Source organism: Lactuca saligna, chromosome 4, assembly GCF_052625555.1.
Source record: "Lactuca saligna cultivar CGN05327 chromosome 4, ASM5262555v1, whole genome shotgun sequence".
NCBI classification, from domain to species: Eukaryota; Viridiplantae; Streptophyta; class Magnoliopsida; order Asterales; family Asteraceae; genus Lactuca; species Lactuca saligna.
The window spans coordinates 251,574,525-251,646,613 of NC_136420.1; the positions used below are offsets into that span (position 1 = coordinate 251,574,525).

The following is a 72,089-nucleotide window of genomic DNA, read 5'->3' on the forward strand; positions in this document are numbered from 1 at the left end:
GTGGATTCAGAGAAATCGTCATGGACGAAGCCCATAAAACACGATACTCCATACATCCCGGCTCCGACAAGATGTATCTCGACCTCAAGAAGTTGTACTGGTGGCTAAACATGAAAGCCGAAATTGCTACCTACGTGAGTAAATGTCTGACATGCGCTAAGGTCAAAATAGAATACCAAAAGCCTTCAGGTTTATTACAACAACCAGAAATACCCGAATGGAAATGGGAGCGGATAACTATGGATTTCATAACCAAGTTACCCAAAACGACAAACGGACTCGACACCATTTGGGTAATTGTCGACAGGTTAACTAAATCAGCGCATTTCCTACCGATCAAAGAGACGGATAAATTGGAGAAGTTAACAAGGACATACCTCAGGGAAATTGTACGACTGCACGGTGTGCCCGTATCCATTATCTCGGACCGAGATAGTAGATTCACCTCAAGATTCTGGCAGTCGCTACAAAAAGCTTTGGGGACAAGACTAGACATGAGTACCGCCTATCACCCTCAAACTGACGGCCAGAGCGAGAGAACCATACAAACCCTAGAAGACATGCTGAGGGCCTGCGTAATTGATTTTGGCAAAGCATGGGACACACATCTACCCTTGGTCGAGTTCTCGTACAACAATAGCTACCACAACAGTATCAAAGCTGCCCCATTCGAAGCCCTCTATGGCCGCAAGTGCAGGTCACCTTTATGCTGGGCCGAAGTGGGGGACACACAACTAGCAAAAGAACAAGTAGCTGACAACACACTTACTGGGCCAGAAATCATACGAGAAACTACGGAGAAGATTGTTCAAATCCGAGAACGTTTAAAGCCATCAAGGGATAGACAAAAGAGTTATGAAGATAAGAGACGAAAACCCTTGGAATTCCAAGTTGGAGACCGTGTCCTACTAAAAGTCTCGCCTTGGAAAGGATTGATACGCTTCGGAAAACGTGGGAAACTGAACCCCAGATACACCGGACCATTCGAGATCCTTGCCAGGATCGGTCCAGTGGCTTACAAACTTAGACTACCTCAGGAACTCCACAACGTACACCCTACCTTTCACGTATCAAACCTAAAGAAATGCTTATCCGACGAGACCCTTGTCGTCCCTTTAGACGAAATTGCAATAAACGAAAACCTCCAATTTGTAGAGGAACCAGTAGAGATCATGGATCGGGAAGTCAAAAGGACTAAACTGATGGGTTTTGAGCATTCTAACACTTCCTAAGTGTACATGCAACCCTAATAACCTTGGATCTATGTTTGTCTAATTGTCATGCAAAGTTGAATTCCAAGGTTATACTCCTATCTAGCATACATGGGGAACAATTTTAACATAAAGTATAGATAGAATAACTTACCTTGTTGTTGTTTGTGTTCCTTGAAACCTTGTCAGCCTAGCACCCCAAGTGTGATGCCTCAAATGCTTCACACAACACCAAATGCTCTTGGAAGAACTTATGAGAGTATACTCACTTCTTCAAAATCGGCCAAGCCCTCTTGTTTCTTAGTGTAGCCGATTTTAGGTGGAGAACATGTTACTTATATAGTGTTGACACATCTAGGGTTAAACCCTAATGTGTCATGACTCTTCATTTCCATGACCCATGGGTTTGTAACTCCCATGGAGCATCCATGGAGCATCCTATGGGTGGAACCCAACTTGATAGTCCATGGAGCCTTTTAGCCCACTATACAAGATATGGATGATTTACATAATCAACCCATATATTTAATTAGTTATCTTTTGATCACTTAATTAATTCTAAATTAATTCTTGATCAAACTAATCAAATAATATTAATAATATATTAGAACTTATAATATATTAATAATCTCCAAGTGTTATTTCTCTCATTTAGTCTATCCAATTGCATGGTGCCATGCAACCCAAATGGACCATGCCGGGTCGGGTCAAGTACATACCAGAAATAGCTATGGACTTAGACACCTTATCCAACAGTCTCCCACTTGGATAAGTCTAATAACTATTACTGCAAGTATGACTTCAGGAACCGATCGGCAATCGTAGCTCTTTTCAAGGTTTCTCGAAACTGAGAAAATGATGGTACGCCATTTAAGATAAGTGATCATATAATCCTCTGTTCTAGATATCAGTCGGACAAATACATGGAACAATGTCTTACTTATTGTCCAACAATTTGTTTCCCGATTTCCGATTTGTTTGACAAAGAACTTCATTGAACACATCAATTTAGTTCTGACCGGGCCCGGTACATAGGTCACAACAAAATCATCGAGGGGCCCAGATATCAGCTTCTAATCCAAGAAGGAACAGATAAACTTCGACTCATATGTTTGTTCTACTACTCATTGAATTACACACAAGAGCACGATTTTATAACATCGAGTTACCAATGCGTTTTTCGTACAATCAATGCATAACCAACTTGTAAGTAACAAATCATATCTCTAGGTTTAAAGACTTATATGATATTACCGTCTCACGATCACTCGAGATAGAATTCCATGAAGTGATTCCAGTGAGCGTGGGTTGAGTTCCAATGCTCAGAACTTATGAGCACTCATGATTGTTGTAGCCTTGTCCCAGACCTCTACAACCAAACATGACAGTCTTGATTCATACCTACTTCCAACATATGACCGACTGTGGAGGTTTGAATAATATGTTATACCAAACAAAATTATTCTGGAAGTCAAAACATGCAAAAGAAATATAGTAAACGATTGACAAGAGATAGCAACACTTTACTCATAAATAAAACACTTTTATTCATCATCAAATGTCAATTACACTTTACAAATTTTGAGGTTATCTAACTACTACATCTAATATCATCCTTCAACCCTATGCTCCGAGCATGCTGGAGATGCTTAATCCGAGTCAGTCCCTTCGTGAGGGGATCTGCCGGATTCTCATCTGATGATACCCTCTTTGCCACGAGGAGTCCTTCTTCGATCCGATGTCTGATGAAATGGTATTTTCTGTCGATGTGTCTGGATCTCCCGTGATCCCTTGGTTCCTTGGCTAAGGCAACAGCACTTTCACTATCACAGAAAATTTCCATTGGCTCTTTAATAGCTGGTACAACTCCAAGGTCTCCAATGAAGTTCCTCAGCCATAACGCCTCCTTTGCCGCTTCGCTAGCTGCAATATACTCTGATTCACAAGTAGAATCTGCCACTGTCTCTTGCTTGGAACTCTTCCAAGAAATTGCTCCTCCATTTAGGGTAAAGACCCAGCCCGACTGAGAGCGGAAGTTATCCCTATCAGTCTGGAAGCTAGCATCACTATACCCTACAACTCTCAAGTCATCACTCCCACCGAGGGTAAGGACCCAGTCCTTAGTCCTTCGTAGGTACTTGAGAATATTCTTTACCGCAGTCCAGTGTGCCTTGCCAGGGTTCCCCTGAAACCTGCTAACCATGCTCAAGGCAAAGGCTACATCAGGTCGAGTACACGTCATAGCATACATGATCGATCCTACAGCCGAAGCATAAGGTACTCGACTCATTTCTGCTATCTCAGCCTCAGTGCTAGGGCTTTGTGTCTTACTCAGTTTGGCGTTACTCTGGATGGGCAACTCTCCTTTCTTGGAGTCTTGCATTCTGAATCTCTTCAGAACCTTCTCCAAGTAGGTACTTTGACTAAGTCCAATTAGTCTTTTACTCCGATCTCTCAAGATCCTTATCCCCAAAATATAGGCAGCTTCACCAAGGTCCTTCATAGCGAAACACTTTCCAAGCCAAGACTTTACTTCCTGCAGGGTTGGAATGTTGTTTCCTATGAGTAGTATGTCATCCACATACAATACCAAAAAGCTAACTATACTCCCACTAGCCTTGACATATACACAAGATTCATCTTCACTCCTAGAAAAGCCAAATTCCTTGACCTTTTCATCAAAGCAAAGATTCCATCTGCGAGGTGCTTGCTTTAATCCATAAATGGATTTCTCAAGCTTACACACTCTATTAGGGTACTTGTTGCTGACAAAACCCTCTGGCTGACTCATGTAAACATCTTCAGCCAACTTCCCATTAAGGAAAGCGGTTTTGACATCCATTTGCCAAATTTCATAGTCATGAAATGCGGCTATGGCTAACAGAACCCGAATAGACTTAATCTTGGCTACCGGAGAAAAGGTCTCATCATAATCCACTCCAGGAATTTGAGAGAAGCCCTTTGCAACCAGTCTAGCCTTATAAGTGTGTACTTTACCATCCATGTCGGTCTTCTTCTTGAAGACCCATTTGCACCCTACAGTCTTTCGACCTGGTACATTCTCAACCAAGTTCCAAACTTGATTGTCATACATGGATTGTATCTCGCTATCCATAGCCTCTTTCCATTTAGCAGACTCGGGGCCTGCCATGGCTTCCTCGTAGCTGTTAGGGTCATCTTGACTTACTAGTGTCTCATCACTAATAAGTGTCTCACCTTCTGCAGTAATATGGAATCCATAGTAATGCTCAGGTTCACTCCTAACTCTCGTGGAACGCCTCAGAGGTACAGATTCGTCAATTGGCTCAACAGGAGTTTCCTCCTCAAGTTGAGGGCTAGAGTTTGAAGTTCCTTCACCACTTGACTCTTGAATTTCTTCAAGATCAACTTGCCTCCCACTGTCTCCTTGGCTTATAAACTCTCTTTCTCGAAAGACTCCTCTTCTTGCTACAAAGACCACATTGTCACTAGGTCTGTAGAAGAGGTAACCAAAGGATTGATGTGGGTAGCCGATGAAAATACACCTCTCGCTTCGGGGTTCGAGCTTATCATGAGTCTCGCGTCTCACGAAAGCCTCGCAGCCCCAAATCTTGATGTGGTCTAGTTTAGGTACTTTACCATTCCACATCTCGTGAGGAGTTTTGGCAACTTTCTTTGTAGGGACTAGATTAAGGATATGGGCGGCAGTCTCTAAGGCATACCCACAGAATGAGATTGGTAGCGAAGCTCGACTCATCATGGAACGAACCATGTCCAACAAGGTTCGATTATGCCTCTCAGCCACACCATTCAACTGCGGTGTCCTGGGAGGTGTCAATTGTGAGACAATCCCACATTCCTTTAGATAGTCGAGGAACTCTGAACTAAGATACTCACCACCCCGATCGGATCGAAGCATCTTAATGTTCCTGCCCAATTGATTCTCGACTTCCTGTTTAAATTCCTTAAACTTCTCGAAAGTCTCTGACTTATGCTTGATTAAGTAGACATATCCATATCTACTGTAATCATCAGTAAAAGTCAAATAATAACGATTAGCATCTCTTGTGGCATGTTTGAATGGTCCACACACATCCGTGTGTATAAGGTCCAACAAACCTTCACCCCTTTCACACGAGCCTGTGAAGGGTGACTTTGTCATTTTTCCAAGTAAGCATGATTCGCAACTATCATTTGACTTTAGGTCAAACGACTCCAAGACTCTATCCTTTTGGAGTTGGCCTATGCGTTTCTTGCTTATATGTCCAAGACGACAATGCCATAATGATGCTTTATCCAAGTTATTATTATTAGTAGAATCAATACACAAAACATTATTTCCTAAGTTATCTACAGTAGATACAGCTTCATACACACCATCACAAGGTAATGCTTTAAAATAAAGTACATTATTAAAGAAAGCATTAATCGAACCAACTTCATTATCAAACGAAAAGGTGAAACCTTGTTTGTACAATGCATGAAAGGAAATAATATTTCTTGCCATTTCTGGCAAATAACAACATTTATTCAAATCTAAATTTAACCCACTACTTAGCGATAAAGTATAAACTCCAATCTTGGTGACAGGTGTAACTTTCCTATTTCCCATGATTAAGTTTATTCTTCTTTGCTCCACATTCTCACTTCTTCCTAGTCCCTGCAAGTCACAACAAATATGAATACCGCAACCGGTATCAAGGACCCAAGATTTCGAATGGGGTGAGTTATTAGAAATGATAGTGTAAATACCTGCATGGTTGGGTTTGACTTTCCCATCCTTCACATCCTGCTGGTACTTTGGGCAGTTCCGCTTCCAATGAGCTTTTTCATGGCAATAGAAGCATTCAGCCTCTTTTGGGTCAGAAGAAGGAGTAATGAAACCTTTCTTGGTTCCACTTGAAGAAGAGCCATCAAGGGTCCGAGCCTTGGTACCCTTCGATGATCTCTTTCTCTTCCTCCCTCGACTTTGCCCAATTGCCAAGACCGGAGTTGAGTCTGGAGTAGGAGTGATAGCAACGGACTTCCCTTTAAGACCTGTTTCTGCGGTCTTGAGAAGTCCCTGAAGTTTGCTGAGGGTGACCTCTTCCGTGTTCATGTGATATGTCATGCGGAATTGATCATAGCACAATGGTAAGGAGTGCAAAATGATATCTATTGCAAGCTCCTCAGGGAAGTTCACATTGAGCTTCAGCAAACGATCCACATACCTTTGCATTTTCTGCATGTGGCTCGTGACGGACTCTCCGTCCTTCATCATGGTTGTTATCATGGAGCAGATGACTTCGTACCTCTCTTGTCGTGCACTTTGATGGTATCTTTCCATCAAATCTTGGTGCATTTCATAAGGGTAGAAATCCTCATAAGACTTTTGGAGTTCAGCTGTCATGGTGGCCAACATGATGCAAGCCACCTTGGTTGCATCTCTTTCATGAGTTTGAAAGTCAGCGATCTCCTGGGGAGTTGCAGTGGACTCGTCAATTTCCTTAAGCTCCTTGTCAAAGACATATTCTTTGTCCTCATAGCGGGTAATCATCCTGATGTTTCTGATCCATTTATTGAAGTTGGATCCATCAAAGGTGACTTTCCCACACAGACTCATAAGAGTAAAGGAGCCATTAGGATTCGAGCCAGAAGCATTATTTGAAGACATCTGAAAGAGAAGAACAAGTTTAGTTTAGATTTAAGAGAGTCCTTAATAAAACACCCAAATGTAATATTAAGGCTAGGATCCAATCACAATATAATATAACTTAGAAGAGGTATGTCGTAATCTAAGCTATACCATATTTGAAAGGTAGGTGAATGACGATTCACCAATTTCCACCACGAAAACCGAAATATTAGATATTTAGTTTTTATTGGTTTTAGAAATTCCTAGATTCTTTGAGATCCAATGAACTTTTCAAAGGCATGTTTCAATCTCGAGAGTGCCCTCCAGGTTTTGTGACTGGGATGCCGAGGATCACAAAACGAGGTGTGAAGTAACCATGCAAATCACTAGGTACCCTTAAAGTTTATCACTCAATCGATGTGCCGGTAAACCACACACGCTCCACCGATACTATAATAAACCTTAAGTCACCCTTTACCTAGCTTGTTAAGTCCAAGTTAGTGTGCCGGTTAACCACACACGCTCCACCAACGACTTAGACAAAGTGTAAAGTGTAATTTCATGGATTAGCACCTTATTCACATTTTTCCTAAAGTAACTAAGATTGGGAATTTAATAAACATTTAGTTACTTTATTATATTCATCATACTTTGAATGAGAATTTATAAGTCCTTGTCTTACCCGTTCGGCTAACGACCCTCCACCAGTCAAGCAAGCGGTGGGTGAGAATGTACACCCATTAAGTCACCATTTTATAGGCAACAACCTTATACCCACCTTATAGACCGGCTTCGTGAATGAGGCGTACTAGCGGTAAGACGACTTTATTCTTATACATATATATATAATTATTAAATTATCATAATATAAGTATAAGGGTTGAATTTTAACTTTTAAAATTCTAGGGGTTGGAACTTAAAGTTTTAACTTAACTTTACTTGTTCCAAAACTTGAGGGCAAGTTTTGTAACTTTCAAAACTTTTCATTTCTTGTAACTTATGAGTTTAATAGAGTAATAAAATGAAGACTCTTCATTTTTCTAACTCTTGTGTTTTCTTAATGGTTTTAACTCAAGTGTGACTCTTGGTTTTCCATAACTTAAGGATAAGTTATGGACTCCATTAAAACACATTATGATCAAGAATTAATCTACCACATAGGTTACAAATAATTCCTATGATCATCTAAAACATCATAAGAACAAGAACATGAATATGAACACAATCAAAAATTACATAAAACTTTGTAATTTTGATAACTAGTTGTTGTAAATGAATTAGCAAAGACATTACACCACCAAAAACAAGTTTTCAATTACCAAAACAGTTTAGGGTAATGTTTCTAATTCATTTTCCAGCAACTGAATCGAAATTCTGCACTCAGTCGACCCTACTCGCCGAGTGCATAAACTGACTCGCCGAGTTGGTTGAAGATACTCATGGACTCGACGAGTCCCCCCTATAGACTCGACGAGTCCATTCGCAGACAGCAAAAATTTCTGATTCTGTTTTCAACTTTTAAGCACAAATAAGAGCAAACAAGCCTAGGCTCTGATACCACTGATGGGTTTTGAGCATTCTAACACTTCCTAAGTGTACATGCAACCCTAATAACCTTGGATCTATGCTTGTCTAATTGTCATGCAAAGTTGAATTCCAAGGTTATATTCCTATCTAGCATACATGGGGAACAATTTTAACATAAAGTATAGATAGAATAACTTACCTTGTTGTTGTTTGTGTTCCTTGAAACCTTGTGAGCCTAGCACCCCAAGTGTGATGCCTCAAATGCTTCACACAACACCAAATGCTCTTGGAAGAACTTATGAGAGTATACTCACTTCTTCAAAATCGGCCAAGCCCTCTTGTTTCTTAGTGTAGCCGATTTTAGGTGGAGAACATGTTACTTATATAGTGTTGACACATCTAGGGTTAAACCCTAATGTGTCATGACTCTTCATTTCCATGACCCATGGGTTTGTAACTCCCATGGAGCATCCATGGAGCATCCTATGGGTGGAACCCAACTTGATAGTCCATGGAGCCTTTTAGCCCACTATACAAGATATGGATGATTTACATAATCAACCCATATATTTAATTAGTTATCTTTTGATCACTTAATTAATTCTAAATTAATTCTTGATCAAACTAATCAAATAATATTATTAATATATTAGAACTTATAATATATTAATAATCTCCAAGTGTTATTTCTCTCATTTAGTCTATCCAATTGCATGGTGCCATGCAACCCAAATGGACCATGCCGGGTCGGGTCAAGTACATACCAGAAATAGTTATGGACTTAGACACCTTAACCAACATAAACAAAGCCGCATACCTATCGTAAAGGTCCGCTGGAACGCCAAGCGAGGACCTGAATACACCTGGGAACGAGAGGATCAAATGAAACAAAAGTACCCGCATCTTTTTCCTAAATTGTAATATCTATCTTAGATTAAATTTCGGGACGAAATTCCCTTAACAGGGGGATGATGTGACAACCCTATTTTTCCCAAAAGCATTGTAAACACTCGAAAGCTAAAAACAATGAAATTAACCTCAAAAATAAAGTGTTCAAGTATCTAAGTTGGGATGCATCAAATATTAGATATCATGCCCAGGTTTCCAAAAACATAAAGAACGCTCAAAACCGAGTTATATTGAAGAAATTATAACCACTCGTATAATTACGACACGACGTTAAAACATTATTTGACGTAAAAAGTGGAATCTCAATAAAATACATTTTAGCCTTAAAGTATCTAAACAAAAGCCGTAGATCTCGTTGAAAGAAGAGCGTGCATAAAAAGATCGCCCAAATTGGACCTCGTATGAAGAAGTTACGAATTTTCAAAGTTTCGTAACAGTAGTAGAGGGCTAAAAACTCGGATTGAAGATCGAGTGTTATTTAGCTATCGCCACCTAAACGGAAGTTGAAGATCTCCTCGGTGGTAATAAAACAATCAAAAGACAAACGAAAACCGACGTCGAATAAAGAACCTATGAAATTTTAACGAACTTTAGGAGGCCCGGCCTATTAAAATTATATCATTAAAAATAAAGTCAAAACTAGCCGACGGAGTCTAAATGAAAGTTGTAGAGCATAATCTCACCTACGCGTGGATATAAAGAACGCGAAAAACGGAGCTCGTACGTGAAAGTTACGGAATTTAGAAGTTGGAAGCAGGGATTACGCCCCGCGTACTCTGGGAGTACGCCCCGCGTACTAGACCCAGAGTCGAGTCCCATCGGCCCGCCCAAGCTACGCCTAGTTAGCCAGGAGTCGTAAGCCATGACGCATTATTATGCCCCGCGTACTGACTACGCCCCGCGTACTCCGGAAGTACGCGCCGCGTACGAGGGTTTTCAGCCCTATAAATAGAGGGCATAAAACTCGAGTTTTGGCACACCTTCACAATTTCTCAGCATTTCTCCCTGTTCCAGAGACCATTCCATTGCCTTGGTTTCTGCACTCGAGCCCCCGACGAAAGATTTACGTTGCAGAGATCCCCGAAGAGCCCGACGACGCAACTATCCGCGATCGAAACTCTGCTCAACTCTAGTCCCTCTCTTCAAACTTAACGAGTGAGTTCATACCCCTACTTTTCAATTCTTTTTACATGTTTTAGGGGGGAAATACAAGTACATTACACGTTAAAAGTATCGTTTTATAAACATAAATGCAATTTCTAACTTCGAATATCGATACAAACACCTTATGTATACAAGGGCGATTATATCACTAAGTTATTTCTACTAAATGGAACATACTATCTGAAAAACTATAATGGGTATAGTTAGCAAGTCAATCCTATATTTTTATACAATTTGAAAAACGAAACACTTTCAAAAGAAGTAAGGTCATTTCATTGTAAATCTACTTATACTAGGTAATGTGAGATATTTAAACTTCAACGTACATTTTTTTTGTATGCATTTCAAGTCCTGTATTATATACCATAATCTCTTGGAGGGAGAGCGTGATACTTGTGTATAGATCTATACGGGATTGACAATCCCGCACCTAAACTACTAGCTATAGTTAGACCGGCAGGTCTGGGGTGACAAAGTCATAACACTGCAACACTTGAAGAATGTTGTTACAGGTCGTCAGTGTCATTAGTATGGTTATAAAAATCACATAAAAAGTATAAAACAAGATTGATTTACGAGATTCATATGTGCATCGCAGTTTTCCTACATTATATTTTGATACAAAATTATTGTTATCATTTGATTATAAAGGTTACTAACACATTCCAACTTTGGAAACTTTTTCATTTTACAAGAAAATATTGGATTTTCTAAACACCTCGTTTACCAATTTACTACCAAAAGGGATATACTTTTCAACTCAAAACACTCATGAACTCACCAACTTAATTGTTGACACTTTTCAAAACCACATGTATTTCTCAGGGAATCAGTGATACAGGTAAACTACCAGCTTTTGGGAGAAGGAACACAAAGGATGTTTTTATCATTAAACATTTATCATCATATTGTAATATTCTTTTGATAACATGTATAACGCAACAATATACATTTTCATTTTATATATATGATGGTTGTGTTACTTTCTTTACAATATTCAATCGTTGTGATACTACGTGAAGTCATCCACCCCCGAATGTTTCCGCCATTCTGGTTTGGGGGTGTGATAACAGTCCATTCCATTGCTTCCAACTCGTAGATCTGGGCTCCTAAGTCTATCATTACACACAAAGTTGCTAACTTTACGTGCATGCAAGGTGCTATGAAGCTAAAACACTTAATCCAAGCTAAAATGAATGTCTACATCATGGAATGAAGCCATAGCTTAGTAAAGGTACCCACTCAGAGCCCCTAAAGCTCAGAATTGCCCAGATCTAAATTCCTTTTCGCCCTCAAAGGCTAAATGTTCGGATTGGCCTTGGAAATGACCCAATGTAACAAAATCTAAGCTAAGAAGGGGATCTATCTAATGAATGCTAAAGGTATTCACTTGTTACCTTCTACCAACTGCCAAACCGAGGTAGAGTGTAACATCATAAAATTCCAAACCAAAAATTTTTCATTTTTACAATCATCAAAACATGAGTAATAAGTTTAGGTTCCGATGTATCAATTTAGTTACAACCGATTACATAACAAAAGATCACAAAATGGTTTCCCCGAGTGTGTGTACGATCACGTCGGCGCCTTCCCACGGTCCTTGCTAGTACCTGAAACACATAACACAACAACTGTAAGCATAAATGCTTAGTGAGTTCCCCAAAATACAACCTACGCACGTACACCTTTCCAGGCCTTGACCTTCCGGTCCATGTGTCTCAGGGGACTTCCGTCCCGACTAGGTAAACCTTCCGGTCCTACCCACGTCAACCTTACAGTCCATATGACCACGCCTTCCGGCCCATAACATGTTGCCTTCCGGCCCAAATCAAGCATATCATACATGGCACATATAACGAATAACTTTACACACATAAGTCATATATCTCATATCATATTTGACCTTCTGGTCACACAGTCAAAACCCTTCCGGGTACAGTATAGTGAGAAGACTCACCTCGTATGCCTCGCTAAGTCGCTAATCGGGAATCCTGGAATCACTCATGCTCGAACCCTCGAGCTGTAATCCTCCTATGATATCATGAATCTATAATTATTACTTGTACCACTAAGGTTGACCATCCATATCAAGTCAACACAGGTTGACTTGGTCAACAGTCTTTGGTCAATTGGACCGGACTCGGCGAGTGCACTATAGTGACTCGGCGAGTCTACGCATTTTAACCAACTTGCAAGGATTTTCCCTTTGACTCGTCGAGTACTCCCCCGACTCGACGAGTTCCACATGGGCCTGAATCACAGGGCCACTGCGACTCAACTCGCCGAGTTGCAAGGACAACTCGGCGAGTCCCAACTTGACTCGGTCCACTTGTCAAAACCTTTCTAACTCTCTGCGACTCACTGAGTCACCCACAACTCGGTCAGGATCACACACTGGGTGGTCTTAAGGACAATCTTCAAGCGACTCGTCGAGTCTGTTCTTCAGACTCGGCGAGTCCATGCCATGCACCAGCTAAAACTGGCTTTTGCGGTCAAATCCGTTCCATACATACATAGATTTGGCCTTCTCAAGCTTATTTGTCACGTAAAGTCTCAGTCTTGGTCGCCATGCAACGCATACAAGGCTCATTTTGGAGAAATAACCTCTAATATGGCAACCCTAGCTTCTAACTCAAGAGAATGGACATAAAGCTTGTCATATGGGGCCTCCTGGACCTGTTAAGGTCCAGATCTAGGTTCCATATCTCCATGGGACCTTTCATACTTCCAATTTAAGCCAAGAAATGCAAGAAGAAACCCTAGATTTGACACATCAACCCAAAATACGAAGTTTGGCTCTGAAAGTTACCTCAAGAAGGCCCCCTTGATGAGATAGAAGCAGATCCAAGCTCCCCAACTCTTCAAGCTTGATCTTCTCCCTCCTTTCTTGCAATAATACACAAAATGATGAACAAATGGCCTCCTAACACACTCACAAGGGCTCACAGTCGTATGGGTGCTCTTAGGGTTCAAGGTGGCCGCAAATGAAGGCCATAAGGTCCTTTAAATAGGGCTTAGAACCGGGAAATTAGGGTTTCATTAAACAGCGCGGACTCGCCGAGTCCATCCCTTGGACTCGTCGAGTCCAGACGCGAACCTCCGCCCAAAACCGCGACCCGACTCGGCGAGTTCGACCTCCAACTCACCGAGTCCCCTCACAGAATTTCAAAAATATGAAAGTAAAGATACCTGGGGATCCGGGCTGTTACATAGAGGTTGGATCTACACTTCCTTCCTTGCTCCTTTCTCCAAAACCTTCAAGGTGCACTACAAATGGACCTTAATCTTCACAAAAGCTCAAGAAATGAAGTTGGGTGGCTACGGTTTCAGTTCTGGACTAGATATGCTATAAATGAAACCCTAAAAAGGAGAATAGGATGCTTAAATAGGGCACCAAGTCCCGAAATTAGGGTTTCCCAACCCATACCTGACTCGTTGAGTCAGTCCCCCGACTCGCCGAGCTAGCTACTTAATATGCGACATAGAACTCACTCCGACTTGTCGAGTTACTCCTTGGACTCGATGAGTTGACCCCTTTGACTCAGGGTTTTCCTTTCCTTTCTTGGTGTTGCTAGATTAGGGGTGTTACATATGTACTTTTGAGGCTAGCTCAAAATGGTGTTATATGACAATGCCAAGAATTCTCCAAAAGAATCTTGTATTTTGATCCCTTTCAAGATATTGCCAATATATGCATAAGGACATGAAAATTTTAACATTCATTTTATTCATCCCTTATAGATTTTACATTCCAAGAATGTATCTTCTCCTTCCTAAGTCTTTCATTTTAGAAACACTTTCCAAGTCAAGGTGAAAACGACCTTGCTTAGTGAGAATGTGATTTCAAATGATTAAATATGTCTCATTCATACGAGATTAGGAATTTCACTATGCTCCCACAAGTTCTTAGTAAACACACATGTTCTATTCATTTTGATGTAAAAACATACCTTGTGGTTTTACATTAAAGTGATGATTACAACATTGAGATTTTTGCTTTATATCCACTAATGGATCTTAAGCTCTACACATTTTGTTTAGGATAACATGGATTAAGAAAACCTCCAGGCTAAGCTATATAGATATCTTCTAGTAGATTTCTATTAAGAAAAACGGTCTTTCTTGTATCTCATATTAAGAATATGAAATTATAGTAAATAATATCCTTGTTGATCTAATCATAGCTACTTGTGAAAAAATTTTGATCACAATCAATGTCATGAGTATGATGAGGACCATAGTCAATGATATAAGTATGAGAGAATACTTTTACTACAATTCTTGGTTTAAATGTGTATGGTTATCCATGTGATTTATTCTTTCTATAAGAATTATTTACTCCTTCTAACCTTGTTATAGGGATAAATTTAATCAAGCCCATACTTGATTCTCATACATGGATTACATCTCATGTTCATGACTCTAAGTCATTTATCAGATTCAAGATCTGACATAACATCTTGGTATTTGATGGATTCTCCAGAAACCGTCAATAAAAGCTCATCAATGAGAGATTCCACATTTCTCAAGTCATAGATGATTTCTACCATTAATGCGAACAATTTATGTTTGTGAATAACTATTATTCAAGTTTAACAATCCTTGTTAAAACTAGTGTCAACTATTACTACATAAGGTTATGGTTCTTGAGCTGCTTCAAGTTCCATGTACCTCCCACTTACTTTGTCATTAGAAGCTTGATTTCTACTAACTTAGCTTTCACAAGAACAAGAGAACTTATTCAAGTTTAATAATCCTTGTTAAAACTAGTGTCAACTATTACTACATAAGGTTATGGTTCTTGAGCTGCTTCAAGTTCCATGTACCCCCCACTTACTTTGTCATTAGAAGCTTGATTTCTATTAACTTAGCTTTCACAAGAACAAGAGAACTTATTCTTGGTGGGTTTGCATATGGTAATCTAAGCCACATTTAGAGTATTATAAAAATATGTATTTAGTAAATTATGGGTTTAGAAGCTTTGGTCCAACATTGGCTTCAAATCCACAAAACATTAAGTAAGATGAGGATGGAGCCCTTCAATACTAAATCTTATAAAGTGTTTAATCTACTTATTAGTTGGTATTTGTATTCAAGATACAATTAATAATGATTGAAGTATTATCCCAAAGAGATTAAAGGAGGAAATTTCTATCAATTAAAAAGTAAATCATACCAAGTAAGATTTAATTCATCCTTTATTATCATTAAGGCCTTAGATGGTTCTTACCGGTTTGTATCTCAACTTTTGAAACCTTCAACAAGATTTCACAATTATGCTTTACCACGTAAAATATAATTAAACCTATTATAGTTGTTAATAAATTTGATTTGGTATCTTGTGCTTAATCTTAGACATTCATCAGAAAGAAAGTCATACACCAAAGTGTATAGTTAATTATTTTCTCTACACCTTAGTGAAAATATCACTAGGAATCCTTTACATATAAATAAAGTTCACATATGTCAAATACACTATATTATTTTCCTTCAAATATCCCTTTCTTGAAGTTGGAATATGTGAATGTCATTTATATAACAAAGATAACAATGTCAAAGATGAGTTTGATTGTAATATCCCAAAATCCAAGACCAAAAATTTCATTTTTAATTTAATAATTCATAAAACAGATTATCAAAAACATCATTGATTTATCCCATATCATAAAACCCATAAGTAATATGTCTCAAAACAAGTCATAATAATGTCATAGTACAAATCCGAAAAACATCATAGTGCGGAAAATAGTGGTGTGAGGCGTTGCAGTCATGACGGTTCCTTTCCCTTCGAAGAAGAAGTACCTAAAACCAAAACTAAAAATCGTAAGCACAAAGCTTAGTGAGTTCCCCCATCATACCACATACCATATAATCACATAACGCCTAGCATATGTGGGTGTTGGCCTCCCCTTCGGTCTCTTTCAACCGGTAACTGCCTAGCATATTTGGGTGCTGGCCTCCCCTTCGGTCTCATTCAACCGGTAATCGGGGACATTTTCACCCCTACCACTACCACATAATACCCTAGCATAAACATATAAATCATATACACCCTAGCATATTTGGATGCTCGCCTCCCCTTCGGTCTCTTTCAACTGGTAATCGAGGACTATTTCACCCCTACCACTATCACATAATAACATGACATACTAGCACATAAAGCATAATAGATAGTGGCATACTAGACATTTATCACAAAGACAATCATCTCGACTATAATTAATACTAGCGGGCTGGGATTGGTGCCTTCGACCCACTCCTACTTGAAGGTAACTCACCTCGATAACTGGGAATAGCTGCAAGGAATCCCGCTCTGAAATCAACCCCTCTCATACTCCTACACATAAACATTTCCTTTAATTATCCTTCCATGCTCATGACCCCTTAAGGGTCAACTTTGGTCAAAGTCAACATTATGGTCAAAGTCAACATCATTGTTGACTCAACTCGCTGAGTTGGTCCATCAACTTGTCGAGTTCCATGAATCATAAAACCTTGAAATCGCGATCCAACTCTTCGAGTTCTTTCTCAACTCGTCGAGTCATCCTTGAACTCATCGAGTTTTCACCCTTTACAGACTCGGAATTCTTCGACCCAACTCGTCGAGTTCCTCTATGGAGTCGACGAGTTCTTCAGTATGTTGATCCATCTTAATAGATTAAGCTCTTATCCCTCAGATCTAAGCCCCATACTTCGTCTACATATCAAAAACGTCCTTTTAATGGGTTTAGCTCAAAACCTAACTATTTAAGACCTAAATCTTGACCCAAAATCCATAATACTTCATACTAAAGCATAACAATTGATATCTAGGCCCTAAACACCATATGAATACATAAAGTCCCTGAATTTCCCTCCATGCATGGCCTTTTGGAGCTTAAAATGCCAAAATGACACCTTAAAGCTTGCATGGGGCTTCCATGGCCACAAATTGTGCACCTTTGTGCCATGAAACCCCTTCTAGAACCCAGATCTGAAAGAGTAATCACTTGGGACGTCCAAGTCTCAAAAGCTAGCAATCTTGGACCAAAACAGGGAGAAATTACTCCAAAACTAGATCTAAACATTGAATAGACAAGATAGGTGCTTTATACCTCCAGTGAACCAAAAATGGAGCTCAGCTTCTGGATCTACTCTTCTCCTTCACTTCCTTGCTCCTTCTTTAAGTCTCTTCTTCTTCAAAACCTCAAGAAAGAACCAAGAATGGCTTAAAACTCTTAAAAACGTATTAGGGTTTCGTGGCTAGGGTTTGGGACGATGGAGGCTGTAAACGAGGCCAACCTTTGGAGGTTAAGGTGTTTAAATAGGGTGTCAAACCCTGAAAATTAGAGTTTCATTCTGGCAGCCCTACTCATCGAGTAGACATTAAGTTCCGTGTCCAAAATCCATTCCTACTCGACGAATTTGGGGCCTCCAACTCGTCGAGTTCCTGTACAAAAATAAATAAATCTTATTTAAAATACATACTAGGAACCGGACATTACATTGATTTAAAACAAGTTTAAGTCAAAAGTGTTTGAATATAGAACTTAATTTTATTCACAAAATGTTGATATTTACTTCACAATTCTATTTAGAGATCTAGTCTCATAAATAGAAGTTAATCATTTCAGAATATGAATATTATCGTTATGAAAAACAATTGAGCAAATTATCAAACATCTGAATAAAATAACTGAGACATAAATTTAGACATGCTAAATTAAAACATACATTGTTCTAAACCAAATTTTTTTTACATTACAAGTAATTATGTTCCAAGAATAAATAATAAACTAAAGTTCGAGAGTGTAGTTCCAACTTGGTTGTGCTCAACTGGTTAATCTTCAATAAATATTTGCAAGCTATTTACAAATATTAGATTAACATTTAAGTACCAAGTACCTAAGTGTTATATGAAAAGTATGAGTTCTATCTAGTAGATACAAGTACTAGTCTCTTCCAAACTTTCTTTCCAAATAAGAGGAGTAAATCCTCTTCCAGTGTTCAGTTTTTTCTCAAAAGAAACAAGATCCATCTATGTGGGCCTTAGTAGATTTCTTGGGTTTAAAGGTGTTCAGTCCATAAAACATGGGCCTACTGGATCACATAATGTGATTCTTTTAACCTTGCATTATTCCAATGTTTAAAGTAGATTTAAATAAAATATCATTGTATTTATTGGAATATTGTTTGACCTGTTATATCATCATATATATGTTTAAATTATCCTAGACTTCCTAGAAGTCATGAATAACTATTCCTAGCTTGATGTTAGAAGCATCACAGTGATGCCTTTACTATGTATCATTTTCAGGTTTATTGCTCAAAGCAAATAGTTTTGGACTAGGACCTTTAAGTGTATACAATTTCATATCTCTTACAAGATTGTCTCTAAGACATAAACCCATTCATTGAAGTTATATCTAATGAATGTTATTGTTTCATTAAGTCGTTAAAGAAAATGACAGTTCATGATAATGATAATGGATTATTTAACTACAGAATTTTAACAAAATTCATTTAGTATTTTCAATATTTAATCTTTAATAATTAATACCCTTTTAGTTTCCAAAAACATTAATTACCCAAATCTAGGATCCAAGTTACAAAACAAATATATGGTTAGGTATCATTTATCCCATCCATTTGAATTCAACCCGATAGATATCGATTATCAATTATATATTGCTATATAATTCCTAGATTTATGGGATCTCTAATAACAAATTTAATTACTCATGTTTGGTCCCATTTATGTCTCGGATTTCTCTTGCTTTGGTATCCTTTATCACAAAAGATTTCTGATCAAATCATCCAATTTGAAAAACTTGTGTAATCGGCCTATAACTTGGTTAGAAATCACGAAGACACCGTGGCCATCAAAAGACAACACTAACCGGTGAAGTATCATTTATCACACTAGTGCATACAAGAGATGTGCGAGTGTTCTTCAAAATGATTGCATAGATTTAATGTTTGTAAAATAAGGGTCTTTATATGTTTTATAATTCGAGTTTAAAAAATATGATATCATGGTGATTAATTGCATATAATAAACCATGGTATCAATTTTCAAAAGAAAATTACATTTTTAAACGTTCTATATAAAAAGCTAGTTTTTATATAATTTGACGGAATGCAATTTTAATAACCGATATTAAGTTTGAGTTCATTTGAACATTTTATATCTTTAATAAAACTTCATTTTATTACTTATATATATGGAGTTTATATAAGTTACAAAAATCACCATTTTAAAACTTATAATGGAGTATTCAAAATTTGTCGTTATTAACAATTTTATAAAACCGGGTTTCATTTTAAAACTAATAACTTGTTAGATCTTATGTCCAATATTGAACACCCAAACTCCATGTGATGATTATTTTTTTCAAAATTATTTTAGCATGTGAAAAAATAATTTTATCAATCACACAAAATAATGCATAAAATAAACAACACAAACATGCATAAAAATATATGTGCATAAACATAGCCAACTAATGATATTTTTGTGAGCCAACTCAAAAATGTCAAGTCTTTTCCTAAAGGGACATTTAAGGGGACCAAAAATCTTCTTGTAATGTTGTTGAAGAAGCTCTCACTTGAGTAAACACATATTGCTTGCAAAAGATTGGAAAAACTTCTTGAATGCTAAAATTCAGCAACTGTCGCTAAAAGTCCAACAGCCCTTTGTTAACAGCATTAGTGACACTTTTCAGAAAATGTCACTGAAAATCCTGCACACCTTTAGACTCGAAAATTGCTCTTTTGTCTTCAAAAATGGTTTCAACTTCATTTCTTGTTACATTTTTGTACAAATAAATTATTTCTAAAAACTAATCTATTATTTTACAAAAATAAAGAAGAAAACTAATCTATTTAATTTATTACATATCATATGAATAAATAAATTATTACAACCATTTTTATAAAACAATCAACACAACATAACAAACATAATGGTCATTGGCTAGTTTATGCACATCATACACATCAACACACACAAAAAAAACTACCTTTGTTTTTCTATGACAACTTTAAATGACAAAAGATGCATGAAACTTTTGTCATATAAAATAAAAAATATAAAGTTGTCATAGAAAATATGTATGAACTTATTTTTATACAAAAAACAAGTTATCCATATTCTCCAAAAACTAAGATTTCCAAAAATAAAAAAAAAAATCTAACCAAACTTGCAAGGTGGCTCTAATACCAATTGTTAGATTTTAATTCAAAAATAGTTTCATAAACTAAAAAAATATGGCAACAGAAGACTTTAATTTTGAAATAACATAAACATTTTTTACCCACCAAGGATTTTCTTGCAAGTTACAGAAAGATTAAAAACACCAACCATAGAAAGGATGAAGAAATAACAACCTTTATAGTTCTTTGGGGGGAAGCTTGGAAGTTGTTGAAGAATGTGGAACCGTTGAAACACCAACAATGACTCAACTTGATGTAGATGTTAGTCCAAAACTAGATCTTAAACCCTAAAGATTTAAGTTCATAACCAATATGAAATTAAAGAAGGCATGAAGATGCAAGTATTCTTGAAGAAAAGAACGAACGGGAGAGAGTAACATGCTCCAAGCATGTTACGGTTTTAAGATGGAGGAATGGAGCAAGCCATTCAAGAATGCAAGCCTCTTAAATATATATATATATATATATATATATATATATATATATATATATATATATATATATATATATATATATATATATACACACACACATAAAGTGAAAGTATTAACCATTAGGTCTTAACACTTTAAGCACATATGTCCCCATGTCATAAACATGTCTCTCATGCTTCATTTCTTTTTAATAAACTAATTGAAAGCTCATGACTCCTTTCTTTTCCTCTAATTTTCAAAATTATATATATAAAAAGAAGAGTTAGTTTAAATTTTATAAACTCAAGTTTTATAAAATATAAACTATGTCTTTTGAGTAAAAGACAAAAGGGTTTCAACTAGTCCAAAAAGTTGTACACAACTTATCAATTCATACCATATAAATAATGTAATATTGCTTGCTAATAAAAATTATTATTTTCATGAAATAAATAATTTTGATTTTAATTATAAGAGTTTTATTGAATATTTATTAAAATCAATTTCTAATATATAATCAATTATATCAAGTTGTTGTCATTGTGATCCATTAGTATCATATGTTAATTAGCAATATCACTTTAATATGACTCTTGAGCATACTAGACTTTTCACGAGGATCATGTCAATCTATTTGGATGTTTACATATATCTAATAGATTGCACTCAATTTTCTTTAAAATACTCTGTAGATTAGGAATATTTCTCTGGTTCTTCGTAAGTAATTTAGAATGTTCATATCAGTCATATGATGACTAATTCTTGAGTTATACTACTATTTATTCATCATGCTACAAGGAATACGACTTATCTGGCCTTCATGTGTAACATGGCATATATGATTAATCCAATTGCAGCAACATATGGAATACATTCATACTATCTAGCTCAACCATTATACAAGTATTATGACGTATGCTCAAAATCATGTCATGTGGTATTCTTAAAATCTTATATCTTAAAATCTTCAATATCTTGACAATTAATGCAGATTTACTAAATCTTTTAAGTTTCTATGATCTATCTATATAGATCTTTGTTCCAAGAACTAGTATTTGACTAAATACAAGACTAGAAATGTTACTGCGCTCTTACTAGTTTTCTAGTAAACACAAGAGTCATCTTGATTTATAAATAAATCACACTATGCAATTTATTATAATAAAGAAGATTCTTACTTTGAGATGTTGGCTTTAAATCCGAAGAGATTGTCATCCATGTATGTGTTCTCTTTTGAAAACTCTCTTACTCTTTGTAGTCATGTTATATCGAGGCAGATTAATCAATCTATACTTGATTATCATACATAAATACATCTCTATGTGTTTTATTAGTTTCTGATCAACTATTTGAAAAGGTTAAATAATTATTGAAAAACTTGCTAGTTCTAAACTATGATGTGTTTAGTTTATGGTTCTTTAAACCTTACAGTTCCATATTGCTCCCACTTAGAAAAAGAACTTTCTAAGTGTATGTCTTCTGGAATGAAAATCAAAGGGATTGTAAAAACTTCATCCTAAACAATCATTTAGGATAGTCTACATAAATGCAATTAATAGATCTCATGTTGAGTTAAGTTTCTTGTATAACATAAGCTCCATAACTCTATACCTTTTAGATAAGGATAGAGAATTCCATCATTAGTCGAATGAAGTTATTTATTCTACTTGTTTGGTTGGAAATATGTATTCAATGCGGAAAACTTTGGGGGATGTTGTGCAGTCATGTCGTTCCCTTCCCTTTCGGACCAAAAGTGCCTGAAACCATAAATATGAAACCATAAGCACAAAGCTTAGTGAGTTCCCCAAAATACCACATACCAAAACGTACAAGTGTCATGGGCTACCCCCGTGGTCTTTCCTTGCATTGTCGAGGGCCAAATCCCAGTATTACATATAAGTGTCAAGGGCCAGATCCTGGTCTTCCATTCAATTGTCAGGGGCCAGATCTTGGTCTTTCATGCAAGCATCACAGAGACAACTAGCATTCCACGTAATGGGCCGGCATTGGTGTCTTTGACCCATAGATATAGTGAGAAAACTCATCTCACAATCTGGAAGAATAGCTACACCGATCACTACTCTAAAAGTTATATCTACCAATCACCTATACAATTAACATGACCCCAAATCTCAAAATATAAATTAAATTACCCAAAATGCCCTTAGGTCAAACTTGGTCAAAATCCTGGTCAAAGTCAAAAGTCAATCGAGTCGATTGGCTCAACTCAGTTGAGTATGTTAGGTGTACTCAACACATATGCGGGGCGTACTACGCCTTGACCAAAAGTCGAGGGGCTGACCACATGTGCGCAGCGTACCCTTTGGTACGCCCAACGTACGTGGCTGCCATCCTCCCAATCCATTAAGAGCTTAATCATTTAAGCTCTTTCGTCTAAAATCCAGATCTAACCCTCAAATGATATCCTTAACCATAAAGTTTCCAACTTTATGGTCTTGCATGGCTATTAAGTCTTTAAGATCAAAAAACCCTAACTTCTTAACCCATTAAGACATCCAACACCAAGCATGGAGGAAAACTAGGGATGAAGGTCACATTTTTATGGTTTGTAATGACTCCATAATGGATAAAGTTTCCAACTTTATCCATTAGAATGGTCCAAACATCCAAGATCTGGTCTTTAAGTCTCAAAGGGACCAAAAGTGCATCTTTTTCAACTTAATACATTAAGTCCAAGTCTCCAACCTTTAGATCTGAATCAATATGATGTTTAGATGGATAAAGCTTCCAACTTTATCTATAACAAGGTCACAAACTTTCAAGATCTAAACTTTATGCACTAGAGTGACCAAAAGCTCATAACATCCAAAACTAGCTAGATCTAACAAATGCATCATCAAGATTCAAGCTTTTTACCTCTAAAAGAAAGATCAGGATGAACAAAGTCTAGATCTACAAGCTCTAATGCAACCAATGCTTCTTCAATGAGTTCCTTCATCTCCAAGGTGCACCAAGAACACTCCAAAGCACTTAAAAACACCTTCTTTTGCTCACAATGCTCAAACTAGGGTTAGGGTTTCAAGAGAGGGTGGTGGAGAGATGGAGGCTGAGAATAGAATGGGTTTGGGGAAGTTAAGGAGCTTAAATAGGGCTCAAACCATGAAAATAAGGTTTGGGCACTGATTGCATACACCCAACGTACTCAGGATACCCTAGTACGCCCAACATACTTCGCCCTATACGCCCAGCGTATGCGGTTAACCCAAAACCGCTCTAACTTCAAACGGTCATAACTTTTTCGTTCCAACTCCATTTTCGACTATCATTATATCCACGGAAAAGTATTGAAGAGCGCTACAATATTATCTAAATATATTGGACTAAAAACTTCTCGAACAAAAATCAATATTTCATGCAAGAACTCGGCCTATGACTTTCCAATTTTATCCTGTGACTCTAAAACACAATTTAAAGGTTTAGATCTCATAACCATCATTGTCTCCTTCAAAAAGGTCTAAACATCGCCTCATTAAGGCCCAAAACCTTTACACAATCGACTTACGGTCCATGGCCCTGAATCACAGACTGATCCTAAACAGGATGTTACATTTATATATAATATGAAATTTAAACTGGAGAATGGACTTTATTATAGTATTTGTATTGGTTTTCTATTTCACCAAGTACTTATATTGTCAAAGTTAGATTCATTAAAGTAATTGATTGCTAATTCACCAAGTACTTATGTTTTAAATTGCATTTTTTTTCGGAAAAATTGTACTTGTAGTCTCGGAGAGGTTGAACCTGACCATTTTGATTCAACCCGATTTTCTTGAAAAAATTAGTACTTTCACACGAGAAAAACATATTTCTGAAACTTATCGTCGTTAAAATATATATATATATATATATATATATATATATATATATATATATATATATATATATATATATATATATATATATGTGGAAATTACGTCCGAAGATATTGAAGATGAAGTTATAAAACTAGAAAATATTCAACAAAAAAGAATCACAATTACACGACATATAATAATTTCGAAATTGGACTACACAATATGACAAAACTACTTGTCAATGTTTTCTAAAAAACAAAGTGACAAAATTACTTGTCAATGTTTTCTAAAAATTTAGAGTTTCGATATACAAGTTGCAATAATTTAAACGAACCAATTTAAAATTTTAAGGTCACGATTGCATTTTTATTAGTAGTTGATTAACAGATTAGCGTACAAAACATAATGTACTCTCTAGTTAATTTTTTATTTTCTATTTATTTATTTATTTTAAATGTAAAATGTTATATATTTGTATGCAATAGGATTTCCGTATGTGGTATGTAATAAATTAGCGCGTTTAGGTGGAAATAAAGGAGGTTCCAGGAAGCAAGTGTGTCCAGACTCCACTCCAGTGTCCACAGACACGTAGAGAGGAAGCAAGCAGAACAAGTCCAAAGTCCAAGTCCTCTCTCCACTCTCGTCAATATTTTTCTTCCATCCCGTCGTCTGATCGAAATTCGATTGGCTAATCACATTCAACAATGAACTTCATCACAACCCTCTTCTTCTGCGTCTTACCTCTCTTCTATGCACCATTCCAAGGATGCTATTCAGCAGCCACTCCGCCCGGGGATCACACCTCCTCCGTCGTCCTTCCAGTCACCGGAAATGTTTATCCTACCGGGTACGCATACCTCACACCTATTTTCTTCATTTTTAATTTCTATAGATTATTGATTTTAGTTCAAATCTGTGTATGCAAATTCATTGTGGGATTGATTACGATTTACGAAGCTTGTGGAATGTATGTTTTTATCAATTGATGTTCCTCTGTTACATGTGTTATGAATTTCTCTCGGTTTGTTTAATAATTGAACTTTTAGTACCTTTACACCATGTCGCTTTTTTCCTTTTTTTTTCCTTTATTACCCTTTTAAACACTTCTCCTGCTTAAATGTTAATATTAATTTCTTACCCACTTTTCATCTTTCATATACTTGAAGAACGAATGCATCTTTTTCCTATTTATATACATACAAACATACCTTGCCTGACTTCAACATGAGGTTTCTGTGAGGAGATTTGGGAGGTGAGGGGGAGAGAGACTTACACTTTTTATTTTATTCTATTTTTATTTTACGATTCTAGGGTTAAAGACAAGAAATAACAATTAGTTTGTTTATTATATCTATAGCAATATCATTGGTTTTAACTGTTATAATCATAGTATTTTTTAAAATATAATATTACAACGGAAAAAGAAAAGAAATTGTAATGCTGCCATAATTAGGTAGGCCTATAAAGTACAGAGGTGAATGTTAGTTTATAATTCTAGGGTTAAATACAAGAATAACAATGTATCTTCATTGATTTTATAACCATATTATATTTTTTATATAACCATATTCCAGTTTGAAAAGTGTATCCAATCATAGCAAAATGTAATAGTAAATAATTTAATTATGGCTTTAGGCTTTGGTAGGTTATTATTTTAAATAAAATGTTTGTATGCAGATACTATCATGCAACATTGAGCATAGGAAATCCACCAAAATCATATTTTTTAGATATAGACACAGGCAGTGATCTGACTTGGCTTCAATGTGATGCACCTTGCACCAAATGCACCCCGGTAAGTAACTCTTCCCTTAATAAAATGATTTTAAAAAAAAAAAAAAAAAAAAAAAAAAAAAAATTATGTTTTTCTGTATTAATATTTGGCTGTTGGTTGTGTAGGCACCTCACAAGCCTTATAAGCCTAACAAGGAACTTGTGGAATGTATGGATCCACTTTGCGAATCTGTTCATTGGCCGGAAACACACCAATGTCAATCTCCTAAAGAGCAGTGTGACTACACCGTTCAATACGCAGATGATGGATCGTCTATTGGTGTGTTGGTTAAAGACTCCTTTTCCTTACAATACATCAATGGAACTGTAGCCAAATCCATTCTAGCATTCGGGTGCGACCATCTTTCATCTTTTCACCTCGTTTGTTACACGACATAATAAATTCTACTTGTACTGTGTTTAGCATGCATTGGACTGGGACTGAAACCGATGTCAATGGGACAAAAAATTGCAATTTTTAATGAGTTGTAGTTTTATGTTTCAGATGCGGTTACAATCAAGAAGTTCCAGCCTCGATGAATCCGCCTTACACGGACGGAATCCTTGGTTTGGGTTTAGGCAAAGCAAGCATCTTACATCAACTCAGGGAACTCGGTGTTACAAGAAGTGTTGTGGGTCATTGTCTTAGTGCAAAAGGAGGAGGATATCTTTTTTTTGGTGATCAACTTGTTCCTTCTTCAGGGGTTGTTTGGACACCCATGTCCACAACCGAAATAGAGTAAGTAACTAACTAACTACTTTTAAAATATTTGGCATCGCATCATTCATTCTTCTGCATATTTTCACCATTTTTTATTTTTTCAGAAAACACTACTCTTTGGGAACTGCTGAGCTTTTTTTGGGTGGAAAAACAACTAGGATGAAAGGTCTTCCTATAGTGTTTGATAGTGGAAGTACCTACACTTACTTTAGTGGAGAAGCTTATAAAGCTCTATATTCCATGGTGAGGGAAAAATATTCTTGATTTCTTTTTAACTGACAGATATCTGTAAATTTAGTTCCACCCAAAAACATGGAACAAACAAAAATTTGTTTTCAATCTATTGTCTGTGCAAAAGACGTGAATGCCCTTGTCATCCCTAGAGATTAGGTTGTTTTTACCAGTTTGTGATGTTGGGGTCTAATATCAAAACCTATGGGTGCACTGCAGCTTATGAACGATATGAAAGGAAAGAAGGTTTATATAACAAATGAAGATAAAAGCCTCCCAGTATGTTGGAAAGGGTCAAAACCTTTCAAGTCAATTTATGATGTCAAAAACTTATTTGAGCCAATAATTTTGAAGTTTAAAAAGTCAAAGTTCCAGTTGAACCCTGAATCATATCTCATCATCAGTGTAAGTGATGTGAAGTCTACAATTTCATTTCAGAATATAGTTTTAAGTTTTAACATTTGCATACCTTGTTCCAGAAAAACGGAAACGCCTGCTTTGGGATTTTAAACGGTTCAGAAGTTGGCCTGGAAAACATTAATGTAATTGGAGGTAAGCCTTAAAAGATAAGTTAAATAATTAATTATTACTTATTTTAAATCCTGTGTAGATTATGAATTACAAAGTTTGCTTACTTGGTATTTGCAGACATATCATTTCAAGACAAAATCATCATTTATGACAATGAGAAACAGCAGATCGGATGGACTCCTGCAAACTGCAACAGGCTCCCAAAGTCCTGACTCCTTCTCTTATAATAATTTCTTTATAAAAGAAAAAAAAATAATAATAATAGAGGAAAATAATTGTTAAAACAGGAACTTTTTCTTGTTTATTAACAGCATGGATGATGATGATGATGATGATGGTGATGGAGAACCAGATAGTGCAAGCCTTTGCAAGCCCTATGGGTCCAACTTGGGCATTTTACCACCCTATTGTACTGCAAACTGACATGACACCTAGTTGGTTGGTTTGGTTCATAAATAAAGAGAGCTTCCAGATTCCGGACCCATGTGCAATTATTATATATGTTATATATTATATATATTTAGCCAGTAAATACATAATGTTTGTTTAGTTGTTACAAGATGTAACTTTAGTACTGGCAAATGTACATTCTCTGACCGAGTACATGGAAATTTTGAGGAAATACAAACATCTAAATCAAATCCTGCATTATCGTTTTTTCTTTATATTTGTAATTCCTCCAACTGAATGTAGCATCATCAAATCAACGACACAATGCCTGCTTCATTGACAACCAAAAAAACTAATCACAATTTAGCATTAACAAGAAATGTTCAATTGGGATTTATTTTCTTTAAAAGACATTGCTTAAATTCAAGTGTGTGTGTGTGTGTATGTGTGTTACCTTTGCATGGCAGATTTTGGTTATTGCCTCAACATGTAAGTTTTGTAGCTCCTCCAGTGAAGTAATGTCCAAACCAGCTATATCATCACCCTGAAATGAAAAAAAATATTAAGTTAATGTAAGAAAACTGCATTATCTGAAGGGAAAAAGAAAAAGGTAAATGTATGTACCTTCAATCTTGAAACATAAGTGTCGAGTTCCTGGCACCTTTGTGTTTCTTTATGATACAAAACTCTTAATTCATCCAGATCCAGTGACGTAGTCTCATCAAGACATGAAATTACATTATCTTCAATAACTTTGTTGTTTTGACCAAGTGATGAGTGTCCCCTTTCAGACAAGGTGTCCTTGGGCTCACAAGTATGAGACTTTTGTAAATTTGCAACAAGTCCCCACATTTTAGCAAGCTCGGTTTCCAAATCTTCTTCATGTCGCTTTGCAGCATCAAGTCTCTTTCTCAGCTCAATTTCTAACTTATCTCTTTCAGAAAGTGCACCAATCAAAGAAGCTTCTCTTTGGTGTCTTGCATTAAGCTCTTGTTGCAACTCCTCTATAAGCATACCATTACCATTATTACCATTACCTTCTTCAGGTTTTCTCACACACGTATCGATATTTTTTCGTGAATGAAATGACATTGATCTTTGAGATAAGGCCTCTTTTGTTGCTGCCAGGTCAGCATTGAGTTTGGCATTTTGGTAGGAAAGTTTTGTTACTTCTGCAGCTAAGTTTCTGAGCTCAACAGCTGCAGCTGCAGCCAGCTCTTTTGCATATGAACCTTCATCTGCTAGCTTTTGGCTGCAAATCATAAGCCCATCTTTTTCTTCACTCATTTGCACTTTCTCTTTCTTCAATGTCTCAATTTCTGCAGCCTGGACCATGATAAATTGACAATGTACTTTATTTTTTTTACCAATTATTGCAACATACTTTCAAGTAATTAAGAATAATAACAGCATGTATTTAGTCAAACCTGAATAAGAAGCTGAGAATTCAAAGATACATCACTACTACTGCCTTGTATGAATTCATCTTGGGAGAATACTTTATTTAAACTCATAACACTAGTTGGTGTACTTTCATTCATGTATTTTTCTTCATTTTGGTGAACCCAATCTCGTCCACCGTTTTTCATTTGAAATGACTCTTGAGAACATGGATCAAGTGTGACACCTCTGCTATCTGTACTTTGTTGTTGAGGACTCGAAATGTTATCTGACATCACAGACTCCAGCTGTCGCCTCAGCAAAAGAATGGTTTGTTGCATTTCAGCATTCTCAGATACCTTAACAGCAGTACTTGTTTGTTAGAGCCCAAAAACTATTTTAACAACGAAGGTGATAGCGATACAATAAAATACAATATTTCTGCAAATGATTAGTTGCAAGAAATACTTTCACTTATTTTCTTTACTATAGCATCATACTTTCCTTTCTGTTTTATTACAGCGATATACTTTCAATTTTTTTCTAATTAAGGCATTGTACTTTAAAGATATACATAATTATAGCATTGTGCTTTAATTTTTTTTCTCATTGTAACAGTAAGAAACGAAAGTAGGATGCTATAATAGACGCCTTAACGAAAGTACATTGGTGTTTCTTGCATTTTAGTACACTACTACAGTATTACCTTCACTTGTAGCTGCTCCTGAAGAATCCTGTTATCTGCTGTTTTTATCTTTTCCAGACATAAAATAAACAGCTATTCTGTTAGCACCATGTTATCAAGAATTTAATCAAGTGCATAGAATAAAAAAATACCTCAAGTTCGAATATTTTTTCATTTAGTTGAGTAACAAGCTCAGAGGGAACCTAAATAGACACACACACACACACACACACACACACATATATATATATATATATATATATATATGCACATTGAGACAATAAATCCATATAAGAATATATATTAAGGAGAAATAAAAAAAAAAAGTTAATAACCATATATAATCATAAATGCTATGTAGAGTCACATATTACCTGAGATATCTCAAAGCTATTTAAATTATGTGTGTTCATCTCAACTGAACTGATCATCCGTTGCTCCAGTAGATGCACCTGAAATTTCTTCCCTCTAATCTCATATTTCAAGTTTTTCATTTGTTCCTAATCAAAATAATAATCCAACCATCAATGCCACATTTTTTGAAGGTCAGCTTTATTAATAATCACTGTGACTGTGTGGGAAAATAGCTGACCTGGAGTTGTGAGTCGTCGGGTCTATTAGCTGCTTGCTCAGAGAGCCTCTTGAGAGAACTAGTGCAAAGTGCCACCTCACCGGATAACATTTTCACTTGCTCACGAAGAAGGTCCATTTGGTCAGTAATAGTAGTTCCCGTCTGAAATAGTAAATGACCATTTTACCCTTTTGTGTGGAAGTGAGGTTGAATAACAAATGACTTTGTTTTTTACTTAATGCACAAAAAAAAGACTTAATAGAGAAAGTCAACGAATGAAGGTTTTTTACAAGTTTGTCCTCATGTGCCTTTATTTTCTCAAATACTTTTTAAACATCATTTACACTGAAAGCACTTTATCCATACAGTACTTAATGGGGAAAAAAATACAAATAAGGCCATGAAACAGTAGAATTTCTCTCACCGGAGGTAAATGGCGACCTCCAACAGTTGCACTAAACAAATCACCTGCTTGTGTTCTTTGTGGAAGTGAGTCACCAACTGCCACATCATCACCTCTTCTTCCAACTGAACTTCTCATTCCTTCCCTCATATCACCAAGCATGATTCTTGTGTTTGATGATCTGGAGGATGCAGGTGAACCACTTGCAGAGCTTTCAAGATCAGTATATGGTAATAAGCCAGCCAAATGATCAGGTTTCTGCAAAAAAAAAAAAAAAAAAAAAAAAAAACTCATAAATTATAACTAAGTAATTATATTTTTATTATTTCTATAAGTGGGTTAAATGCAAGGAACAGCAATGTACTTTGATTCACTTGTGCATTATAGCATTTTTTTTCAGTTCCTTTTATTACAGCATTTTACTTTCTGTTTTTTTTTTCTTATTAAGGCATTGTGCTTTGATTAAATCTACCCAACTATAGCATTGTACTTTTAAATTGTTGTGTTAAGACATTATATTTTAAGAAATCTACCAAATTGTAGCAGTGAGATTTGCTTTGATAATGCTATGATTTAGATTTTTCAAAGTACAAGGTTGTAATAGAAAGACATAGCCCAATATACTCAATGCCACTCCAAATCATGATATTAGAAGTGACAACAAATTTGAAGAAAAAAGGTAGAATAACAACAAATTTATAATAGTAATCAGATTTCAGAATATCCAATATATACTTCATTACAGTAGGAATCTGCATTTAGATTACCATTGCTGTTGCAATATTTTCTACTCAAAGTATAAAAATGGAACCACTACAAGCAAAATTACTACTTATTTTTAACCTCATAAGCAAACTGCCATTGACTATGATCAAAAAAGTAAGTCCAAACATTTAATAAAATTGGGTTAAATGCAAGAAATAGCAACGTACTTCCGTTTATTAGTTTATTGTAGCATCATACTTTCATTTCCTTCGATTACTACATTGTAGTTTAAAAAGGCTACCCAATTAAAGCAATGTCAGCCAAATACAAAGCAACTTTCATTGCTATAGTTAAGTAGAATTTTTAATGTATAACATCCTAATAAGAAAATAAATGAAAGTGCAATGGTTTAATTGGGTAGATTCTCAAAGTGCAACGCCTTAATGAAACAAAACTGAAAGTACAATAATACACAGAAAGCAACCAAAACAGAATGAAGTAGTTAAATACCTGATAGTGATTATATATAGAATATTATTTCAGATTATGTTGGTAGTTAAATAAAGAAGTGGGAAACAAGAAAAGCATACTTTAAGTTTAAACCATCCAAGCATTCCTCTTCTTCTATTCTTTCTGTAATCTTTGACCAGCTCATCAAGATCAGCCTTCCCCTGTCCTGAAAACTCAGAATCAATGCTTCCAGCATCATCATCAATGAAGATCCCCCGTTTTTTCTCTGGCAAGTATACTAGCTGTAAACAAGTGCAAAATATTAATAGAGCTGTTGGAGACGTAAGCCCATAATGAATAAGTGATATTTGAACACAATGTACTTTCTCTGATATGTATATTAATTAGCATCCCACTTTCCCATTACAGCATTGTACTTTAAAAATCTAGACAATTATTTATAACAATGTTATCTAAATACAAAGCAATTTGAATGTCCTAATAAAAAAAACAAACTGGAAGTAGGAAAGCTATAATAGGTAAGTTTTTAAAAAGTAGAATGCCTTAATAAGAAAAGAAAGTATGTTGCTATTTCATGCTGTTACATACTTCATCTTCACCAAAGGAATGCCTCCTTCGGTGGTCTGAATTTCCAGGTAGATTTGGTGCCATTGTGTTTTTGGTGGACACCAAAATCAATTTTGTCAATCTTTGAATCCTTCCCATCAAAGCCGCTTTCGCCTGTTCTTCCTCCTCCAATCTTGACTGTAATTTTACCTGTCCAGCTTCCAACTGCCACATCACATCACATGGTAAATTAAATTTTCCATTTCTCTAATATCATTTTGGAAAAAAGTAAAACATGTAACTTCTAGTACTACTAACAAACCTGAAGTTTCATGTTAACAAGATCCTCCTGGTTTGGTGCCATGCCCATACCACGTTTTAATTGCTGAAGTTCTTCTTTCAAACTGGAAATTTCCTTCTGATACTTCTTGATAAGTGACTTCTCATCAATAATCTAAAGATCAAACATATATCAGCACAGGTAAAGACAGAAAATTTCCAATGAAAGAAAAGATTGCCCAGTTAGTATCACCTTATTCTGAGAAGCCTTTATTTCCACATGCTTACTACGATGTGCAAACTTGAGGGTATTATGTGTTTCCTCTGTATTGCTTGAGGAAGGCGTCACAGTGCATATAAGCTGATAGAAAGATGTTAAAAAGATTAGAGGGACAAAAACTGTAACTTGAGCATATATCCAGGGACTGTTTTGTAAGAAACATTGTTGATGAAATTGAAAGCAATAGCCAATAAGAAGAAAATATTTGAACTTACAGAAACTCGTCCATGACCACTAAGGGAAGATTGCAAGAGACGTGTAAGCTTTGAATCTCGATAAGGAATGTGAGCAGCTTTACCATCTGTAAGTTTAGATATCACCTGGAAATGGAATATTACCAATCATTTTAAATATAATTGCATCTGTATCACTATTATTTTCATTATTTGATTTTTTTTTTTTTTTTTTGTCATTATCGACAAGTGGTAACGCATCGCTTCTAGACAGAAGGGTAAAATGGTCATTTGCTCTCATTTCTATCCAAAAGAATAGTCGTTCACACAGCACTTTCTCAAGACAAACTTCATTTATCCATACAGCAGTTTATTCATTCAGTACTTAATTGAAAAAAAAAAAAGGCTCTTACTGTGCCAAGAGTAAGCAAGCTCTTGTTTATGTATGAGCCCTCTTTTCTCCTCATTCCAGTCGTCTCTGTCTTAGAACTTTCAGATCCTGCCAGATCAATTAAGTGCTACAAGAAAAAGTGTGAGAATGAATATTAGGTTTACAACAATAGAGACTTGAACTGAATCACATCAAACAAATCAACATAGTTTAATACTTTTATATAAATAAAAACCTCACTATAAATTAGTATAATTTATAAAATATGAATACCAGTTGTGACAAGGTCACGTCCTCTTCCTGATTGTCCCCACATGGACTGCTTTCAATCATCTGGTACAGAAGTAGACACACACACACACACACACACAATTCAAAACAAGATACAGATAGAAAGATCATCAGTATAAATATAATTACCAAGGTAAAAATAGTATGGCTACGACTACTCAGTAAGTTGAAGTTATTTGATCCGACATGTCTATGCGCTGCAGAAATAAAAACAGTAAATATAATAAGTATGATACGTATGTAAAATTCAAAAGTTCAAGTAGGAAGACAATTTAAATTTTAGAAGCAGAAATTTCTGTGTAGCAAATGCTAGTAACATATGGAGTCCATTTATTTTATTTGAGGAATAATTATAGACATGAAAGAATCATGTGGAGTATATCTATATCCAGTAAAACAAAAGGCAGTTAAGGACTACAGAAACAATTTCCATGTGTTCTTGCTTACAGATAATATCTTTTCAAAAATGTTTCTTAATGAAGAAAGACAAGTACAAACCAGCATACCTTCCCCAGATGCTATTAGTGAAAGAGCATGAGCAGGTGACAGGACAACTTCCTCCTTGATTCCCTCAACATAAGTTCCCTGTTAATTTCAGAAATTTAAACAAGTGTTTTACTAGTTTGTGACAAAAAAAAACAAAGAGCTGATGAAGAAAATAATGCTAGAGCATAATGATTTTAACATATAAACCTGGTTATCTTCTCGTATTCTTAGATTCTGTCCTGTTGGATTAAGCAAGTCATTTATGACCTAGAGAAAAGAAACACATTAGATTGATAGTGTAGAGGCGTGAAACTTTAATAATGTTAACTAGTTAGTATTGTTTAGCTGCTGGAGTATCCATTACATGATTAGAAGAATATACTGGTAGTCTTAAACTAATGAAATTTATATGAAATTCAAGGAAACTAAGGAACAAAAAAGATGCATACCTCATTATAGATCTCCAAATAAGATACACGAAGTAGGAACTCCCTTCCAGGTGTCTGATACAGTATTGATTTTAAAATGCATCAGTGAAACAAACATATCCCAGTTTACAATCAAGTGTTCAAATTTAAATAATTAAAAAAAAAAGGAATGATTAATGGAGAAGAGGCAATTACCTCTTGTATAATTCCAAACACATCCTTCACAGCCAATGGAATAATACCAGGTGACTTTTGCTCACCCTAAACATGCAATAGATTCTTATTAGCAACTACACTTTATATCTAAATTTTGGCCAAACATGATAAGCAGCATCAACTAATTATCATTTATCTTATAAAATGGTGTGATAACATCAATTTCTCTCCTTGTATTTTGTCCCACATATCGAGAAAGGAACAAATCAAAAAGAAAGAAAATACAAAAGCATTATACTATAGTAGCATACATGCATCGTATGAGTCTTCCCACTGCTTGTCACACCATATGCAAACACTGTGCCTGCATAATAAGACAAATGTAAACAACTACATTGAAAATATGCAGGTATTCCAATATCCAAGTAGACACTCATTACTTTTTACCATGGTCAATAGATTGTATGTGAATGAAGCAATAAAATATCTTCTCTATAACTGAGAGAGAGAGAGAGAGAGGAGAAGAGCTACTAGCCGATTATATGAAAATGATTACACTTAAAACAGTTAAGAAGTTCTTCATGATGGGTGTTTCATATGCCATAAAAAAGTATTAAGCTTTCTTTAAGGAAACGAAACAATTCCAATTTATGACATCTTAGATTCAGCAAATCTGTAAGCTTCGGTTTTTTGAGAAATTGTATGCTCCAAGCTTCCAATGGCTCATAAAATGGATACAAAAAAATAATTATCAAGTGTTATGAGATTTTTGTTTCTTTGAGCATGTTTGAAAAAGATAATGCATGGAACTTCTAGCTTCTATATGTTAACTTAAAACGAATGTTACATTTGGAATAATTCAAGAAAAGAAAAGGAGCAATTACCATTAATTCCTTCCATAGCACCATTGACCACATGATGGGCTGCGACATCATAAACTTGGCGCGTAGTTGTTGCTGGTCCAAACACTCTGTCTGCAATATGAGTGTGATATTGAATGAAAAATCATGAGAGAAAAAAAAAACATTGAAGTTATTGCTTGTAGAAGAATGTTTTGAATATAGTTGATTAAGAGTATTCTCATTAATCATTCATGAAATGCATAGAAAGTTGCAGCTTTGGTTCTTAGGATCCCATCCCACTTCCCAACATCCCTTTCAAAATTTGAGTTGGTCTCATGAAGACAACTGATCCATTATTGCAAGGGAAGTAGCTTGCTTCTAAAAGGTTAGTTGAAAGTTTTGCACTAATCACACTATTTCAACAAAATACGTGTATAACTGATATAGATTGAGTTGTTGGTTGGATCTTTTGTCGCTTATTTTAAAAGTTGTTTGACCTTCGTCCGATCACGATTAAAATGTATATATTTACGCTTCTGTGTAACGTCCAAAAGGAGATTTGTGGTGTTTCAATGTTTTTGAAATAAAAGCAATTGAAGCATATAAGACCTTTAGTTGAAACTGAAATAGAGATTATCGAAACTGACCGAAGCCGTAAGCAAGGGCGGGATTGAACTCATTTTGTAGTGAATAATCTCCGTCAGCGAACCATGCTATCTCATCCCCTTTGTTGATTTCCCTTGAACTGTAAACAAAACAAACAATTTTAAGTGAAGAAAACGAATTCATTATTACTTCAAGCGACACGGATGAAATGAGCGTACTTTAGGGGCCGAAGCCTCACGGTAACAGTCACATTTTCTTTGATTTTGGCCGAAATGGAACGTTCAGAGAGTTTGGTTGAGGAAATCGAGGGAGTCGACGGAGAAATAGGTGGCTTCGGTGAGTGAGGCTTGGTGGGGCGAGCAGTGGTGCCTTTGGCAGGTGGTTCCGAAGACTTTCTCGACCTGAAAGGCGAGATGGAGGACCTTGAAGATCTGGAAGTGAAGGACATTGATAGGGCGGAGGTGGCGATTGACGGAGAGGGGGCCGGCTATAGCACTGGTTTGCCGCCCTTGGTTTATCCCTCCAAATTTGTTCAACTTTGAAATTTTCAGAGCTGAAAAAAAAATGAACCGAACACTGTTTACACCTCTTTTGCTACATAAATCTCCGTACCGACAAAAAAAATTCAAAAAAGTAATAATAACTAAAACTGTAGCTTCTGTTTTTTTTTCCTAAGGTTAAATATTTTAAAAAAATACAAATATATTTATATAAATATATTAGTTTTATATCCTTACAAATAAATATATATATATATATATATATCTTTTTAAATGTTCAAATAAAAACCAAAAAATATTAAAAACTCTAAAAACCTCAAAATTTTAGATGTTTATAAATCCTATAAAAAAACATTTTTATCCATGGTTAAAGAAGAATAGCATGGTTGTAAATAAAATGAAGTCTAATCCTATTTTCACAAACATTATTATTACATCTGAAACCATTATATCTACAAAACTTTATTTCTCTCTCTCACCAAATATCTCTTCCTTTCCATCACACCTCTAATGGCTTTCCCACGCCACCACCACCTCCAGTGCTGCCACCAACCACCATGATCTACCTCCGACGGAAACAACCTCAACCACCGCAAGTCTACCACTCTTACAACGTTGCTCCGGTGACACATCTCTATCTCGTCTTCATCTTTTTCTCTTGATCTCCATTAAACACCACTAGATCTGTTCATATCTCCTCCACCAAACTATAGAAGCCTGTTTTCGACCTCCAAAGCTTTCGTTTTCATCATACCAGTAGCGATCTAGTCCATATTTATGATCTGCGACGGTAGATCTACAAATTACTGTAACACCGTAATTTTTCAAACAATTTTTTTTGAAAATTAAAATAGTTTATCTCTTTAACGCTTTTCATAAAAATCCCATTTGTTTAAGTTACAAAACATAACTCTTTTGTTTAATCAATTAATAAACCAGGATCCTCAAACAAACGTTTGTGTGTACAATCGAGCCAGTGCCGTCCCGTGAACCTGAGAAACCTGAAACACATAACACAAAACACGTAAGCACGAAGCTTAGTGAGTTCCCCAAAATACCACTCTAACACATATTAGCCACTCGAGGCTATAACTTTGTGGGTCTGTGCACCCAAACTCTATGAACCTTCCGGTTCTAACTCTATGGACCCAAAGGTCCTAACTCTGAAAACTCAAATCATGCATATCACATATCACAATAAATCTCGGAAAATAAATAGCATACAAGTACATTGGCACATAACTCTAAACCTAACTCTGTGGACCCTCTGGTCCTAGCTCTGTGAACCTTCCGGTCCTAACTATGATATACACACAGCATAAATCACATAGAAATAATGCAGTGTCACACATCGCATAGATAGCATACAATAACTCTGTCACATAACTCTATTACCACTCTAGGTAAAGTATAGTGAGAAGACTCACCTGTTACTGCCTACTGAAGAATAAGATCACGCTGCTCCAACCACCGTCTCGAACTCCACCACTGAATCACTAAAACCAATAAATACCCATAACAACCAAAATACCCCTGGAAGACAACTGGTCAACTCTTGGTCAAAGTCAAAGCCCTCAGTCAAAGCCAAACCTCCTGACTGACTTTACTCGTCGAGTCAACCCGTTGACTCGTCGAGTCCCCATGCTCTGAAACTCCCATAACACGACTCAACTCGCCGAGTCGCCCCAAGACTCGCCGAGTGTAACGACCCAATTTTCACGTCCGAAAATTTCGTTCTAAAACATTACTTTAGAAAACATTAGCAATTAAAAACATTGTTTGATCAAACCATAACATAACGTAAACCATGTCTAAAAGCCAAACCATACAACCCATCAAAATATCAGAGTACAAATCCCAGTGAATCTCGTAAATGCGGAAACCAGAGTGTGTGCATGATGTGCCGCTACCGCGCCAGCTCCTTCCCCTTCGGTGAAGAGGTACCTGAAAACAAAACTGTAAAACGTAAGCACAAAGCTTAGTGAGTTCCCCCAACGTACCACATACCATACAAACACATAACATGCATACTGCCAGGCTATTTTGGGGTGCCTGACTACCCAGTACGGCCATTCTGGGGTGCCGACCTACCCATACGGCCATTCTGGGGTACCGTCCTACCCGTGTTAAGCCATTTTGGGGTGCTGACTACCCATGTCAAGCCATTCTGGGGTGCTGACTACCCATCGGTCCTAACAACCGATCCTTGGGGACTGGTCCCCTCCTACTACCTCTATCGCATAACATAACAGGCCAACATACAAACATATCATCACATACTGTCAGACATTTTTGGGGTGTCTGACTACCCTGCGGTCCTAACAACCGAACTCTACTACTATCGCATATAACGTATCATGCTAGCATATAACATATCAGGTAATAGCAAACCCGGATGATATCACAAAGACAATCATTTATCATACGTCTCCTACTGGTGGGTCGGCATTGTGGCCTTAGACCCACCACTACTGGAAGGTAACTCACCATCAAAGTAGCTGCTGAACTGATCGGGAACTGACTGACTGCTGCTGCTGCTGCTCTGGAAATCCTCCGGCTGCAATTCCCACAACATACTCAATCAAACACTGCTAACTGTCCTTTGGGTAAAATGACCATTTCACCCCAGGTCTAGCCCTGAGTCCAAGTCAGAGTCAACTTTCAGTTGACCCGACTCGCCGAGTTGGCTCACCAACTCGCCGAGTTCCTATCCAGACGATTGTCCTGAGTCCCTGATTCTACTCGTCGAGTTAGGCTATGACTCGACGAGTTCTTCTTCTAAACTGACATTGAAGTTCTTCGTCCTACTCGTCGAGTTGTATGAACAACTCGTCGAGTTCATCTTCATCCGATGAACACTCATGCTTAGACTCGTCGAGTTGTATGAACAACTCGCCGAGTCTGTTCTTGATCTATGAAGATTGCATTGGACTCGCCGAGCCAGGCCATGACTCGCCGAGTCCTACCATAGGTCATTTCAGCTTCCAACTCACCGAGTCACCCCCTGTGACTCACTGCTCAAACTCGATACAGCATAAAGGGACCAATTCGGTGACTCGCCGAGTCACATGAACGACTCGTCGAGTCGTCGCCATGCATCCATTAAATACACCGCTTTGTTCGATTTCAGTCCATGCCATTCATAGATCTGGGCTTCTAAGACACGAATCACACGTAAAGTTTCCAACTTTACGTGTAGATATTCACCAATATGGATTTTAGGGCTCAAAGTGCACCAAAAGGGGTAGATCTAGGGCTTTCATGCAATATGACCCCATAAAGGCATTAGATCCAAGCTCCGGGGACTAAATCATGCCTATGTCTAAAGGCTAACAACTTATTACAACCCACAATGCACAAACAAGCTTGGGGAATGGCTCAAGAAGGACTTCCATGAAGCTAAAAGAGACTACAAGCTTGAAAACAGAGGGGAAACGAGTTATACCTCAAGGAAAACGTTGAGATGACACAAAGATGCCTGGCCTCCTTCTCCTCTTCTTGATCTACTCTTCTTTCTCCTCAAAATCTTCAAGAACACACCAAAACACTTCAATCTCTCAAGGAAATAAGGGTATAAACGATGTTGGGAGATCTGAGGGTGAATGGGAGCGAGTTTGGGGCGGAAATGAGGGTTTAAATAGGGTGCAAACCCTTGAAATTTAGGGTTTCATCCAGCAGCGGTGACTCGCCGAGTCCAGGATATGGACTCGCCGAGTCGCCAACTTAAACGTGTCCTGAGTCTCGTCCCTACTCGGCGAGTCGGACCTATGACTCGCCGAGTCCAAGGGTAAAATGGGAAATACTCAAATAAAATTTACATACCAGGAACCAGGTGCTACAAATCTCCCTTACTTATTTTAGACTTCGTCCTCGAAGTCTGCTGCTCGATCCTGAAACAGCTCGAGGTAATGCTCCATCATCTCGTCCATCGGCTCCCAAGTCCATTTCGAACCCTTGCGGTGCTGCCATTGCACCTTCACTAGTTCTACCCTCTTGTTCCTCAAATCCTTCGACTTCCTGTCGAGTATTGCGACTGGGCGCTCAATGTAATTCAAGCTGTCATCAACCTGAATATCCTCCAACGGTACTACCGCTGAATCGTCCACTATGCACTTCCGCAGCTGGGAAACATGGAAAGTGTTGTGGATCTGACTGAGCTCGGCTGGCAGATCCAGCCTATACACCACCTTGCCCACCCGGGCTACAACCCTGAACGGTCCGATGAATCTTGGGCCCAACTTGCCCCGCTTCCTGAATCGAATGATGCCTTTCCAAGGCGACACTTTCAGGAGAACCATATCCCCGACTTGGAACTCCAAGTCGGATCGATGCTTGTCGGCGTAACTTTTCTGCCGACTCTGAGTAGTCTGAAGTCTGCTCTGAACCTGCTGGATCCTCTCGGTCGTCTCGAGCACCACCTCGGTGCTTCCCATGACTCTCTGGCCAACTTCACCCCAGCATATCGGGGTTCTGCACCTCCGCCCATACAACATCTCGAATGGTGGTCGGTCAATACTCGCGTGGTAGCTGTTGTTGCATGAGAACTCAGCCAGGGGAAGATAGGTATCCCAGCTACCACTGAAATCTAACACACACGCCCGCAACATGTCCTACAAAGTCTGGATGGTCCGCTCACTCTGACCATCCGTCTGCGGGTGAAAGGCGGTGCTAAAATGCAATCGAGTGCCCAACTCGTCATGAAACTTCTTCCAAAATCTGGAAGTGAAACGCACATCCATGTCCGAGATCATCGATACCGGCACCCCGTGTCGCGCCACGATCTCCTTGATATAGATATCGGCCAATTTCTCGGCCGATATGCTCTCCTGAATCGGAATAAAGTGAGCACTCTTGGTCAGTTGGTCCACGATGACCCAAATCGAATCCACTCTACGTGCGGTCCTGGGAAGCTTTGTAATAAAATCCATGGTGATGTCTTCCCATTTCCACAGTGGAATGTCCAACGGCTGCATCTTACCATGCGGTCTCTGATGTTCGGCCTTGACCTTCCTGCAGGTCAAGCACCGCTCAACGTACCATGCCACATCCCGCTTCATGTAGGGCCACCAATAGTTCAGACGGAGATCCCTATACATCTTCGTCGCCCCGGGATGAATAGAGAATCGGGACTTGTGCGCCTCATCCATCAAAATCTGGCGGACGCCCCCGTGATACGGCACCCACACCCTATGGTGTAGTGTCAATAGACCCCGGCTATCATAATCAAAGGAGGACACCTGACCCACCACGCGCTCGCTCTTCCGATGCTCCTCCTTGATAGCCTCTTGTTGAGCCTCCCGAATCCGCTCCAATAGGGGAGTCACTACGGTCATCCTCATGCATACGTCCCTGATCGGCGCCGCCTTGCGGCTAAGCGCATCGGCCACCACGTTGGCCTTCCCCGGGTGGTAAAGGATCTCGCAATCACAATCCTTCACCACATCCAACCACCGACGCTGCCTCATGTTCAGATTCGGCTGGTCCATGAGATACCTCAGACTCTTGTGGTCCGTGTAGATGGTACAACGAACCTCGTAGAGGTAATGTCGCCAAATCTTGAGGGCTAAGACCACGGCCCCCAACTCCAAATCGTGCGTCGGGTAGTTCCCCTCGTGAGGCTTGAGCTGCCTCGAAGCGTAGGCAATGACATGCCCCCTCTACATCAGAACTGCGCCCAACCCTGAAATGGACGCATCACAGTAAACCACAAAATCCTCTACGCCCTCGGGCAGGGCTAGGATCGGCGCCTCACACAATTTCTGTCTCAGCATCTCAAATGCAGCCTGCTGCTCGGGTCCCCACCGAAAGACCACGACTTTCTTTGTCAGCCGCGTCAGGGGTACGACTATCTTGGAGAAATCCTGGATAAATCTCCGATAGTAGCCCGCTAATCCGAGGAAACTCCTAATCTTGGATGGAGACTTCAGAACCTCCCATCTCATCCCGGCCTCGACCTTGGCCGGATCGACCAGAATCCCGTTCTGGTTGACGAGGTGCCTAAGAAATTGCACCTCGCGCAGCCAGAACTCACACTTGGAGAACTTGGCATACAAGCTCTCCCTCCTCAGGGTCTCCAACACCTCCCTCAGATGCTCCTCATGCTCCTCCTGAGTCTTGGAATAAACCAAGATGTCATCGATAAAGACTATCACAGACCGATCCAGCATCGGTCTGCAAACGCGGTTCATGAGATCCATGAATGCGGCAGGAGCATTGGTGAGCCCAAACGACATCACCACAAACTCATAGTGGCCATAACGTGTCCGAAACGCGGTCTTCTGCATATCCTCCTCCCTGACTCTCATCTGATGATAACCCGAACGCAAGTCAATCTTGGAGAACCAAGATGCTCCCTGAAGCTGGTCAAAGAGGTCATCAATCCTCGGGAGTGGGTAACGGTTCTTCACCGTCACCTTGTTCAACTCCCGGTAATCTATACACATCCGATGCGACCCATCCTTCTTCTTCACAAATAGAATCGGGGCTCCCCAAGGCGAACTGCTCGGACGAATGAATCCCTTGTCTAGCAGCTCCTGCAGCTGCGTAGACAACTCCTGCATCTCGGGAGGAGCCAACCCATACGGTTCTTTGGCTATCGGAGCCGCACCGGGAATAAGGTCAATCCCGAACTCCACCTGTCGCTCTGGAGGTATCCTAGGTAGTTCCTCCGGGAAAACATCTGCAAAATCTCGAACCACCGGAACCTCGCTCACGGTCGCCTTACCCGCCTCCCGGGTATCCATCACATACGCGACATATCCCGTGCATCCCTGCTGAAGATAGCACCTAGCCCTCGCTGCTGAACATACAGTGGGTCCACACTGCGACCTTTCGCCATGAATCACTAACTCTCCCCCGCTTGGGGTCCTGACTCGCACTAGCTGTTGCACGCAGTCTATCACCGCCCCATTAGGGCTCAACCAATCCATGCCAATAATCACCTTGTTCCCACGCAATGGAATGGGAACCAAGTCTACCAGGTAACGCTCCTCAAACAGTCGCAGAACGCAATCTCGAAACACCATCGATGCTCACACCGATCGATCATCAGCAATCTCTACCTCTAACGGGCAATCTAACTCGCCTGAAGTCTCATGAAACCTCTTGCTAAGCGCAAGAGAAAAGAACGATCGGGATGCACCCGAGTCGAACAATACCTGAACTGGGATGCCGTTCACATGGAACGATCCTAATGCATATGTATACACACGGAGCACATATCAATATCATAACATCATAAAACAAAAGATAGAAGGAAAGAATCATACCCGTCACCACATCGGGCGCGGCGCGTGCCTCCTTGGTAGTCAGCTGGAATGCTCGGCTCCTCACCACCGGAGCCTCTGCCTTGCCCTGTCGGCCATCAGTGATCTGTAGGGTCGCTGGAGCTGGCGCTAAAACTATCAATAGGGGCAATTGGCCTTCTTGTGGCCCCTCTGGTTGCAGTGGAAACACAGCAACTCCGATGTCTGAATAACTACTGCAGGAGCAGTGTAATCCCTGCTGATGTGCCCAAACTTTCCGCACTTGTAGCAGCCTGATGATCCCATCCTGCACGCCCCCTCGTGCGCCCTGCCGCACTTCCTACAGCGGCCCGGTCCTGACTGGCCTTTCGGCCTACCATCTGATCCCTTGGGCTTCTTCCCCGAAGCCCCTCCTGCCTGTCCCTCCTCTAATTTCCGTTTCCGGATGTGCTCCAAATCTATCTCCCTCTCCCTCGCCCTGGCGATCATAGAGTCCAAGGTAGGGCAAGCCGAAAAGCTAACATGCTCCCGGATGTCAGCTCGAAGCATATCGTGATAACGAGTCCTCCTCATATCCTCGTCACCAGCATACTGGGGCACCAACAAACCCCTCTCCCGGAACTTGGCGGTAATCTCCGCCACAGTCTCCGTCGTCTGTCTCATATCCAGAAACTCCCTGGCCAGCTGCTGAAGCTCGACAGCCGGCGCAAACTCTGCCCCGAACCTGGTCACAAAGTCCGACCAGGTCATAGCCTCGATAGCTGAGGCTCCCAATGAGTCACCCACTGACTCCCACCAATCCCGGGCTCGGTCCCGTAAACACCCCGCTGCATATCTCACCTTCGACCCCTCGGGGCAGAAGCTAGTCAACTGTGCAGACTCGATGTCTGCAATTCATCGTCTGGAAGCAATGGGGTCCTTTACCCCATGGAAATCCGGCGCACCACTGCCCCTGAAGTCCTTGAAAGACAGTGTGCGTGACCCCGACTGGCCAGATGCCAAATAGCTCCTGAATGCCCACAGGCGATCCTCCATCAACTCCATGATCCCTTCCTTGATCGACCCGAAGATAATGGGATTCGACTCAAGGATACCCCTGGTGATCTCTGACGCGATGAACTCACGTAGTCCCTCATCTACCGGCTCAGAACCTGATCCCAAACCTGACCCCTCTCCAGAACCGCCGTCCACCAGCCTCGATCGAAGTACCACCATTCTGCAATACATCACAACAATCATTAGATATACTGATGCTCCCTGGGGGGATCATTGCTACTTACAAGTTCCCTGGTCTTGTCTTGGCCTTCCTTGGTTCGGGTATGGATCCTCTGCTTTCAGTAGTACGGGCCCATACTACCTTCCACATCTATCCGTACCTTCTTCAAGGACTGCCTTGACTCTACCAGATCCCTTACAGTAAGGCTGGTTACTACTATACTCATCCCAGGATCGCCCTAGGGAAATCTTCGGCTCTACTCGATTCAATCCTCAGCTGCTGCAGGCCTCCTTGTAATGCCAATTAGCCATCACCCGAACACCATCACATGCGACGAGACTCAGATAATCCTTCGAGTACCCGACTCGTCCCTACAATGGTTGGACTCAAACAAGAGCTGCGCAGTAGGATCAAATCCGGTACTCTAAGATTATTCAACTCTGATCACATGTGGTGTGACGTATTCGCCTAATGGCTAATTCCCATTATTTGGAGTCCCACGTAGCACGAAGCAAGCAACGTTCGGACAAGGGAAACGACTTCAAACAATTCCGCTCTCATAGAGAGGAACTGAACTAGCACACCGTGTTAGCTCATACTACCAGGCATACCCTAACAGGCTACCCTACCGATGTCTACACTATACAAGCATGCAATTCACATATAGGTGGAACACATAAGGCAGGCACATAAGGCATCATTCCTAGATCCTTAGTCCTATTCTAGCATGCTGTTCTACAAAAGCTGATAAACATAACATAAACTGGTATGGGTACTTTGGGGAATACTTACTTGAGCTCGGCCGGTCGCGCACATCACACACACTTTTGTTCTTTCTTAAACTCTTTTCTCCTTGTTAGAAATCATTTTCTTTTAAAAATAAATCTTTTAATCCCTAGATTTGAGTTCAGACACCTCCGAAGGTGAGTCCGAATCCCTCAAAACAGGGCTCTGATACCAACTTGTAACGACCCAATTTTCACGTCCGAAAATTTCGTTCGAAAACATTAGTTTAGAAAACATTAGCAATTAAAAACATTGTTTGATCAAACCATAACATAACGTAAACCATGTCTAAAAGCCAAACCATACAACCCATCAAAATATCATAGTACAAATCCCAGTGAATCTCGTAAATGCGGAAACCAGAGTGTGTGCATGATGTGCCGCTACCGCGCCAGCTCCTTCCCCTTCGATGAAGAGGTACCTGAAAACAAAACTGTAAAACATAAGCACAAAGCTTAGTGAGTTCCCCCAACGTACCACATACCATACAAACACATAACATGCATACTTCCAGGCTATTCTGGGGTGCCTGACTACCCGGTACGGCCATTCTGGGGTGCCGACCTACCCATACGGCCATTCTGGGGTGCCGTCTTACCCGTGTCAAGCCATTCTGGGGTGCTGACTACCCATGTCAAGCCATTTTGGGGTGCTGACTACCTATCGGTCCTAACAACCGATCCTCGGGGACTAGTCCCCTCCTACTACCTCTATCACATAACATAATAGGCCAACATACAAACATATCATCACATACTGTCAGACATTTTTGGGGTGTCTGACTACCCTGCGGTCCTAACAACCGAACTCTACTACTATCGCATATAACGTATCATGCTAGCATATAACATATCAGGTAATAGCAAACCCAAATGATATCACAAAGACAATCATCTATCATGCGTCTCCTACTGGTGGGCCGGCATTGTGGCCTTAGACCCACCACTACTGGAAGGTAACTCACCTCAAAGTAGCTGCTGAACTGATCGGGAACTGACTGACTGTTGCTGCTGCTGCTCCGGAAATCCTCCGGCTGCAATTCCCACAACATACTCAATCAAACACTGCTAACTGTCCTTTGGGTAAAATGACCATTTCACCCCAGGTCTAGCCCTGAGTCCAAGTCAGAGTCAACTTTCAGTTGACCCGACTCGCCGAGTTGGCTCACCAACTCGCCGAGTTCCTATCCAGACGATTGTCCTGAGTCCCTGATTCTACTCGTCGAGTTAGGCTATGACTCGATGAGTTCTTCTTCTAAACTGACATTGAAGTTCTTCGTCCTACTCGCCGAGTTGTATGAACAACTCGTCGAGTTCATCTTCATCCGATGAGCACTCATGCTTAGACTCGCCGAGTTGTATGAACAACTCGCCGAGTCTGTTCTTGATCTATGAAGATAGCCTTGGACTCGTCGAGCCAGGCCATGACTCGCCGAGTCCTACCATAGGTGAGTTCAGCTTCCAACTCACCGAGTCACCCCCTGTGACTCACTGCTCAAACTCGATACAACATAAAGGGACCAATTCGGTGACTCGCCGAGTCACATGAACGACTCGTCGAGTCGTCGCCATGCATCCATTAAATACACCGCTTTGTTCGATTTCAGTCCATGCCATTCATAGATCTGGGCTTCTAAGACACGAATCACACGTAAAGTTTCCAACTTTACGTGTAGATATTCACCAATATGGATTTTAGGGCTCAAAGTGCACCAAAAGGGGTAGATCTAGGGCTTTCATGCAATATGACCCCATAAAGGCATTAGATCCAAGCTCCGGGGACTAAATCATGCCTATGTCTAAAGGCTAACAACTTATTACAACCCACAATGCACAAACAAGCTTGGGGAATGGCTCAAGAAGGACTTCCATGAAGCTAAAAGAGACTACAAGCTTGAAAACAGAGGGGAAACGAGTTATACCTCAAGGAAAACGTTGAGATGACACAAAGATGCCTGGCCTCCTTCTCCTCTTCTTGATCTACTCTTCTTTCTCCTCAAAATCTTCAAGAACACACCAAAACACTTCAATCTCTCAAGGAAATAAGGGTATAAACGATGTTGGGAGATCTGAGGGTGAATGGGGGCGAGTTTGGGGCGGAAATGAGGGTTTAAATAGGGTGCAAACCCTTGAAATTTAGGGTTTCATCCAGCAGCGGTGACTCGCCGAGTCCAGGATATGGACTCGCCGAGTCGCCAACTTAAACGTGTCCTGAGTCTCGTCCCTACTCGGCGAGTCGGACCTATGACTCGCCGAGTCCAAGGGTAAAATGGGAAATACTCAAATAAAATTTACATACCAGGAACCAGGTGCTACAAATCTCCCTTACTTATTTTAGACTTCGTCCTCGAAGTCTGCTGCTCGATCCTGAAACAGCTCGAGGTAATGCTCCATCATCTCGTCCATCGGCTCCCAAGTCCATTTCGAACCCTTGCGGTGCTGCCATTGCACCTTCACTAGTTCTACCCTCTTGTTCCTCAAATCCTTCGACTTCCTGTCGAGTATTGCGACTGGGCGCTCAATGTAATTCAAGCTGTCATCAACCTGAATATCCTCCAACGGTACTACCGCTGAATCGTCCACTATGCACTTCCGCAGCTGGGAAACATGGAAAGTGTTGTGGATCTGACTGAGCTCGGCTGGCAGATCCAGCCTATACACCACCTTGCCCACCCGGGCTACAACCCTGAACGGTCCGATGAATCTTGGGCCCAACTTGCCCCGCTTCCTGAATCGAATGATGCCTTTCCAAGGCGACACTTTCAGGAGAACCATATCCCCGACTTGGAACTCCAAGTCGGATCGATGCTTGTCGGCGTAACTTTTCTGCCGACTCTGAGTAGTCTGAAGTCTGCTCTGAACCTGCTGGATCCTCTCGGTCGTCTCGAGCACCACCTCGGTGCTTCCCATGACTCTCTGGCCAACTTCACCCCAGCATATCGGGGTTCTGCACCTCCGCCCATACAACATCTCGAATGGTGGTCGGTCAATACTCGCGTGGTAGCTGTTGTTGCATGAGAACTCAGCCAGGGGAAGATAGGTATCCCAGCTACCACTGAAATCTAACACACACGCCCGCAACATGTCCTACAAAGTCTGGATGGTCCGCTCACTCTGACCATCCGTCTGCGGGTGAAAGGCGGTGCTAAAATGCAATCGAGTGCCCAACTCGTCATGAAACTTCTTCCAAAATCTGGAAGTGAAACGCACATCCATGTCCGAGATCATCGATACCGGCACCCCGTGTCGCGCCACGATCTCCTTGATATAGATATCGGCCAATTTCTCGGCCGATATGCTCTCCTGAATCGGAATAAAGTGAGCACTCTTGGTCAGTTGGTCCACGATGACCCAAATCGAATCCACTCTACGTGCGGTCCTGGGAAGCTTTGTAATAAAATCCATGGTGATGTCTTCCCATTTCCACAGTGGAATGTCCAACGGCTGCATCTTACCATGCGGTCTCTGATGTTCGGCCTTGACCTTCCTGCAGGTCAAGCACCGCTCAACGTACCATGCCACATCCCGCTTCATGTAGGGCCACCAATAGTTCAGACGGAGATCCCTATACATCTTCGTCGCCCCGGGATGAATAGAGAATCGGGACTTGTGCGCCTCATCCATCAAAATCTGGCGGACGCCCCCGTGATACGGCACCCACACCCTATGGTGTAGTGTCAATAGACCCCGGCTATCATAATCAAAGGAGGACACCTGACCCACCACGCGCTCGCTCTTCCGATGCTCCTCCTTGATAGCCTCTTGTTGAGCCTCCCGAATCCGCTCCAATAGGGGAGTCACTACGGTCATCCTCATGCATACGTCCCTGATCGGCGCCGCCTTGCGGCTAAGCGCATCGGCCACCACGTTGGCCTTCCCCGGGTGGTAAAGGATCTCGCAATCACAATCCTTCACCACATCCAACCACCGACGCTGCCTCATGTTCAGATTCGGCTGGTCCATGAGATACCTCAGACTCTTGTGGTCCGTGTAGATGGTACAACGAACCTCGTAGAGGTAATGTCGCCAAATCTTGAGGGCTAAGACCACGGCCCCCAACTCCAAATCGTGCGTCGGGTAGTTCCCCTCGTGAGGCTTGAGCTGCCTCGAAGCGTAGGCAATGACATGCCCCCTCTACATCAGAACTGCGCCCAACCCTGAAATGGACGCATCACAGTAAACCACAAAATCCTCTACGCCCTCGGGCAGGGCTAGGATCGGCGCCTCACACAATTTCTGTCTCAGCATCTCAAATGCAGCCTGCTGCTCGGGTCCCCACCGAAAGACCACGACTTTCTTTGTCAGCCGCGTCAGGGGTACGACTATCTTGGAGAAATCCTGGATAAATCTCCGATAGTAGCCCGCTAATCCGAGGAAACTCCTAATCTTGGATGGAGACTTCAGAACCTCCCATCTCATCCCGGCCTCGACCTTGGCCGGATCGACCAGAATCCCGTTCTGGTTGACGAGGTGCCTAAGAAATTGCACCTCGCGCAGCCAGAACTCACACTTGGAGAACTTGGCATACAAGCTCTCCCTCCTCAGGGTCTCCAACACCTCCCTCAGATGCTCCTCATGCTCCTCCTGAGTCTTGGAATAAACCAAGATGTCATCGATAAAGACTATCACAGACCGATCCAGCATCGGTCTGCAAACGCGGTTCATGAGATCCATGAATGCGGCAGGAGCATTGGTGAGCCCAAACGACATCACCACAAACTCATAGTGGCCATAACGTGTCCGAAACGCGGTCTTCTGCATATCCTCCTCCCTGACTCTCATCTGATGATAACCCGAACGCAAGTCAATCTTGGAGAACCAAGATGCTCCCTGAAGCTGGTCAAAGAGGTCATCAATCCTCGGGAGTGGGTAACGGTTCTTCACCGTCACCTTGTTCAACTCCCGGTAATCTATACACATCCGATGCGACCCATCCTTCTTCTTCACAAATAGAATCGGGGCTCCCCAAGGCGAACTGCTCGGACGAATGAATCCCTTGTCTAGCAGCTCCTGCAGCTGCGTAGACAACTCCTGCATCTCGGGAGGAGCCAACCCATACGGTTCTTTGGCTATCGGAGCCGCACCGGGAATAAGGTCAATCCCGAACTCCACCTGTCGCTCTGGAGGTATCCTAGGTAGTTCCTCCGGGAAAACATCTGCAAAATCTCGAACCACCGGAACCTCGCTCACGGTCGCCTTACCCGCCTCCCGGGTATCCATCACATACGCGACATATCCCGTGCATCCCTGCTGAAGATAGCACCTAGCCCTCGCTGCTGAACATACAGTGGGTCCACACTGCGACCTTTCGCCATGAATCACTAACTCTCCCCCGCTTGGGGTCCTGACTCGCACTAGCTGTTGCACGCAGTCTATCACCGCCCCATTAGGGCTCAACCAATCCATGCCAATAATCACCTTGTTCCCACGCAATGGAATGGGAACCAAGTCTACCAGGTAACGCTCCTCAAACAGTCGCAGAACGCAATCTCGAAACACCATCGATGCTCACACCGATCGATCATCAGCAATCTCTACCTCTAACGGGCAATCTAACTCGCCTGAAGTCTCATGAAACCTCTTGCTAAGCGCAAGAGAAAAGAACGATCGGGATGCACCCGAGTCGAACAATACCTGAACTGGGATGCCGTTCACATGGAACGATCCTAATGCATATGTATACACACGGAGCACATATCAATATCATAACATCATAAAACAAAAGATAGAAGGAAAGAATCATACCCGTCACCACATCGGGCGCGGCGCGTGCCTCCTTGGTAGTCAGCTGGAATGCTCGGCTCCTCACCACCGGAGCCTCTGCCTTGCCCTGTCGGCCATCAGTGATCTGTAGGGTCGCTGGAGCTGGCGCTAAAACTATCAATAGGGGCAATTGGCCTTCTTGTGGCCCCTCTGGTTGCAGTGGAAACACAGCAACTCCGATGTCTGAATAACTACTGCAGGAGCAGTGTAATCCCTGCTGATGTGCCCAAACTTTCCGCACTTGTAGCAGCCTGATGATCCCATCCTGCACGCCCCCTCGTGCGCCCTGCCGCACTTCCTACAGCGGCCCGGTCCTGACTGGCCTTTCGGCCTACCATCTGATCCCTTGGGCTTCTTCCCCGAAGCCCCTCCTGCCTGTCCCTCCTCTAATTTCCGTTTCCGGATGTGCTCCAAATCTATCTCCCTCTCCCTCGCCCTGGCGATCATAGAGTCCAAGGTAGGGCAAGCCGAAAAGCTAACATGCTCCCGGATGTCAGCTCGAAGCATATCGTGATAACGAGTCCTCCTCATATCCTCGTCACCAGCATACTGGGGCACCAACAAACCCCTCTCCCGGAACTTGGCGGTAATCTCCGCCACAGTCTCCGTCGTCTGTCTCATATCCAGAAACTCCCTGGCCAGCTGCTGAAGCTCGACAGCCGGCGCAAACTCTGCCCCGAACCTGGTCACAAAGTCCGACCAGGTCATAGCCTCGATAGCTGAGGCTCCCAATGAGTCACCCACTGACTCCCACCAATCCCGGGCTCGGTCCCGTAAACACCCCGCTGCATATCTCACCTTCGACCCCTCGGGGCAGAAGCTAGTCAACTGTGCAGACTCGATGTCTGCAATTCATCGTCTGGAAGCAATGGGGTCCTTTACCCCATGGAAATCCGGCGCACCACTGCCCCTGAAGTCCTTGAAAGACAGTGTGCGTGACCCCGACTGGCCAGATGCCAAATAGCTCCTGAATGCCCACAGGCGATCCTCCATCAACTCCATGATCCCTTCCTTGATCGACCCGAAGATAATGGGATTCGACTCAAGGATACCCCTGGTGATCTCTGACGCGATGAACTCACGTAGTCCCTCATCTACCGGCTCAGAACCTGATCCCAAACCTGACCCCTCTCCAGAACCGCCGTCCACCAGCCTCGATCGAAGTACCACCATTCTGCAATACATCACAACAATCATTAGATATACTGATGCTCCCTGGGGGGATCATTGCTACTTACAAGTTCCCTGGTCTTGTCTTGGCCTTCCTTGGTTCGGGTATGGATCCTCTGCTTTCAGTAGTACGGGCCCATACTACCTTCCACATCTATCCGTACCTTCTTCAAGGACTGCCTTGACTCTACCAGATCCCTTACAGTAAGGCTGGTTACTACTATACTCATCCCAGGATCGCCCTAGGGAAATCTTCGGCTCTACTCGATTCAATCCTCAGCTGCTGCAGGCCTCCTTGTAATGCCAATTAGCCATCACCCGAACACCATCACATGCGACGAGACTCAGATAATCCTTCGAGTACCCGACTCGTCCCTACAATGGTTGGACTCAAACAAGAGCTGCGCAGTAGGATCAAATCCGGTACTCTAAGATTATTCAACTCTGATCACATGTGGTGTGACGTATTCGCCTAATGGCTAATTCCCATTATTTGGAGTCCCACGTAGCACGAAGCAAGCAACGTTCGGACAAGGGAAACGACTTCAAACAATTCCGCTCTCATAGAGAGGAACTGAACTAGCACACCGTGTTAGCTCATACTACCAGGCATACCCTAACAGGCTACCCTACCGATGTCTACACTATACAAGCATGCAATTCACATATAGGTGGAACACATAAGGCAGGCACATAAGGCATCATTCCTAGATCCTTAGTCCTATTCTAGCATGCTGTTCTACAAAAGCTGATAAACATAACATAAACTGGTATGGGTACTTTGGGGAATACTTACTTGAGCTCGGCCGGTCGCGCACATCACACACACTTTTGTTCTTTCTTAAACTCTTTTCTCCTTGTTAGAAATCATTTTCTTTTAAAAATAAATCTTTTAATCCCTAGATTTGAGTTCAGACACCTCCGAAGGTGAGTCCGAATCCCTCAAAACAGGGCTCTGATACCAACTTGTAACGACCCAATTTTCACGTCCGAAAATTTCGTTCGAAAACATTAGTTTAGAAAACATTAGCAATTAAAAACATTGTTTGATCAAACCATAACATAACGTAAACCATGTCTAAAAGCCAAACCATACAACCCATCAAAATATCATAGTACAAATCCCAGTGAATCTCGTAAATGCGGAAACCAGAGTGTGTGCATGATGTGCCGCTACCGCGCCAGCTCCTTCCCCTTCGATGAAGAGGTACCTGAAAACAAAACTGTAAAACATAAGCACAAAGCTTAGTGAGTTCCCCCAACGTACCACATACCATACAAACACATAACATGCATACTTCCAGGCTATTCTGGGGTGCCTGACTACCCGGTACGGCCATTCTGGGGTGCCGACCTACCCATACGGCCATTCTGGGGTGCCGTCTTACCCGTGTCAAGCCATTCTGGGGTGCTGACTACCCATGTCAAGCCATTTTGGGGTGCTGACTACCTATCGGTCCTAACAACCGATCCTCGGGGACTAGTCCCCTCCTACTACCTCTATCACATAACATAATAGGCCAACATACAAACATATCATCACATACTGTCAGACATTTTTGGGGTGTCTGACTACCCTGCGGTCCTAACAACCGAACTCTACTACTATCGCATATAACGTATCATGCTAGCATATAACATATCAGGTAATAGCAAACCCAAATGATATCACAAAGACAATCATCTATCATGCGTCTCCTACTGGTGGGCCGGCATTGTGGCCTTAGACCCACCACTACTGGAAGGTAACTCACCTCAAAGTAGCTGCTGAACTGATCGGGAACTGACTGACTGTTGCTGCTGCTGCTCCGGAAATCCTCCGGCTGCAATTCCCACAACATACTCAATCAAACACTGCTAACTGTCCTTTGGGTAAAATGACCATTTCACCCCAGGTCTAGCCCTGAGTCCAAGTCAGAGTCAACTTTCAGTTGACCCGACTCGCCGAGTTGGCTCACCAACTCGCCGAGTTCCTATCCAGACGATTGTCCTGAGTCCCTGATTCTACTCGTCGAGTTAGGCTATGACTCGATGAGTTCTTCTTCTAAACTGACATTGAAGTTCTTCGTCCTACTCGCCGAGTTGTATGAACAACTCGTCGAGTTCATCTTCATCCGATGAGCACTCATGCTTAGACTCGCCGAGTTGTATGAACAACTCGCCGAGTCTGTTCTTGATCTATGAAGATAGCCTTGGACTCGTCGAGCCAGGCCATGACTCGCCGAGTCCTACCATAGGTGAGTTCAGCTTCCAACTCACCGAGTCACCCCCTGTGACTCACTGCTCAAACTCGATACAACATAAAGGGACCAATTCGGTGACTCGCCGAGTCACATGAACGACTCGTCGAGTCGTCGCCATGCATCCATTAAATACACCGCTTTGTTCGATTTCAGTCCATGCCATTCATAGATCTGGGCTTCTAAGACACGAATCACACGTAAAGTTTCCAACTTTACGTGTAGATATTCACCAATATGGATTTTAGGGCTCAAAGTGCACCAAAAGGGGTAGATCTAGGGCTTTCATGCAATATGACCCCATAAAGGCATTAGATCCAAGCTCCGGGGACTAAATCATGCCTATGTCTAAAGGCTAACAACTTATTACAACCCACAATGCACAAACAAGCTTGGGGAATGGCTCAAGAAGGACTTCCATGAAGCTAAAAGAGACTACAAGCTTGAAAACAGAGGGGAAACGAGTTATACCTCAAGGAAAACGTTGAGATGACACAAAGATGCCTGGCCTCCTTCTCCTCTTCTTGATCTACTCTTCTTTCTCCTCAAAATCTTCAAGAACACACCAAAACACTTCAATCTCTCAAGGAAATAAGGGTATAAACGATGTTGGGAGATCTGAGGGTGAATGGGGGCGAGTTTGGGGCGGAAATGAGGGTTTAAATAGGGTGCAAACCCTTGAAATTTAGGGTTTCATCCAGCAGCGGTGACTCGCCGAGTCCAGGATATGGACTCGCCGAGTCGCCAACTTAAACGTGTCCTGAGTCTCGTCCCTACTCGGCGAGTCGGACCTATGACTCGCCGAGTCCAAGGGTAAAATGGGAAATACTCAAATAAAATTTACATACCAGGAACCAGGTGCTACAAATCTCCCTTACTTATTTTAGACTTCGTCCTCGAAGTCTGCTGCTCGATCCTGAAACAGCTCGAGGTAATGCTCCATCATCTCGTCCATCGGCTCCCAAGTCCATTTCGAACCCTTGCGGTGCTGCCATTGCACCTTCACTAGTTCTACCCTCTTGTTCCTCAAATCCTTCGACTTCCTGTCGAGTATTGCGACTGGGCGCTCAATGTAATTCAAGCTGTCATCAACCTGAATATCCTCCAACGGTACTACCGCTGAATCGTCCACTATGCACTTCCGCAGCTGGGAAACATGGAAAGTGTTGTGGATCTGACTGAGCTCGGCTGGCAGATCCAGCCTATACACCACCTTGCCCACCCGGGCTACAACCCTGAACGGTCCGATGAATCTTGGGCCCAACTTGCCCCGCTTCCTGAATCGAATGATGCCTTTCCAAGGCGACACTTTCAGGAGAACCATATCCCCGACTTGGAACTCCAAGTCGGATCGATGCTTGTCGGCGTAACTTTTCTGCCGACTCTGAGTAGTCTGAAGTCTGCTCTGAACCTGCTGGATCCTCTCGGTCGTCTCGAGCACCACCTCGGTGCTTCCCATGACTCTCTGGCCAACTTCACCCCAGCATATCGGGGTTCTGCACCTCCGCCCATACAACATCTCGAATGGTGGTCGGTCAATACTCGCGTGGTAGCTGTTGTTGCATGAGAACTCAGCCAGGGGAAGATAGGTATCCCAGCTACCACTGAAATCTAACACACACGCCCGCAACATGTCCTACAAAGTCTGGATGGTCCGCTCACTCTGACCATCCGTCTGCGGGTGAAAGGCGGTGCTAAAATGCAATCGAGTGCCCAACTCGTCATGAAACTTCTTCCAAAATCTGGAAGTGAAACGCACATCCATGTCCGAGATCATCGATACCGGCACCCCGTGTCGCGCCACGATCTCCTTGATATAGATATCGGCCAATTTCTCGGCCGATATGCTCTCCTGAATCGGAATAAAGTGAGCACTCTTGGTCAGTTGGTCCACGATGACCCAAATCGAATCCACTCTACGTGCGGTCCTGGGAAGCTTTGTAATAAAATCCATGGTGATGTCTTCCCATTTCCACAGTGGAATGTCCAACGGCTGCATCTTACCATGCGGTCTCTGATGTTCGGCCTTGACCTTCCTGCAGGTCAAGCACCGCTCAACGTACCATGCCACATCCCGCTTCATGTAGGGCCACCAATAGTTCAGACGGAGATCCCTATACATCTTCGTCGCCCCGGGATGAATAGAGAATCGGGACTTGTGCGCCTCATCCATCAAAATCTGGCGGACGCCCCCGTGATACGGCACCCACACCCTATGGTGTAGTGTCAATAGACCCCGGCTATCATAATCAAAGGAGGACACCTGACCCACCACGCGCTCGCTCTTCCGATGCTCCTCCTTGATAGCCTCTTGTTGAGCCTCCCGAATCCGCTCCAATAGGGGAGTCACTACGGTCATCCTCATGCATACGTCCCTGATCGGCGCCGCCTTGCGGCTAAGCGCATCGGCCACCACGTTGGCCTTCCCCGGGTGGTAAAGGATCTCGCAATCACAATCCTTCACCACATCCAACCACCGACGCTGCCTCATGTTCAGATTCGGCTGGTCCATGAGATACCTCAGACTCTTGTGGTCCGTGTAGATGGTACAACGAACCTCGTAGAGGTAATGTCGCCAAATCTTGAGGGCTAAGACCACGGCCCCCAACTCCAAATCGTGCGTCGGGTAGTTCCCCTCGTGAGGCTTGAGCTGCCTCGAAGCGTAGGCAATGACATGCCCCCTCTACATCAGAACTGCGCCCAACCCTGAAATGGACGCATCACAGTAAACCACAAAATCCTCTACGCCCTCGGGCAGGGCTAGGATCGGCGCCTCACACAATTTCTGTCTCAGCATCTCAAATGCAGCCTGCTGCTCGGGTCCCCACCGAAAGACCACGACTTTCTTTGTCAGCCGCGTCAGGGGTACGACTATCTTGGAGAAATCCTGGATAAATCTCCGATAGTAGCCCGCTAATCCGAGGAAACTCCTAATCTTGGATGGAGACTTCAGAACCTCCCATCTCATCCCGGCCTCGACCTTGGCCGGATCGACCAGAATCCCGTTCTGGTTGACGAGGTGCCTAAGAAATTGCACCTCGCGCAGCCAGAACTCACACTTGGAGAACTTGGCATACAAGCTCTCCCTCCTCAGGGTCTCCAACACCTCCCTCAGATGCTCCTCATGCTCCTCCTGAGTCTTGGAATAAACCAAGATGTCATCGATAAAGACTATCACAGACCGATCCAGCATCGGTCTGCAAACGCGGTTCATGAGATCCATGAATGCGGCAGGAGCATTGGTGAGCCCAAACGACATCACCACAAACTCATAGTGGCCATAACGTGTCCGAAACGCGGTCTTCTGCATATCCTCCTCCCTGACTCTCATCTGATGATAACCCGAACGCAAGTCAATCTTGGAGAACCAAGATGCTCCCTGAAGCTGGTCAAAGAGGTCATCAATCCTCGGGAGTGGGTAACGGTTCTTCACCGTCACCTTGTTCAACTCCCGGTAATCTATACACATCCGATGCGACCCATCCTTCTTCTTCACAAATAGAATCGGGGCTCCCCAAGGCGAACTGCTCGGACGAATGAATCCCTTGTCTAGCAGCTCCTGCAGCTGCGTAGACAACTCCTGCATCTCGGGAGGAGCCAACCCATACGGTTCTTTGGCTATCGGAGCCGCACCGGGAATAAGGTCAATCCCGAACTCCACCTGTCGCTCTGGAGGTATCCTAGGTAGTTCCTCCGGGAAAACATCTGCAAAATCTCGAACCACCGGAACCTCGCTCACGGTCGCCTTACCCGCCTCCCGGGTATCCATCACATACGCGACATATCCCGTGCATCCCTGCTGAAGATAGCACCTAGCCCTCGCTGCTGAACATACAGTGGGTCCACACTGCGACCTTTCGCCATGAATCACTAACTCTCCCCCGCTTGGGGTCCTGACTCGCACTAGCTGTTGCACGCAGTCTATCACCGCCCCATTAGGGCTCAACCAATCCATGCCAATAATCACCTTGTTCCCACGCAATGGAATGGGAACCAAGTCTACCAGGTAACGCTCCTCAAACAGTCGCAGAACGCAATCTCGAAACACCATCGATGCTCACACCGATCGATCATCAGCAATCTCTACCTCTAACGGGCAATCTAACTCGCCTGAAGTCTCATGAAACCTCTTGCTAAGCGCAAGAGAAAAGAACGATCGGGATGCACCCGAGTCGAACAATACCTGAACTGGGATGCCGTTCACATGGAACGATCCTAATGCATATGTATACACACGGAGCACATATCAATATCATAACATCATAAAACAAAAGATAGAAGGAAAGAATCATACCCGTCACCACATCGGGCGCGGCGCGTGCCTCCTTGGTAGTCAGCTGGAATGCTCGGCTCCTCACCACCGGAGCCTCTGCCTTGCCCTGTCGGCCATCAGTGATCTGTAGGGTCGCTGGAGCTGGCGCTAAAACTATCAATAGGGGCAATTAGCCTTCTTGTGGCCCCTCTGGTTGCAGTGGAAACACAGCAACTCCGATGTCTGAATAACTACTGCAGGAGCAGTGTAATCCCTGCTGATGTGCCCAAACTTTCCGCACTTGTAGCAGCCTGATGATCCCATCCTGCACGCCCCCTCGTGCGCCCTGCCGCACTTCCTACAGCGGCCCGGTCCTGACTGGCCTTTCGGCCTACCATCTGATCCCTTGGGCTTCTTCCCCGAAGCCCCTCCTGCCTGTCCCTCCTCTAATTTCCGTTTCCGGATGTGCTCCAAATCTATCTCCCTCTCCCTCGCCCTGGCGATCATAGAGTCCAAGGTAGGGCAAGCCGAAAAGCTAACATGCTCCCGGATGTCAGCTCGAAGCATATCGTGATAACGAGTCCTCCTCATATCCTCGTCACCAGCATACTGGGGCACCAACAAACCCCTCTCCCGGAACTTGGCGGTAATCTCCGCCACAGTCTCCGTCGTCTGTCTCATATCCAGAAACTCCCTGGCCAGCTGCTGAAGCTCGACAGCCGGCGCAAACTCTGCCCCGAACCTGGTCACAAAGTCCGACCAGGTCATAGCCTCGATAGCTGAGGCTCCCAATGAGTCACCCACTGACTCCCACCAATCCCGGGCTCGGTCCCGTAAACACCCCGCTGCATATCTCACCTTCGACCCCTCGGGGCAGAAGCTAGTCAACTGTGCAGACTCGATGTCTGCAATTCATCGTCTGGAAGCAATGGGGTCCTTTACCCCATGGAAATCCGGCGCACCACTGCCCCTGAAGTCCTTGAAAGACAGTGTGCGTGACCCCGACTGGCCAGATGCCAAATAGCTCCTGAATGCCCACAGGCGATCCTCCATCAACTCCATGATCCCTTCCTTGATCGACCCGAAGATAATGGGATTCGACTCAAGGATACCCCTGGTGATCTCTGACGCGATGAACTCACGTAGTCCCTCATCTACCGGCTCAGAACCTGATCCCAAACCTGACCCCTCTCCAGAACCGCCGTCCACCAGCCTCGATCGAAGTACCACCATTCTGCAATACATCACAACAATCATTAGATATACTGATGCTCCCTGGGGGGATCATTGCTACTTACAAGTTCCCTGGTCTTGTCTTGGCCTTCCTTGGTTCGGGTATGGATCCTCTGCTTTCAGTAGTACGGGCCCATACTACCTTCCACATCTATCCGTACCTTCTTCAAGGACTGCCTTGACTCTACCAGATCCCTTACAGTAAGGCTGGTTACTACTATACTCATCCCAGGATCGCCCTAGGGAAATCTTCGGCTCTACTCGATTCAATCCTCAGCTGCTGCAGGCCTCCTTGTAATGCCAATTAGCCATCACCCGAACACCATCACATGCGACGAGACTCAGATAATCCTTCGAGTACCCGACTCGTCCCTACAATGGTTGGACTCAAACAAGAGCTGCGCAGTAGGATCAAATCCGGTACTCTAAGATTATTCAACTCTGATCACATGTGGTGTGACGTATTCGCCTAATGGCTAATTCCCATTATTTGGAGTCCCACGTAGCACGAAGCAAGCAACGTTCGGACAAGGGAAACGACTTCAAACAATTCCGCTCTCATAGAGAGGAACTGAACTAGCACACCGTGTTAGCTCATACTACCAGGCATACCCTAACAGGCTACCCTACCGATGTCTACACTATACAAGCATGCAATTCACATATAGGTGGAACACATAAGGCAGGCACATAAGGCATCATTCCTAGATCCTTAGTCCTATTCTAGCATGCTGTTCTACAAAAGCTGATAAACATAACATAAACTGGTATGGGTACTTTGGGGAATACTTACTTGAGCTCGGCCGGTCGCGCACATCACACACACTTTTGTTCTTTCTTAAACTCTTTTCTCCTTGTTAGAAATCATTTTCTTTTAAAAATAAATCTTTTAATCCCTAGATTTGAGTTCAGACACCTCCGAAGGTGAGTCCGAATCCCTCAAAACAGGGCTCTGATACCAACTTGTAACGACCCAATTTTCACGTCCGAAAATTTCGTTCGAAAACATTAGTTTAGAAAACATTAGCAATTAAAAACATTGTTTGATCAAACCATAACATAACGTAAACCATGTCTAAAAGCCAAACCATACAACCCATCAAAATATCATAGTACAAATCCCAGTGAATCTCGTAAATGCGGAAACCAGAGTGTGTGCATGATGTGCCGCTACCGCGCCAGCTCCTTCCCCTTCGATGAAGAGGTACCTGAAAACAAAACTGTAAAACATAAGCACAAAGCTTAGTGAGTTCCCCCAACGTACCACATACCATACAAACACATAACATGCATACTTCCAGGCTATTCTGGGGTGCCTGACTACCCGGTACGGCCATTCTGGGGTGCCGACCTACCCATACGGCCATTCTGGGGTGCCGTCTTACCCGTGTCAAGCCATTCTGGGGTGCTGACTACCCATGTCAAGCCATTTTGGGGTGCTGACTACCTATCGGTCCTAACAACCGATCCTCGGGGACTAGTCCCCTCCTACTACCTCTATCACATAACATAATAGGCCAACATACAAACATATCATCACATACTGTCAGACATTTTTGGGGTGTCTGACTACCCTGCGGTCCTAACAACCGAACTCTACTACTATCGCATATAACGTATCATGCTAGCATATAACATATCAGGTAATAGCAAACCCAAATGATATCACAAAGACAATCATCTATCATGCGTCTCCTACTGGTGGGCCGGCATTGTGGCCTTAGACCCACCACTACTGGAAGGTAACTCACCTCAAAGTAGCTGCTGAACTGATCGGGAACTGACTGACTGTTGCTGCTGCTGCTCCGGAAATCCTCCGGCTGCAATTCCCACAACATACTCAATCAAACACTGCTAACTGTCCTTTGGGTAAAATGACCATTTCACCCCAGGTCTAGCCCTGAGTCCAAGTCAGAGTCAACTTTCAGTTGACCCGACTCGCCGAGTTGGCTCACCAACTCGCCGAGTTCCTATCCAGACGATTGTCCTGAGTCCCTGATTCTACTCGTCGAGTTAGGCTATGACTCGATGAGTTCTTCTTCTAAACTGACATTGAAGTTCTTCGTCCTACTCGCCGAGTTGTATGAACAACTCGTCGAGTTCATCTTCATCCGATGAGCACTCATGCTTAGACTCGCCGAGTTGTATGAACAACTCGCCGAGTCTGTTCTTGATCTATGAAGATAGCCTTGGACTCGTCGAGCCAGGCCATGACTCGCCGAGTCCTACCATAGGTGAGTTCAGCTTCCAACTCACCGAGTCACCCCCTGTGACTCACTGCTCAAACTCGATACAACATAAAGGGACCAATTCGGTGACTCGCCGAGTCACATGAACGACTCGTCGAGTCGTCGCCATGCATCCATTAAATACACCGCTTTGTTCGATTTCAGTCCATGCCATTCATAGATCTGGGCTTCTAAGACACGAATCACACGTAAAGTTTCCAACTTTACGTGTAGATATTCACCAATATGGATTTTAGGGCTCAAAGTGCACCAAAAGGGGTAGATCTAGGGCTTTCATGCAATATGACCCCATAAAGGCATTAGATCCAAGCTCCGGGGACTAAATCATGCCTATGTCTAAAGGCTAACAACTTATTACAACCCACAATGCACAAACAAGCTTGGGGAATGGCTCAAGAAGGACTTCCATGAAGCTAAAAGAGACTACAAGCTTGAAAACAGAGGGGAAACGAGTTATACCTCAAGGAAAACGTTGAGATGACACAAAGATGCCTGGCCTCCTTCTCCTCTTCTTGATCTACTCTTCTTTCTCCTCAAAATCTTCAAGAACACACCAAAACACTTCAATCTCTCAAGGAAATAAGGGTATAAACGATGTTGGGAGATCTGAGGGTGAATGGGGGCGAGTTTGGGGCGGAAATGAGGGTTTAAATAGGGTGCAAACCCTTGAAATTTAGGGTTTCATCCAGCAGCGGTGACTCGCCGAGTCCAGGATATGGACTCGCCGAGTCGCCAACTTAAACGTGTCCTGAGTCTCGTCCCTACTCGGCGAGTCGGACCTATGACTCGCCGAGTCCAAGGGTAAAATGGGAAATACTCAAATAAAATTTACATACCAGGAACCAGGTGCTACACCGAGTCCCACAACTCTGAGTCAAACCGTAGTCAACTCACTGAGTCATCCCTTGACTCACCGATTCTCAGCTTAATCAAAAAAGGTTAGGACCTCAAGACCAGACTCGCTAAGTCCAAGAACAGACTCGTCGAGTCCAAAGCTATCTTCAACCAACTTGCCGAGTTGTTCTTCCAACTCGCCGAGTTTCTTCCTATCTTCATGCAACTTGCCGAGTACACCCATGTGACTCGCCGAGTACCACTATCTCTTAACCCATACGGAGGCTTTCCAAGCCATGCAGGGTCTCCAATCCATAGATCTACTCTTATACAATCCATCCATCACGTAAAGTGGCAAACTTTACGTGAATCCAAGGAGATCTAAGCATAATACACTCTTGGGATAAGGTTTGGTGCTAAAATACTTCATCAACAGCTCTTGAACAAGGACTTTATGCTCTTTTGGATCATCACTGTTCTAGATCTGAGGTAGCAACCTCAAATCTAACCTCCAAACTCAAGATAGCACTAGATATACACCCAAAAATCCCACAAATGATATATCTAGATGGATAAAAGCTCAAGAACAGATCTCTTACCTCTAATGCAAGCTCCTACTGGAGAATGAACCAAATTTATGCAAAGCCCCTTGCTCCAAAATCTTCTTGATCTTCAATTCCCCTCCAAGATGTCCTCCTCCAAGGCTCTAATCACTCACAAAGAAAAGCTCACGCGAATCTAGGGCCTCTGGAATTCAAAGGGAAGGTAAAGAGGCTGGGGAGTGGGTATTATGTTCTTTATATAGGGCTCAACCCCCGGGATTAGGGTTTTCTCCATACAACACCAACTCACCGAGTCCACCCATGCGACTCGCCGAGTTGGTCATTTACCATGCGACTTGAAACGCGACTCGACTCGCCGAGTCTATCCATAGACTCGTCGAGTCGACCTTCTTATTTACACTTTTAGGTCGAGTCGACCTCCTTATTTACACTTTTAGCCCTTCAACTTTACTTCTGAATTTTCTAGATGTTTCAATTCTCCCCCACTGAAATTAGGCTTCGTCCTCGAAGTCTGCTGTAGCACACAATTCCAATAATCATAACCCGACACTGCAACCTCGGATCTCTACTGACCCAGATCCTTCCAAACACCGATATCATCCCAAAAGTGATCCAACTCCTTGTTTACTAATTCATATCAACTATCTCGAGCCGACCATTGACTCTTTCCTAAGATAGAGACACTTATCACTCTTGATCTCCATATACACTTGCCTCTCGCAAGACTAGATAATACCCTGAACCATCGAGTTCTGACCGGGTACTCACTGCTACCAACTGCTTTCCCTTGCCTCGATTATCACAACCTTATCGGGTTCACTGCTGGAACTTATCCCTCTTCCTTTCTGAATTCGACTCTACTCCTTTTATGCTGATAGGATGATACATCCTTCAGCTACTGAACAACTCTCCTGAGCTCTCATCTGCAACCGCATACACATGTTGAGCCTGCTCTACATCCTCGGGTTGGAAAAACCCAACATACTGACGACACCATCAGACATCCCCAGGATGAATTACCACTATATACATAACCTCCTAATCACAACCATACTTAAATCCAAGGCTCTATCCTTGCATTTCGTCCGAACTCCTCTGGTTCTAAACCACCGGAGATCTTCCGCAACCTCAACAGACACCCAACCCGGATGCGCTTCCATACCACTGGCACACACAGTGTTCAACCACCAAATTCTTAATCATCCATTCTCACTACTGCTTTCACTTTCGTGAACCAACACTTCTCCCGGAGTTACTTACCTTTCTCTTTCCTTACCCAAGGAAAATCTACTTGCCAACCTTGCCGCTTCAGACAAGTGCCACGGTGCTCACACCCCCACTCTACACTATCCCTAGTAGAGTAACCGCTACTCCATGTATTGCACATGCTCTGAATCTGCTCGCAAGGACTCTCGGGTCCATGCACCACCTCTTCCCAGCAAATGGGGGTCCGACACCTCCTCCTATACAACGACTCAAAGGGTGGCATACCAATGCTCGAATGATGGCTGTAGTATAGGAAAACTCATCCAATAGTAAATGCGTATCCCAACTCCCTCCGAAATCTAATACACATTCCCGAAGCATGTCCTCGAGTGTCTGAATCATCCGCTCACCCTGAAGTGTCCTCAGACATCACCATGATAAACTCTAACTCATTTCTCATATCCCACTTCGATATTGAGCACCAAGTTAGCTTTTGACTCCACAATTGAACCTCCAAAGATCACCTATAACATGATCCAAAATATCTCACGAGCTTCCTCCCCGTGACCACTATCCCAACTCAGTGACTCACAAGTCACGAAATTCTCTTTTCCTCATACGAAAAATACAATCCAACCGAGGATCGACTCAACTCTGACCTCCAGTTCCGCCCTTGGTTCAACCACTAGGCTCAAAAAAAGAAAAAAAAAACTCTATACTAAGGCTACTCAAGCCTAAAACTCTTCTGCATCATACCCTGATCGGGGAACATTCCAACATCACACTCTCTTGCCGTCTAGTGAGTATTACGGCTCCCCGCAATAACACGACAACCTCTGACTAGCGAGTACTACGGCTTCCCATAGTACCACGACTCCCTCTCTCTAACTTGTGAGTACTACGGCTCCCCGTAGCATCACAACACCCTCTTACTAGTGAATACTATGGCTCCCCGTAGCTTCACCCTTACTCTCATTCTCATTCCAACGACACACTACGCCTACTAACTCATGCTACGTAGACTATCATAGATAGCTATAAACATTTTCCCCACATATGCATCACAAACTCTGGTGGCAACCGCCATAACAAAATACCTACCTCTACGGAGATCCACTTTCTTAAATAATCCCTCTTGATGCTAATACCGAAGGGCTCCCACTGGAACTGAAAACACATGATACACCACTAGTCGTCCCAACTCAAGATTCTAAATAACTCCGAAATCGGAACATTAAACTCGGTCACCTCGGAACACCGTTACTGAACATCGCGATGTCCTGCCTTAACCACTGATCTCCTACTCCCAGCACCATATAGATACAACAACACATTTCCTCTGAACTCCATAAATAATTCCTCATTTTACCCAATGCGCAACTTCAATGTATTCAAACACTCAATTGGAATACAAAGAAGGCGCTAACGCTTCATAACACGCTGATGATCCTCCGAAACCCTTTCCCCTACTACTCAAAATCCAAGAAAGTATACACATACCGGCCCGGGAGTTGGCTGCTTGATAATATTCTATCCACCCTAAAAAGGGCATAAATAATCCATACTTCGACCCAGAAGTCCTCGACTGCCCACCATCGATACGAGTCTTCCCTTTGAAACGGCCTTGGTCACCACCGGATTATTGACCATTGGCCAACTGCCGAGGAGACACCCATCCTTTCTTAGACACATACCACATGCATTATCTCGCTCTGCACCTTTCCTTGATCACCAATGACCCTGGCATCACGAATTCGAGCCGCAGATTTCTGTATCCAACCCCTAACCTCTCTTACACAAATCTCTGGTTTCCTCAATAAAATACCCGGTTCTCCCCCACTTAGGGTTCGAACCATCACCAATTGACGCACACACCATCCCACAGACTCTTTCCACTAGCAATATCGCACCTGCCCTTGGAAGGTGCTACGCAACGCCCGATAATCTCCTTGAAAGGGATCAAGCAACCTCAAATAACCTGAATCTCAGAAGAAATCCTCAAGAATTTCTCATCACGACTGACTCTAGTCGTTCAAAGTCTCATACCATCCCAATACCGAACATCTCAACTGTTCAGTAATATCACTGACTCTTAGACTGAAACAACAAATCATCGTACTCTTCAACCTCGACTTCTCAACCCAAGTTCCAACACCTAAATCATCACAAGAATAGGGACTCCACTCCTATACTCAATATCCATCATAGACAGACCGTAATTTTTCAAAACAATTTTTTGCATTTAAAAAAAGACATAATTCATTTGTAAATCATAAAAACATCATTTTTTGAAACTCAATGTATAACATATAACAATATCCCAAGATCTCGTATCATAAAAATCCCGTGTGTGTATTGATCAAGCCGACGCCTTTCCGCAATCCTCACTAGTACCTGAAACACATAACACAAAACATTGTAAGCACAAAGCTTAGTGAGTTCCCCAAAATACCACATATAACACATATTAGCCACTCAAGGCTATAACTTTGTGGGTCCGTGCACCCAAACTCTGTGAACCCTCATGTTCTAACTCTGGGAACCTTCCGGTTCCAACTCTGTAAACATGCACAACATAAATCACATAGAAATAATGCAGTACAACACATAACATACATAGCACACAAATACTATGTCACATAACTCTGGTTACCTACTCAAGGTAAAGTATAGTGAGAAGACTCACCTTGCGTATCTTGGTAACTCGTAAATCCCTGAAATCACTAGTGCTCGATCTCCCGAGCTATAGTCCTCCTATAACACAATACATCTCTAATTAACACTTCCTAATTAAGGTTGACTAAATCTATCAAGTCAACACCGTTTAACTCTGGTCAATGGTCAATGGTCAACCCCGACTCGCCGAGTCCCTATGAGGACCCCATTTCCTCTGAGTCCCTTCCGACTCACCGAGTCACTCACCCAACTCGGTTAATCAACCCCTGGTTCGAAATCTATGAACAACCTGCACCAACTCGTCGAGTCTGCCAATAGCCTCGACGAGTGTATTCCATGCACAACCCCAAACGACCTTCTGAGGTCAGATCTGATCCACTAACTCATAAATCCAGTCCTTCCAAGCTTATTTATCACGTAAAGTTCATGTCTTAGCATTCATATCACACCTAATGACTCATAAATGGTGTTTTGACCTCAAACACAAAGATCCCAAACCAAAACCTCCATGGATTCATAAAAAGCTTGGACAAAGGGACACTCTGGACCTCCAAGGGTCCAGATCCAGAACCTAACTCATTTAAGGGACCAAATGGGCACTAGATCTAGCCACAAAAGGGCCTAACAAACCCTAATTCAACATGAACATCACCTTAACAGAAAAGGGTTCGAAAATGGTACCTCAAATGTGATGTTCTGGACCTCAAATCTTCAGGAAGGTGTTCCTCTTGCTTCCTCATCGCTAAGACTTCCTTTCCCTTGCTAAACAACACCTACAATGGTTGATAATGGCTCCTTCTCTCACTCCACGCGCTCAAATGCACTAGGGTTTCGCTCTGGGGGCTGGTGAACACAAATGACAGCCATAAGGCCCTTTAAATAGGCCCCAAACTAGAGAAATTAGGGTTTCATTAAACAGCGCTGACTCACCGAGTCCACCAATGTGACTCGTCGAGTCCGGTCATTAATCCGGATGAGAAATCGCGTCTCTAATCGGTGAGTCTTCGCACCAACTCGCCGAGTTCCTCTTCAAAACTCAAAATAAAAAGAATAAATATAATACCTGAAATTCCGGATGTTACAATTCTCCCCCACTTGAATTCGACTTCGCCCTCGAAGTCTCATTCCTGAAATAGCTCCGGATGCTGCACCCGCATCTCACACTCCGGTTCCCAAGTAAGCTCCGACCCTTTCCGATGCTGCTACTGGACCTGAACCAGAGGCACCTCCTTGTTCTTCAGAACCTTGATCTTCCGATCCACAATCGCAACTGGTCTCTCCACGTAGTTTAGGCTTGCATCCACCTGAATGTCCTCTAACGGCACTATTGCCAACTCGTCGGCTATACACTTCCTCAACTGAGACACATGGAAGGTATTATGAATCTGCTCTAATTCCACAGGTAGCTCCAAGCGATACGCTACCTTGCCCACCCTCGCGATTACTCTGAATGGCCTGATATACCAGGGCCCTAGCTTGCCCCTCTTCCTGAATCGAATCACTCCTTTCCAAGGAGATACCTTCAGGAGAACATAGTCACCGACCTTCGGATCGTCGTTTATCCGCATAACTCTTATGGCGGCTCTAAGCGGTCAACAATCTCTATTTGACTCGTTGTATCTGCTCTATCGTCTGCAGCACAATCTCTGTACTTCCCATCACACGCTGCCCTACTTCTCCCTAGCAAATGGGGGTCCGACACCTCCTCCCATACAACAACTCAAAGGGTGGCATACCGATGCTCGAATGATGGTTGTTGTTGTAGGAAAACTCCGCTAAGGGCAAATACGTGTCCCAGCTTCCGCCGAAATCTAACACACATGCTCGAAGCATGTCCTCGAGCGTCTGAATCGTTCGCTCACTCTGTCTGTCAGTCTGCGGGTGGTATGCGGTACTAAAATGCAACCTCGTACCCAACTCCTCATGGAATTTCCTCCAAAATCTGGAAGTGAAACGAACATCTCGATTTGAAACAATCAAGATTGGCACCCCATGCCGCGATACCACCTCTCTCACGTACAATTCTGCGAACCTTTTAGCAGAAGAGCTCTCACTGATGGCAAGGAAGTGAGCACTCTTCGTCAACCTGTCCACAATCACCCAAATTGCATCGACACCCCTAGCAGTCCTCGGCAACTTGGTGATAAAATCCATGGTGATCTGTTCCCACTTCCATTCGGGAACCTCCAACGGTTTCAACTTACCATGCGGTCTCTGGTGCTGGGCCTTAACCCTACGGCAGGTTAAGCACCTCTCAACAAACCACGCAACATCCCTCTTCATACAGGGCCACCAATACTCTCTCCTTAGGTCTAAATACATCTTAGTGGCCCCAAGATGGATCGAGAATTTCGACCGATGAGCCTCTTCCATCAAAATGGTACGCGTCCCTCCCACAAACGGCACCCATATACGCCCCTGAAATGTCATAAGTCCCCGACCATCGGTAACGAACTCCGATACCACCCCAACAACTCGCTCTCTCTTCTGGTTCTCCGACCTCACGGCCTCAGCATGTGCTCCACGAATGGTATCCAACACTGGAGCCATCACGGTTAATCGCAAACATACATCTCGCAATGGGGCGCTCCCCGCTCGGTGACTCAGTGCATCGGCTACGACATTAGCCTTGCCCGGATGGTACAGGATCTCACAATCATAATCTTTGACCACATCCAACCACCTCCTCTGCCGCATATTTAGGTTAGGCTGATCCATCAAATACTTCAGGCTCTTATGGTCTGTGTATATCGTACACCGAACCCCGTACAGATAGTGACGCCAAATTTTGAGGGCGAACACCACTACCCCCGACTCTAGATCATGGATGGGATACCTCGTCTCATGAGGCTTCAGCTGCCTCGATGCGTATGCTATCACATTCCCTCTCTGCATCAGCACTGCTCCCAACCCCAAGATCGACGCATCGCGGTATAGCACAAAGTCCTCCATTCCCTCCGGAAGGGCTAACACCGGGGCTTCACATAATC

The 72,089-nt window shown here is 42.2% G+C and overlaps 2 protein-coding genes across 4 annotated transcripts; one reads left to right on the forward strand and one right to left on the reverse strand.

Annotated features, from left to right (window-relative positions):
• Positions 1-25,346: 25,346 nt before the first annotated feature.
• Positions 25,347-28,736, forward strand: LOC145043476 (aspartic proteinase Asp1-like). 2 transcript variants are annotated; one of them, XM_078992140.1, is made up of 9 exons: positions 25,347-25,676; positions 26,507-26,624; positions 26,729-26,955; positions 27,108-27,341; positions 27,428-27,566; positions 27,774-27,959; positions 28,034-28,106; positions 28,203-28,290; positions 28,373-28,736. In XM_078992140.1, exons 1-9 carry the CDS (start codon positions 25,534-25,536, stop codon positions 28,506-28,508), a joined length of 1,344 nt encoding a protein of 447 aa, XP_078848266.1. In that variant the 5' UTR covers positions 25,347-25,533; the 3' UTR covers positions 28,509-28,736. The 2 variants fall into 2 exon arrangements, with proteins under 2 accessions (XP_078848266.1, XP_078848267.1); XM_078992141.1 differs by having other exon boundaries at positions 25,348-25,676; positions 28,397-28,736.
• Positions 28,577-37,713, reverse strand: LOC145043475 (P-loop containing nucleoside triphosphate hydrolases superfamily protein). Of its 2 annotated transcripts, none has more exons than XM_078992139.1 (25): positions 37,387-37,713; positions 37,210-37,307; positions 36,605-36,694; positions 36,032-36,084; positions 35,760-35,825; positions 35,586-35,639; positions 35,344-35,403; positions 35,157-35,235; positions 34,780-34,847; positions 34,633-34,692; positions 34,382-34,486; positions 34,011-34,115; positions 33,769-33,876; positions 33,559-33,690; positions 33,279-33,461; positions 32,810-32,971; positions 31,536-31,772; positions 31,133-31,273; positions 30,915-31,040; positions 30,693-30,743; positions 30,562-30,609; positions 29,903-30,214; positions 29,100-29,801; positions 28,930-29,019; positions 28,577-28,803 (listed from the first exon to the last, which is right to left on the reverse strand). In XM_078992139.1, the coding sequence occupies exons 1-25, from the start codon at positions 37,614-37,616 to the stop codon at positions 28,789-28,791; spliced, it is 3,375 nt and encodes a 1,124-aa protein (XP_078848265.1). In that variant the 5' UTR covers positions 37,617-37,713; the 3' UTR covers positions 28,577-28,788. The 2 variants fall into 2 exon arrangements, with proteins under 2 accessions (XP_078848265.1, XP_078848263.1); XM_078992137.1 differs by having other exon boundaries at positions 28,577-28,806.
• Positions 37,714-72,089: the final 34,376 nt, after the last annotated feature.

Bases quoted from the DNA above. Each gene is read 5' to 3' on its own strand.
- LOC145043476 (XM_078992140.1), top strand. From the start codon at position 25,534: ATGAACTTCATCACAACCCTCTTCTTCTGCGTCTTACCTCTCTTCTAT. The intron at 26,625-26,728 runs GTAAGTAACTCT...TTGGTTGTGTAG, and splicing joins CTTGCACCAAATGCACCCCG to GCACCTCACAAGCCTTATAA. The intron at 26,956-27,107 runs GTGCGACCATCT...TTTATGTTTCAG, and splicing joins AAATCCATTCTAGCATTCGG to ATGCGGTTACAATCAAGAAG.
- LOC145043475 (XM_078992137.1), bottom strand. From the start codon at position 37,616: ATGTCCTTCACTTCCAGATCTTCAAGGTCCTCCATCTCGCCTTTCAGG. The intron at 35,404-35,585 runs GTATGCATCTTT...TCTTTTCTCTAG, and splicing joins ATTTGGAGATCTATAATGAG to GTCATAAATGACTTGCTTAA. The intron at 30,744-30,914 runs GTAATATGTGAC...GTGTCTATTTAG, and splicing joins ATAGCTTTGAGATATCTCAG to GTTCCCTCTGAGCTTGTTAC.